The 70689-nt window shown below is 53.0% G+C and overlaps 2 protein-coding genes and 1 long non-coding RNA gene across 9 annotated transcripts in view; 1 reads left to right on the forward strand and 2 right to left on the reverse strand.

The window, feature by feature from the left end:
* The first annotated feature begins 8707 nt into the window (after window positions 1-8707).
* On the forward strand, window positions 8708-35185 carry GADL1 (glutamate decarboxylase like 1). The gene is made up of 15 exons (XM_078860151.1): window positions 8708-8924; window positions 10111-10358; window positions 12104-12230; window positions 16977-17067; window positions 18134-18240; window positions 19617-19732; window positions 21380-21459; window positions 22147-22201; window positions 22966-23082; window positions 27497-27561; window positions 29171-29252; window positions 30571-30770; window positions 32875-32926; window positions 33974-34063; window positions 34887-35185. Exons 1-15 carry the CDS (start codon window positions 8852-8854, stop codon window positions 35058-35060), a joined length of 1677 nt encoding a protein of 558 aa, XP_078716277.1. The 5' UTR covers window positions 8708-8851; the 3' UTR covers window positions 35061-35185.
* Window positions 35186-37938: 2753 nt separating this feature from the next.
* On the reverse strand, window positions 37939-40174 carry LOC144934293 (uncharacterized). The gene is made up of 3 exons (XR_013637143.1): window positions 40100-40174; window positions 38795-38856; window positions 37939-38136 (listed from the first exon to the last, which is right to left on the reverse strand). It is a non-coding gene; the product is annotated as an uncharacterized LOC144934293 (long non-coding RNA).
* A 22911-nt stretch (window positions 40175-63085) lies between these two features.
* LOC144934421 (cyclic AMP-responsive element-binding protein 1-like) overlaps window positions 63086-70689 on the reverse strand; it is a 13005-nt gene continuing 5401 nt past the window's right edge. The window contains exons 2-8 of one of the 7 annotated variants that reach the window (XM_078860154.1): window positions 70412-70502; window positions 68551-68694; window positions 68316-68416; window positions 68019-68158; window positions 67518-67685; window positions 66914-67064; window positions 63086-64222 (exon numbers count right to left, since the gene is read on the reverse strand). In XM_078860154.1, the coding sequence (XP_078716280.1) occupies window positions 64066-64222; window positions 66914-67064; window positions 67518-67685; window positions 68019-68158; window positions 68316-68416; window positions 68551-68694; window positions 70412-70483 (933 nt within the window). In that variant the 5' untranslated portion in view covers window positions 70484-70502 and the 3' untranslated portion in view covers window positions 63086-64065. Of the gene's footprint in view, window positions 65326-66913; window positions 67065-67517; window positions 67686-68018; window positions 68159-68315; window positions 68417-68550; window positions 68695-70411; window positions 70506-70689 lie in introns of all 7 variants that reach the window. The other 6 variants (XM_078860157.1, XM_078860152.1, XM_078860153.1 and 3 more) reach the window with 6 other exon arrangements.

The raw sequence follows: 70689 nt of genomic DNA on the forward strand, positions 1-70689 counted from the left end.
CTGGCTGGACCATTGCTCGACAGGGCATACATCGAAATGAGAAAGAAGGTTGATACCGTCCTGGACAATTAGACCGTTTGCCTGACATCTGATGCGTGGTCAAACATCAAGAATGATCCGATTGTGAACTACAAGGTCACATCGCCGTCCACAACGTTGTTTTTTGAGTCGGTGTCCCCTGGAGAGCAGTACCACAAGGCTCACTAGATCGCCTCGGATCTTAAACGTGTGATGGCGTCCCATCCGAAGACTACTGGCGCGGTCACCGACAACACATCCACCAACAAGAATGCGTGGGAACAGGTCTCGAAGGCTCACCCATCTTCCTATTTCCAAGGCTGTACGTAGCATGGTCGGCATTTGCTTGTCAAGGACATATTCTCTGCCAAGAAGACGAGGAAAGCCGACTATCCAGCCGGCCAATCGACTATCCATTCGAGTACCTGCTTGAGTTCATCGTGGGGTGCAAGAACACGGCCAAATTGTTTCACAACAGTCACGTTCTCACGACACAGCTGCAGGCTGAACAGAAGATCGCTGGCATTCGAGCATTGGTCTGGCCAGCTCCGACACGTTGGGGAACGATCAAAGGCTGTTGTCGTTAGAGAGGATTCTGCATGCCATTGTCACAGCTTGTGACTTCATCAAGGGGATGGCAGCTCAGAAATCTGAGAGACCATCATTACGAGCGACGACTTCGTCTCTCTATTGCAGAAGTCCCTTGCCATTCTCACACCCATAGACGCATTGATTGTCAATTATTAATACGATTCCGTACCAGTCTCTGAAGTCTTGCCGGATTTTCACACCCTCCCTGCTGAGTTTGCCAAGCTGTACGAAAACGGTCATGCGAACACTGAAAATATCAACTACTTGATCAAGATGGCAGCAAGTCGCTTTCAGTTCATGTACGGAAAGGCCCATGGACTGGCGTATCTGTTAGATCCTCGCTTCATTGGAGAGGGCTTGAGCCCGGCTAATCGAAAAGAGCTGGAGAACATCTTACTGGAAACACCGATCGATGATGAGACGGCGGTTGATGACGAGAGGCGCTCTTTATACAACTCACCGAGTACATCATATCGGCAAAGCAGGAGAAGGATGCCGGCGGGTTTAGATTCATTATGCTGCTCAAGGGACGTAAGACACCTATGCAGTATTGGCAGTCTGACGACGTGGCCTGGCCCGATCTTCAGAAGATCGGTGTCAAGCTGTTCACGATGGCGACATCCTCTGCAGCCTCTGAGCGCAACTTCTCAACTATGGGCTTCATACACAGCGAGCTCAGGAACAGCTTGGCACCCAGTTAGGTGGAGAAGTTTGTCTACCTCAAGAGCAACTATGTGGCGTTCGCCGAATGCAGTTATATGTCCGAGGGCAATGACATGGACTCGTTGGTGGAGGACTAGTACTGATCTGGGAGTATTGAGAATAAAACCATGAGGTTTATTAGGTTTAATCTTTCTCCTTGCCATTAGGTTTATTAAGGATTATTAAGGTTTGAACCTTAAACCTCAAATTCGGATCTGAAAAAAATTAGTTTTTCCACCCCTGGATTGAATGGGTTAATGAATGACTTAGTGGATTGAAGGGTGATTGAATGAGTTCATGAATGAATGAACGAGTGGATGGAATGATGATTGAATCGGTTAATGAATGACTAAATGGATGGAAGGGTGATTGAATGGGCTAATGAATGGATAAGTGGATGGAAGGGTAATTAAAGGGGTTAATACATTAATGCGTGATTGAATGGGTTAATTAATGAATTAATGAGTGAATGGAGGAGTGATTGATTGGTTAGCAAATTAGTGAAATGGTTAGTGAATTAATGGATGCATGGATGACAGTGTATTATTCTCCTTTTCCTGCCACTCTGTTGTTAGTCTGGAACAACTGGCGGTCGTAGCTGGTAGCCACGTGTCCTGCTCAAGTCCATTTACTTTCCTTGCCAGTCAATATCATGTCTCAGGGTTGCGTTGGTGGCCTGATCCGAATGTCTATATTTGTGTTTTAAAATAAATGACTGGCAACCCGCACATCCTTTGGAGGTGACCGTCCGTCCAGCCAGCCAAACTTTTTTGTTTTACATATATCATCGTCACAATCCATGGGCAGATATCCCATAGGTGTCCACTGCACATTTCGTCATTTGTTCCCACTTTCCTCTCTCTTCTGCTAATATGCTCTAGTAGTGGCCACATCTTTCCGGCACCAATCTCTTATGCCGTCCGTCGTCGTCCAGCCATTCTCTGTTAGGTCTTCCTCTCTTTCCGGTTCCTTCCATTTCTTTCCGAACAGCACACTTTACATTTTCCTGTGTCCAACGTCCATTTGTGTCCGAATAGTGCCGGGTTTCGTCTCATCACTGCCTGCATTAGGTCTTCTTCTATGTGCAACCTTTTTTATTTCTACGTTGGTCACTCTTTGAGTCCAGCTTAGATGCAGTATCCTTCGGTAGCAATACATTTCGAATGGCAATATCTGATCTCTGTCAGTTTTTTCAACGTCTAAGTTTCGCAGGCATACAAAGCTGTACTGAACACGCATGTTCTTAAGATGCTCGATTTGGTCGTGTAGCTGATTTGCTTGCTTCTCCAGATGTTATTGAATCCTGACGTTCCTCATATTGCCTTTACGATCCTCGCTCTTCTGTCTTTTGTGAAGTCGTCCCATGTCAGTAGACATCCCAAGTAGACAAATGCCTTTGCATTCACCATCTTACCGCTTTACATTACTTCTTTCGCCATATCCTCCCTTCCAGACACCATCGCCTTTGTCTTTTCCACGTTAATCCTCAGTCCTGCATCCTTTCCTGATGTAGGCAGTGTATGAACACTTTCCTGCAGTACTACGCAGCCTTCTTCTATCGGATCTATGTCGTCCGTGAATTGCCGGTTATTTTTTATTTCTCCTTGCCATTGTCCTGAATGGCATCGTCGCTTTCTCCAAGTATGTGACAAAGTTGGTTGGTGATAGTGGATCCCGCTGTCTCAAACCTATTGCTGTTGGGAACCATTATATTTCCTGTCCAAACCTTCCTGCTGACTTTGACCTTTGACCTATATCCTGCAGAATTTGTCAGTCTTTTCGCTACTCCATGTGATCTTAATGTTCCCCATGCTATATCTTGCTTAGTCGAATCGAATGCTTTCTGGAAATCTATTAAACACTTGTAAACCATACTACTCCTTCTCTTTGCTTTCTCTGATATAAGCCTAAACATCAATATTTGCTCGGCTGTGCTACTATCTTTCCTAAAACCTGCCTGTTCATCTGCCACATAATCAGCAGTCTGTGCTTTTAATCGATTTCATATAAATATTATTCTTCTCTTCCCCATGTGGCTCATTCGTGCGATTGTTCTGTGATTTTATACAATCGATGAGATCTTTCTAGGGTATCGTCACAAGTTTGGATTTTGTCCACTCCTGCGGTATTTTCCCTTCTCTCCATACATGACTTGCTTGCATAGCTCTGGCATTTCGTTCATAAGTTCCTTGCCTCCAGATTTTATAATGTCTCAACTTATGTCATCCACTCCCGGACTTTTGTCTTTCTTCAGATGTTAATTTCCCTTTCTACTGCTTCGTAGAAGATGCTATAATTTGCATTATCCCTTGGTGGTGAGGATATCTTTTCGAGTTCATCCAGCAGCAAATCCCGATACAGATCGCTGTAATACTCAGTCCATCTCTTTTTATTGTCTATTTTTCCATCGAGATCTTACCGTCCTTGCCTTGTGTCGCCGTTTGTCTTGGTAGCCACTTCCTCTGCGTGCTCCTGACTCGTTTGTGTGCCTCCCTGCTCTTGTATTCTCCAGAGTAGTATTCAGTGTCACTACATTCCCTATCCAGCCACTGCCGCTAAACTTTTCTTGCGGATGTCCTTACCACATCGCGTAGCCGCCATCTCATCCGATGCCTTTATCTCTAGCTTTGTTTTTCTCTTTGCCTGTGCTAGTTCCAAGGTTGTTCTCAGTTTTCCATTTTCTTTTGGGTTTATTACTCACGGCATTGTATCTTCCACTGCGTGCTCAACTGTCTTCTTGAGTGCTAACGTCTTGCTGTCTTTGCTAAGGTGTTCTATTTTTGCCCCCCCCCCACCCGATTCTATACCGTAGTATATTGCTGCTGGTGGTGCACTGCTCACTGGTGAGTGTTTTGTTTCATGACGATGCCGATGGAACACGTGGAATAGAATTTAGAGAGACAGTTTAATAAAAAAAGAAAATTATTCTACAAATGCAGTCCTTACTGCACTCCTTGTTAACCCACTTCTACCTTCCTTCACATCCACGTCTCCCCCTCTCCCCCTTCTCCTCTCATCCTGCTTCCTCCTCTACTTTCCTGCTCCTTTGTGGTGGCATGGAGACCCCCAGGTTACCCCGAACATTGTATGAAGATGTAGAGCTGTTCTTCTTGTCATATATAGGAAGAGCCCGTTAAGTATCTCCATGTACAGATACATATACAGGATTTAGGTTAGTTCATCAGCCTATTGGATTTCCTGACCAATTGTATCGAACAATATTCGTTGAAGCCAGCGAACTCTGGTCCAGTTTCGATTTTCTGGGCCTCATGCGAGCAGCCTCACAATACGGAAACGCGGCGTTCAAAGTACAGGACGCGGCGGGCGGCGATTTTAGTGAAAATCATCTGTCGACAAAGGGCTGGCTCAGGTGACCACGCGGCACCGTAGGGTTCGCAATGGCTGTGTCAGCGAGGTCCTGAGTTCGAATCGAAGCTTCCGCCTCCGATGATAAAGCTGAGGGTCTCAGGCGTGGCGAGATCGATGGTCTCAGCCCGATCGCAATTGACTGCACACAAAAAAAAATCACAATGAATGTGCTCCATGACTTTATACATTACAACTCTAAGAATGAATTGTATATATGCAGTTTACTTGATTGGCACGAGAGGAATGGTATTCGCAACTGCGTACGTTTTCACGGTTGTGCCGTGTTGTGCTTTGCTGTATGCCGCGTGTTGTATCGCATGATGTCCGACGATTCGCTTCACATGCCAGGCGCTTCTTCAGTTCCTCATGGAAACGCGCAGAACTGGGAACCTCTTCTGCGGCGACTGAATCTCCTAAATGATCTCCCGGCGTGCGGGGCGAAACGTCGGACATCATGCCGAACAACACCTCGGGACGACCCGAACCTCACACGAGCTGACACGATCTGCGCTTCGAGCTGCATGGATCATTTCGGAAAAAAAGAAACTGCGAAATGGAAATGCACTCATCAAATGACACGTCACCACCATCACCACCACCACAATTAGAACAACCATTGCGATGTGAAAAGCATTTGAAAGGGAGAGCTGCCGGGGAAGAAGATACCCTAACAAGGTGTGCGCGCTCATTCCATTGATAACGTGGAGAGCAACGTTACCCGTGACAGAATGGAACATTCCGAATGATCCCCCAGAACCCCCCCCCCCCGCTCTCCGCCACCGCAACCCCCGCCCCCCTGTCGACCCCTCTCACCGCACTTACCCCCTTCTCCCTCTCACCCCCCCACCCACCACCACACTCCTCTAACTCGGGGGAGCGTGCACGGATCCCGAGCGCAGAGCGCGACCTCCACCCTGCCAGAGACAACGCTCCTCAACCCGGGGACCCACACACAGGTGAGGGCACACACGCAGACAAAGATCCCCCACGTAGCCTTAACACACTGTTAGGGCAAGTGCAGTTAGTGAGCACCTATGAAGGCCGACACGGCACATGCAGGGGTGGGGTGGCCAGCACCACGCCCGGCCGCCTTTGTCTCCCCAGTGCTGATGTTTACACACTGCACCAGGTGCTCGTTTGAGGATGACACACATACACCGTACGTGCAGACCCGCACACACACGCCAGTAAACCCGAACGCCCACCCGAGGCTGAGCTGTACGCTGCCAAGCAAGCGCATCTAACGGATCAGGTCTAATTGGCTCACGCTTGTGAGGAGAACGGGAGTGGAATCACCTTAGGGACAGTCAGCTCTTTGTTCAATTAACCTATTACAAAGGTAACGTGTGTGTGTGTGCTCATTGTGTATACATGGTCGTGTGGCGGTTTGTGCGCTGCAGTCGCCCTAGGTCGACTTAGCCTCAAATTAGTACAGTACCCGGTACGATGCCTAAACATGGCCACGCGGGAGACAAAGGCGGTCGTGCGTGGTGCTGGCCACCCACCCACCCTCTCGTGCGCCGTGCCGGCCTTCCAAGGTTGCTTGCCTATGTATGTTGAACTTCTTTCGCACCGTACGTTGCCGACCGTGTTGATCGCAGTTGCTGGAGGACAACAAACTCTAAACACACAAAGTAGTTCGAAAGACATTCGTTTTCATTCCATATTTAGAAGTGCATGGCTCCAGTGCTAAAAGCACTTACCTCAACAGTCTGTTGAGGCTACGCGGTGATGGGGGGTCTTTGTAACTACGGTATGTGAATTCCGCGGAGCATTTATGCCACTGGGGGGGGGGGGGTGGAACGGTGGCGCAGTGGTTGGCGCACTTGTACGCTTTGAACCCGACCCTTGCAACCTGAGTTTGATTCCCGGCTCTGGGAATTGTTACTGAACCGATCGCAGCGCACTTTAAATAATTTCAGATCGTGTTTCCAGCCGTGTGCGCTAGAGAGTTGGCACCGATGTTCCCTGCACAAGACAAGCTGAATGTATAAGAGCGTGTGTATGTGTCATCGCATTACGCTGGATCGCAACTGTGCGTTTATTTAAATTGAAGACAGAAATAGGAAATCGGTCGTATGGAGAGGGACGAAAGGAAGAGCTTCAGCCTTGACTTGAACAGCGGCAGGGAGCCGACGGCACGGACGGCTGCGCGAAGGGAGTGCCAGACCGAGGGGCGGCACGGGTGACGCGACAATGTTTCTGTGGGTGCGGTGTTATTTGCATCCGAAGATGAGCCGATTAATCCAGGGTTTCTCAAATTCCAGTCACCGACACTCTCACCACGCTAAGTCCTTCCCCATTCAAACACAAATCGCTGTACCTCGCTCCACGCTGCACGCGCCCGATCGTTGTTCAACACGCCCCACGTGATGCACGATGCAATTGACTCTGTTTGCGTCACGTGGAACACGCGCGCGCGCGCACTGAAATGTTAATTTGAATCGGCTCCATTAACGCAGACGGCTATCATTGGTTCACGTGAGACCCCTGCAGCCACTCGAGGCGCTACATATACCAGCACTGTAAGTCCCGGTAATGTAAATAATTAGATTTTTTTTATTGAATCGCCGCCAAAAATTATCCCGTGCCAAGTAACGAGCGATCCTTTGCTGTCCACTTGAGCTGCAGCATTTGTTGGGCACCCGTCGTAGATTCGGGCTCCAGTCAAACCCGAGGTCCTCGGGAAATTCTAAATTTATCTCCGCAACCGCAACCTCTCACCCTCTCCCCTGATCCCTAATCCTGACCCTGCGCGCCCAGCCGCGCGTGTGAAGTGGGCCAGGGTATGTTGTGTGATCTGCACCCACTGAGAGAGATTACTCTGTCCTCTTACGCAAAGATCCCCCGTGTAGCCTTTAAAACAGCCTTTTGGGGCCAGTGCTGTCAGCGAGCATTCATGCACAGGTGGGTGGAAGTGGAAAGCACCACGCCCGGCCGCCTTTGTCTCCCCAGTGACGATGTTTTGTACATACCGCACCAGATACTCATTTAAGGGTGAGTCGACCGAGGGGATGCCCACGACCGGTTCTTTATTCCCCACTGACGGTGGCCGTGAGCGGGAATAGAACTCGGTTGACAGGGTTCGTAGCGCAGCGCAGCGTGCTAACCACTACACTACCGCTCCCCACACACAGAGACACACTGAGACACAGGAACAGTACAGTATTGTACTCAAATACAAACTTATAAAGTCATCTAGACAAGACAACGATCCTCCGTACAGCCTGTAACAGACTGTTGTGTTGTGGCAAGCGCTGTTAGCGAGCACCTATGAAGGCCGACGCAGCGCACCAGGGGGTTGGGTGGCAAGCAGCACGCCCGGCCGCCTTTGTCTCCCAAGTAGCGATATTTACACTCCACACCAGGTACTAATTTGAGGCTGAGTCGACCTAGCGGAGGCTCAGTACCGGCTCAGATAATCGCCACCGGTGTTGGCCGTGAGCGGGAATCGAACTCGGGTGGCCGGGTTCGTAGCGCAGCGCGCTGGCCACTGACCGCCACACTACCGCTCCCCACACACACTGACACAGTCATAGACACGCATACACATTTACATGCACACACACTGATAAATGCACGTAGACACGCGCACAGCCATTCTCGGACACGCACATTCATTAAAAATAATCTCTCACAATGCACACCACGCTCACAGACCCCACTCGGCAGACCCCCCCCCCCGACTCCCCGCTCCCTGGCACCGCCCGACGGATCCCTTAACCCCGTCTCTCACCCCCATCCCCTTCCACGCTGCGACTCTGTTTTTAGTGCCTCTATTTTCGTGGTCTCTTGGCACACCGGGGACCGATGAGCCCGGGGTGAGGGTTGGAGGCGGGAATTGCAGTCGAAATGTCACAGCAGCTGAAAGCGAGGCAGCTGGGCGCAGAGCCCAGAAGGCTCTGGATGAGTCCTGCCCACCCCTCGCCACCCGAACCCAAACCCCAACCCCACCGAGCGGATTGGGGGGAGGGAGCGGGGGGGTCTTTAATGAAAAGGGGATTCATTGGACGAGCGCCTACCAGGGTCATTTATCCAAGCAAGGTCTCAGCCGCATCTGTCCGTGGTATCCCTCGCACAGAGGGTCCCTGGGTTTAAGACTCTTGACCCGATGCTGCACATATCACGGACTTAGACAGGTTGCGACGGGGGTGGGGTTGACGCGTTGGCCATGACCCAGCGCTTACGGCGATCCAGGGTCGGGCAATCCAACAGCCACCACGACGAGGTGGGACCACGACGAGGTGGGTTGAGCCGGAGGGCAGCCGTTGGGGTTGGCATACCCTCTGAAGCCCGGCGCCAGGCAAATGTGGTGGTTCTGTTGGCAGACGCCTTTCTTGGCCTCCCTTCCTGCCTCCGACGCTGTCGGGCGCACCGCTGTTTTGCTGAAGGTGTCAGTGGGCCTCAAGTTTGCTGCCCGAGCCTCAGGCCATTCATGAACGCCACGGCCGGGCGACCGCAAAGGTTTCCACGTTAGGTTGGAAATTTTGATCCGTTGCTTTTCGGATGCCATTGGCGAGAAATGATCTCATCTCCGCAGGGATGTTTTTTTAATCCTCGTTAAGTTTTATCTCCGTGGCTTTGACCGGTGCTTAATTTCAGCGGGAACACTTCAGAACGCTGTCCCGGGAAAGTATTTAACTAATTAGACCAGTATTTAGTTTTTATTTTACTCGGGAAGGCCCACTGAGCTATTCAGCTCTTTTTCAGAAACGACCTGGCCACAAATGATAGCTCAGAGAAGTGGCTTATCGCGTGAAAATGTACAGCAGCCAAATACTCTTAAACACACATCGATTCTAAATGTGGAGAAAAAACTCCGGAGGACCCGGAGAAAAATCCACGCGACCACGGGGAGAGAAACACGCAAACTCCAAATATACAGCAGCAGCAGGCGTCAGATTTGGGATCGAACCCACGATCTCCTGCGTACCATGCGAGGCAGTTGCCATCTCGCCACCGCGGCGCGCGTTCTTTGGCAACCAGCCACAATCCGCCGAGCCAATGATATAGGATTGGTATCGATATGCGTACGTTGTGTTCCAGTGGTAGTAGTGCTTCACGCCGATAATCCCTAATCCTTGCCAGTCGAGCAGCAGCTTTTCGGTAGATGTCGAGTGAAAGATGAGTCCGTAGCCTGTGACCCTCCTGTGTGTGCCAGATGCAAGGTCTGTTCTTCGCTGCCTTTGTCCTCCCCGCCGCACGTGTCCACTCCTTTCCATCGAGAACATTTCCAACGCAGCAAAGAGCCCAAAATAAGTCGGGCCGTGGATGTTTGTATTTTTCCAGACAAGAGTAGCCCTCGTTATGCAATGAGGCGCACGTGATCAAAATACATTACCTCCAGGTCTACAAATACAGCGGGTGGAGCGTGTTTGGGGGTCAATCATTTGGGTGGGGAGTTCCTCAATCCGCCGCCTGGACCACCAGGCTTCCACGCAGCGATGGCAGACACGGCGCCCACCGACAGCAGCAGCAGCTCAGAGGTCGTGGAGAGCGGTGCTCCGGCCGCCCCGTTCCTGGCCGGGTCCCCTTCGCCGGGGTTCCCCGTGCTCGTGGAAGGGGTCCCCATCAACGGACCCCTGTTGGACGCGCGCGCCGGCGAGAAGTTCCTCCTGGATGTGTTCCCCATCATCTTCCAGGAAGCCGTGGTGAAGGGCACAGACGTCAATGAGAAGGTACTGCCCCCCCTCCCCCCACGTGCCCTCCCCCCACTCCCCTGCTAGACGCGCCGATTCCGTCGCTCCATCTCCGCTGTGAGCGTCCTCAAATAGCGCGTCCACTCCTTTGGCTGTCACTCCGTTGTTAATCTCGACCAGCGGATGCATGTGTGTGCGTGTGTGTGTGTCTGTGTGTGCGTGCGTGTGTGTCTGTGTGTGCGTTTGTGTGGGGAGCGGTAGTATAGCGATTAGCGCGCTGCACTGCAATCCTGGCGACCAAAGTTCAATTCCCGCTCACGGCCACCAACACCAGTGACGATTATCTGAACCGGTCCTGGGCCTCCCATAGGTCGACTCAGCCTCAAATGAGTACCTGGTGCGGTGCATAAAAACATCGCCACTGGGGAGACAAAGGCGGCCGGGCGTGGTGCTTGCCACCCACCCCCTCGTGTTCCGTTCTGGCCTTCATAGGTGCTCGCTAACAGCACTTGCCCCAGCAGTCTGTTAAGGCTATACGGGGGATCTTTACCCATTGTAATTTATATGCATTCATTAATCCCGCCCCCTCTGGCCTTCGCAACTGAAGGGCTGGCAAGTGACGTCATCACACATATCCCTCTACTTAAGGAACGAGACAGGAGGATTTCTCCACAAATTCTGGCTGCCGCCTGATGATGCTGGTTGTAATTACTGGCGAAATGCCGTACTCCGATTGTACGTGTTGTGGATTTACTGTCCAACACACAACCGGTTAGTGCTGCACTCGTAACGAATTGGCACGCTCTGTTTACGTGACAAACCTTACCAATTGGCTGTGTCGGGTGGTGGCCGGTTTAACGACACATTTATATTTACGCGATCTAACCCAAAAAAAACCTCCTATGGATGATATTGGTCGCGAAAGCCGACTACGTGTTAAACGGGGGATCTTTGTCTTCGTTGGATAGTGTCGTACACGACGAGTATGTGTTCGCGTTTCCAGGAGCGTCCTGCCAAGTGTTTGCACTCGGGGGGCGATGCTGCGCTGTGTTGAGTAATCCCGATCGAGTAACGTACAGGACTACAGGCGCATTCCAAGCATCACGATGTTTGTCCCAATGCCAGTTACTTTGTGGGTCGTGTTGAGTGTGTGTATGTGGGGAGCGGTGGTGGAGCGGTTAGCGCTACGCTGCGCTACGAACCCGGCGATCCGGGTTCAATTCCCGCTCACGGCTTAAACTAGTGACGATTATCTGAATCAGTCCTGGGCATCCCCTAAGTCGACTCAGCCTCAAATGAGTACCTGGCGCGGTGCGTAAAAACATCGCCACTGGGGAGACAAAGGCGGTCGGGCGTGGTGCTGGCCACTCACCCCCTTGTGTGCCGTGACGGCCTGCATAGGTGCTCGCTAACAGCACTTGCCCCAACAGTCTTTTAAGACGACACGGGGGATCTTTGTATTTGGGGTGTGGCAGCGAAAATGTAGCGGGTTGCTCCACGAACCCGGCGACCCGAGTTCGATTTCGGCTCACGACCACCACCAGTGACGATTACCTGAACCGGTCCTGGGCCTCCCCCCTAGGTCGACTCAGCCTCAATCGAGTACCTGGTGCGTTTTATAAACATCGCCACTGGGGAGACAAAGGCGGCCGGGCGTGGTGCTGGCCACCCACCCCCTCGTGTGCCGTGCTCGCTAAAAAGCACTTGCCCGAACAGCCTGTCCCAGGCTACACGGGGGACCTTTGTCTTTGTGTGCTCGCGTGCGCGTGCGTGCGCGTGCCCAGGTGTGTGAGTGGCGACCCCCCGCGGAGCTGCGCGCGCTGCTCGACGTGGAGTTGGGGGAGCGTGGGGAGCCCCACCAGCAGCTGCTGCAGCGCTGCCGGGACGTCATCGCGTACAGCGTCAAGACAGGTCCGAGACGACAACAACAACAACACTGATAACAACACTGACAATAACAACAACACTGACAGCAATAAAACTGATAACAACAACACTCACAACACTGACAACAACACTCACAAGAACACTGACAACAACAACACTGACAACATCAACAACATTGTTAACAACAATACTGACGACACTGCTAACAACAACACTGACAACAACAACACCGACAACAACACCGACAACGCGACCAAAATGATAACATCAGCGCAAAACTACAAACAGCACAACAATAACACAACGCCACCAACAACACAACCACAACAATAACACGGCTCGCTATCTGTGCCATCTCCAATCAACACTTTCCCCCACCACTAATACAACAACAACCGCCATTCGCCACTAAGTGGCGGTGACGTCACCACGACGCTTGTGCCAGGCTATGTGCACGTTAAGGCCACGTGAAGTGTCGAACGCCCGCTGGCAGGTCACAGGGCAGACCCAGGTGCCACGGGTTGACTGACAGAGATGACTGCCCCCTACTGTGCCAACTTGCTGTTCTTTAGCCACCCGGCGCTCCGCTCATAGTTGTGAGCGTCGCTCCTCCCCCCTCCGTTGGTGTTGGAGGGTGACTGCCTCAAACTGCCCAGTAGCATCCTTCACAAGCCTCCTCCACAGAGGCCGATCTTGACACCGCTGGTACCAGTCATCGGCAAGTCCACTCAGCTCCACGTCCTGTACCACATCACTCCATCTCTTCTCTAGCCCGTGCTGCGCCCGTTTAGCCCCCTCGATCCGGCCGAACAAAAGCTGCTTGGGCATGCGGTGGCTGGGCATGCGGGCTACATGACCCAGCCAACGCAGCCTTGCCTGCCGGAGGAGCTCACCAATGGGACTTTGCCCAGATCTTTCAAGGATTTGTGAGCTCCTCACACATTCCAGCCTGGTTAAACCCAGGAAGGATCGTAGGCAGGCCAGCCTAAATGTTTCTAACCGGCGAAGATGCTCCATTAGGGGGTCCACGTTTCGCAAGCGTAGAGAAGGGAGGGAATGCCTGTGGCCGAGAAGACCTGAAGCTTCGTGCGGAGCGACAGACCAGGCAGCTTCCACACAGCATTACGCAACCGATGAAAAGATATTGCCGCTCGACTGATTCGGAGTGAGACCTCCGCTGCCAAACCACCACTAATACCACCACTAACACCACCATGGCATCACGCCATCGACGTCCGGTGTGGCCTGTGTTCACGTCATCACGTCGCACGCGGCGTTCTTTACCACGTGCTCACTCACAACACAGTTTAGAGAGCCAGACTCCGCTGATAAGACCAAAATGTTGAAACCGGTCCAGAGTTTGTTTGGCAATATGCTGCTGCTGGGTAATATTGGCGTTTGAAGGCACGTGCTCTGATGGACCTAAGCACATGCCGCTTTAATGTGGAGGAGTGAGCGAACTTAGGTCTCTTCAGTAATTCGGTGGCGGGCAGTCTGGTGTCGGAAGCGGAGGAACCGGGCGTCCTCCTCCATCTCTTCGTCAGCACGTGACTCCCGTGAAACACGTGACTCGTGCGTGGCCACCCCCACTCGGAATCCCCCTCCTCGCCCACTGCCCGCTGGGAAAACAGACGCTGTGCATCTCATTTCTGCTCGCTCCCTCTCTTCCCTCATCTCTCGTCGTCATCATCAGCCTCTGATCATCCCCGACATCTTGGCCCCGTCATTCCTTCTCCTCGTCTTCCCGTTCCGCGCTCCTCCTTTGTTTTCCTGCTGCTCAGCTGAGCGCGGCGCCTTCCTCTTTGTCCGTCTTGGGCCCTTCCGTCCTGGCATCACTTCTCTTTGTGCGCTCATTACATCCTTGATTCCACTCACCCTCCCCGTGCTGGTGTCACGCATACAAAGTTGTACAACAACTAAAGCGTCCACGAGCTTTATTTCAATCCCGTTATATTATAACGATTCATTCGTTTTCATGAGCCACGGTATTTGATTGCCCTTGGGTGTGTAGGTGGATGAAATTAGACGCGTGGATTTATGTATCCGAGACAGGAAAAGCATCCATGAGACCGGAGCCTCCCTTTCTGCATGAGAAATTGTTTGGCAAAATTCCATTCTAGCGTGCAGTGGCATGGCATGGTTGGCATGTGCCTGGTCCACGAAATCAATTGGGCCCCCCTGTACAATCTCCTCTCTCCTATTGGCCTGGTGTCTGTGCCCCCTCGGCTCGTGGGAGAGCTGTTGCACCGCCTGCACACTCGTTAGCCACGCAACCGCCAATGGGAGTTTTTTGCGTAAAAAAAAAATCCCTCAATTCTCCGGAGCCAGGTAAGGGGTCTGTTGGCAGTGCAGCTTTAGCACAAACAGCAACCACAACACTTTCGTCGCCAACACTGCCCACAAAAGGAAACACGTAGAGAAATATATATGTATATTAAGTGTACAGAAGAACAGTCTGGAGACTCAGCGAGGCTGTCGTGAAGACATCGATTACTGAATTATCGTCGTCGTCACCTGCGTGAGAATCACGCGCACACTCACCACCCCGTCCGCGGAGCGCAGTGGCCGAGAGCTTTGGAGCTTGAGGCCTCGGCGAGTTTCCCTCTGGGCTCACCGTCGAGTCCGAGCACACGGGAGCCTGGCTAGTTGGAGCTGTCACTGGGGCGCTCAGCGTCAATAACACATCGCAGCGCCCGCCAGCAGCCGGGAACGGGTGGCAGCCCTGCACCAAGCCGGCGCCGTGCCTCGTTGCGCTTGACACGGAGCCTGGCACTGCCATGCCCGTGACCAAATGAGGCGACGCGTGACCTTTGGAGCCTCGTGTCCTTGGCGCTCGGAGTCCCGAGTCGAATTTTATAGGAGTCGTGTTGTGCAACGCGATTCTCGAGATGGTGGGTAGGGTCCTCCACGAGGCAGGATGATGGAGATGAAGGTGGGGGAGGGGGGTGATGGAGGTGGAGGGGTTGATGATGATGATGGTGGGGTGATGGAGGGGGTTGACGGGAATGATGCTAGTGATGGAGATGGAGGGGTTGATGGGAATGATGGTGATGATGGTGGGGTGATGGAGGGGGTTGTTGGAAATGATGGAGATGATGGGCGGGGTGATGGAGGTGGAGGTGGTTCATGGAATGATGGAAATGATGGGGGTGATGTAGGTGGAGGAGGTTGATGGGAATGATGGTGATGATGTGAGGTGCAGCGGGTTGATGGAGATGATGGCGGTGATGGGTTCATCGAGAGTGGGGATGAGAAAGCCCACGTGGGGACGATGACAAGTCTGTGCTCGCACCGATATCTCTGTAGACACAATCATAATGATTACCATGCACACACCTTTGTTAATCCACTGCCGGACGAAGGAAGGGGAGGGGGGTTGACCAGCAGGCTGGTGAACCTGGGCGGGAGTTTGTAACGCAGTGCACTAACACACAGACACGCAACGTCAACGATGAGCAGAAGTGATTGACACACACCTCACACGTGGACGCGTACGCGCGTCTGCGTCTCTTCTGGCCACCTCTCCCGACAGAGACAACATGGGTCTCTCCACGTCTCTATATCGGAACTCACGCTGTCTCGAGGTGCCAGGGATGCCACTCTCTGCAGATCACCTTTAGACTCACACACATGTCAGCACACCGTACAGTACGTACGTATGCGAAGTGTAGACACAGAGGCCACACACTGCCCGTGTACCCGCCGTGGACACACGCGCAGCCCTTTTGACAGTCCTGGACGAGGGCCTGCAAACGCCGTGCTGGTTAGGAGGGTTATTTGGCTATACATCACGTGCGCTGAAGGCCAGGGTGATTGGGGGGGGGGGGGTGAAGGGGTGGGAGTTTGGGGGGCTTTGGGGGGGGGGGGCTGGTCCCTGGGGTGCTTTCGTTTTTTTCTTTTTGTCCGATTGCCGCTTCAGTCACGTAGACGGCGGCGGTGGAACACGGAGTGAATGTTCGCGTCAGTGGAGCGTGAACTCATCGAGCCCCCCACCCCCTCCCCGCCTCGCCCCCCCCCCCTTGTGCATTGGCTTAATTAACGAAGAACAAACTCCCCATTCTTAGTTCATAATCACTTCGCTGACTCACAATGGCATCGCTTTACGCTTCGCGCAACGTCATGGTTTAAACCAAAAAATTCACACAAAGCGGTCGGGGGTGGGGGCCGGGGGGGGGGGGTGTCGAGTCTTTTGTTGTTGTTGTTTTGTTTGTCGCGTTGTGTTTTCGTATTACACAGAAGGGCGCTGTTAGAAAGTTTAAAAAAAATTGTCAAGTAAATTATCAAATTAATGAGAAGCTGAACTGCCGCTGAATGGCGATGAAGCCGCCGGTCGCTCGCGGGCCTCGATCTCCCGTCCCAGCAGCCGGTGTCAACATTAGCATTCACTGGACGCAGTTCTGATGAATAACAAAACACTTGGTGGATGGGAATAATGGTGATGATGGAGGGGGGGGGGTGATGGAGGTGAAAGGGGTTCATGGGAATGATGGAGGGGGGTGGGGGTGGAGGGGGTTGATGGGAATGATGGGGATGATGGGGGGTGATTGAGGTGGAGGGGGTTGTATTGTATTATTATCATCATTATTATATACCGTATTGGGGTCTTGACGAATCGGGCGACCAAGAGGAAGACCTAAGGCCAGATTGTGGGAGACTTGTCAGAGCAGATCAGTCATCAGTATGACCCAACTGACCTTGAGTGACCTTACTAACCCACTTGTCCGACATAACCGAGAGCCCCCCGCCTTTGTCTCCCTCTCTCTCTCGCAGTTCACCCACGCTTCTACAACCAGCTGTTCGCCGGCCTGGACTACCACGCCCTGGCTGCTCGCTGGATTACCGAGGCCCTCAACGCCAGCGTGTGAGTCCGGCGTCGTGCCGTGCGCCGCGGTGGGGTGCTGCGGTTAGCGGCACCGCGCTGCAAACTCGTCGACCCGAGGAGTTTGATTCCCGACCACGGCTGACATCAGCGGCGAGCGATATTTGAACCACGTCAGGGCCACCCCGACTCGAATCCGCCCTAATTGCGCGCGAGCATCAGCACTGGGAAGGCGAAGGCAGCCCGGCGTGGTGCCGAGTATAACACATTCCTGCGGAGGGAGCTGGTAGGAACGTTGAGTTGCTCGGTCAATGGCCAGGGTCAACGGCGGCGTGGTGTATTCCGCAAATATGCCCGACTGTGAGGGCGGGCACAAGCCGGCGTAAGTAGGTTAAACGTTGAGTTTTATAAGGGCACCACGGGGTGACCAGCCCCTCCACACCCAGCCCCACCCCTCCCACCCCCCACCCAGCCCCACCTTCCCCACCAGCCTCTCCCCACCCTCCCCACCCAGCCCCTCCCCACCCAGCCCCTCCCCACCCTCCCCTCCCCACCCAGCCCCACCCTCCCCACCCAGCCCCACCCCATTTTCCCCTCCCCACCCAGCCCCTCCCTTTCCACCCAGCCCCTCCCTGCACGACGGACGAACACAATAATCCCCTGTGGGCTGGTGTAACCAGGACGTTCCTACCAGTATAAACCTATTTTTAACTATTTTTATTTTGCCAAGTACGACCCACTGAGCTATGAATCTTTTTTTCAGAAGTGACCTGGCTTTTGCAAATGAAAACTCAACGAAATGGCATATCACGTGGAAATTTATAGCAGCCAAATGCTCATAAACGCACGTTTCTAAATGTGGAGGGGAACACCGGAGGGAGGACCCGGAGAAGATTCCACGCAACCGCGTGGAGAACATGCACACTCCAACCATAGAGCAGGCGTCAGTGTCGGGGTCAAGCCCCCAACCTCCTGTACAGAAGGCGAGCTAGTCAACATCTCGATACCACGTGTGAACGATGCTGGCCTAAACGGCACTTGCCCCCCTCTCTCCCGCAAAGGTCTGTAAGGCTACACGGGGGATCTTTGTCTGTTGTGCGGCGAGCAGCTACACGTACGAGGTGGCCCCCGTGGGGGTGCTGCTGGAGGAGGAGGTGCTCAGGACGTTGCGGAAGATGGTGGGGTGGACCTCGGGAGACGGAATCTTCTGCCCGGGTAAGACGCGGCCTCCACTCTCTCCAACACCGACACCGCAGGGCACGTGTAGGTATTTACGTTTACAAAAACAGATATGTGTGTCTCTCTATGTTTGATTACTTATCCATGACACCCTCAGTCGAGTCGAAGTACAGAATAAAGAACGCCAGTACGGTGGTCATTCGTCGTATATTTACTGTATGTGTAAAAATCATTGGCGGAGTTTGAGGGGGGTCATGGGGGGCAAGGCCCCCTCCCAAACTGGACACCTTTATTAATTTATCTTCAGTAGTTTACAATTAAGATTTTTTAAAATCGTATTTATAAGCACCCGCGATTCGTAATGTGAGGGACAAAGCGGACCCCTGCCCCACCCCCCCTCAAATATAGAAGTGAAACTCCGCCTATGGTTAGAAGTGCCCCAAAACTTACGATGGGCGTCAGTAAAGTTCCACGGCTGCGGCCGCACGCACGCCACAGCCACCGGGTCACAAGACGCACCGCCAACGTTTGCTTTGATGCCGGTGCAAGCGATCAAAATAAGAAACGCGTGCTTCGTATAATTCCGGCGAATGCGGTCGTCGGCTGACACTTCAGCGGATTCGGGTCTTCTTCTTCAGTCGAGAGGAGCCGAGGAGTGGGGAGGAATGGGCTGAAGCTGCGCCAGACATCTTTGTGAGAGTGGATTATAATCATTGTCGGGCGGCTCCTCGGAGTTTGCGCGTCGAGTAATTCAGCAAGTCATGGAAAGATCACTTTCTTATCGCCAAACGGAGTTAATCTTCAGACTCTAGAATTGGGGGAAAAGATCAGGCCAGCTCAGACTCACTCCCTATCGTCATCATCATCGACAACAACAACAACATCTCGCTAGGAGGTGGTAGTGGTGGTGCACGTGGCCTGTAATCCAGCACTGTGGAGGAGAGGGGGTTGGTGGATCATGCACAGATGCTGAGAAACTCCCTTCATTTCCTTTGGGCGTCGAAGAAGCGTACCCCGTCTCGCCAGAAGAAGGCGGTACAGCAGAAGTGCACTTCCACCTGCTCCGTCCCCCTGGGATAGAGCGTTGCCCCCTCGCACGCGTGGATTTTCTCCGGGCGCTCCGAATCCCTCCCACGTGTTAAACACTCATTAATGTGCCAATAGCATCTCGACACATAGAGGACGGCAGACCTCTAGTGCGTATTTAGTGCCAGATCACCGCGTAGGCTGCTGCTGCTGCTATTTCCGCTCGTCTGTGGTTTCTCCTCGCGTCTCCGAGTCGTTCTCTCTCTAAGAGGGCGAGCGATGGCCGCGCGGCACCGCGTAGCAAGTTGAACTCACCGTTATTACTTCCACCACCGCCATCGCCCTTGTCGCCGTCGTCATCGTCGTCGTCGCCTGTGCTTGCGCAGGAGGCTCCGTGTCGAACATGTGCGCGATGAACGTGGCCCGCTTCCGGCTGTGTCCGCGCGTGAAGACGGCGGGGCTGAGCGCACTCCCTCGCCTCGTGCTCTTCACCTCGGGCGAGGTGAGGGTGCCCAGCCCGGCCCGGACCACACCCCCCCCCCACCCCACCCCTCCCCCGGTCACAAAGGGGACCCAGCCCCATCTCCCAGCATCCCTGGGATGACACGCAGACCCCACTACTTGACTTGGGTGGTGGCGGTGGTGGCGGTGGTGGTGGTGGTGGTGCACACCCACAGTGGTCCAGCTCTCTCAAGGTGAGAGGGTTGATGGATCGTGCAAGGGGGAGTGTGGCGCTCGTTTTTGGGTCACGCCGCGTGTCGTTCGGAACGACGTCCGACGTTTCCCCCCACGTGCCGGGAGCTCGTTCAGGAACTCGACTCTAGGCGTTTCTGGCAAAAACATGCAAACGCGTGCACGATGTAGACCGGCCAAAGCAGCTGGGCTGCGTGGTGTGTGGAACTGTGAGTGTGAGACGCTTTGTTCGTGTGCTGGGTTTTGTTTCTGTGTACTCCAGATTCCTCCCACATGAGGCCAAACAAAAAAACCTAAAAAATTAATTGAACAAATTTCCCAATGTGCTGAATACCGCGTCGTGAGACTCGGTGAGGGTTTTATCCATAAATAAATAAATAAATGACACCGCACGTGTTGATGATTGTCCTCGACAATTTTGTTTCGGCATCGCTACCATTAAAGGTAAGATTTGCGAGTAATATAAATTCATATATTTATGATTTACAGTCCTTAATCCACTCGGGGATGGAGGCCTCCCCCCTCCGTGTCAGTCAGGGGGGTGATTTGGCCATACTTCACCACGCGGGTCAGTGCGGACCGGTGATGGTAGAGGCTCACGGCGACAGGTTCAGATGTCACCCGCCACGATCGAACTCGGGTCACTGGGTTCAGAGCGCAGTGCAAAAACAGCCGCCGCGCCACCGTACCACTCATAATAGCCGTGGTCCTCACGCGTGATTAAAAACCCCTTGCTCCTGGCATAACGATCGATCCTGATCGAGTGACCTCTACACGCCTCGGGGGAGTCCGATACGTGTGGACGCCTGCGTGCGAGTGTCTGCGTGCGTGTGTCTGTGGGGAGCGGTAGTGCAGCGGTTAGCGGTTAGCACGCTGTGCTACCAAGCCGGTGACCCGGGTTTGATTCCCGCTCACGGCCACCACCAGTGACGATTTATTTGAACCGGTCCTGGACCTCCACTCAGTCAACTCAGCCTCAAATGAGTGCCTGGTGCGGTGTGTAAACATCGCTACTAGGGAGACAAAGGCGGTCGGGCGTGGTGCTGGCCACCCACCCCCTCGTGTGCCGTGCCGGCATTCATAGGTGCTCGCTAACAGCGCTTGCCCCTACAGTCTGTTAAGGTTATACGGGGCATCTTTGTCTTTGTGAAGTGGGGAGCGGTAGTGTAGCGGTGAGCGCGCTGCACTACGAGCCCGGCGACCCGGGTTCAATACCCACTCACAGTTAACAGCAGTGACGATTATCTGAACTGGTCCTGAGCCTCCCCTAGGTCAACTCAGCCTCAAATAAGGACCTGATGCGGTGTGTAAACATCGCCATTGGGGAGACGAAGGCTGTCGGGCGTGGTTCTGGGCCACCCACCCCCTCGTGTGCCGTGCCGGCCTTCATAGGTGCTACTCACTAACAGCACTTGCCCCAACAGCCAGGCGTCATCTTTACTCTCTGTACCTCCAGGCTCACTACTCCATCCAAAAAGCGGCCGCCTTCCTTGGCATCGGCACCGACAACGTGAGGTCGGTGGCGGTGGACGACCGGTGAGCAAGGTTCCCTTCTCAAATATAAACACCCGGGTAACCCCCCCAGGGGTTGAGCACCTCTCGTTACTTGCGCGGGTGTCAAGCGGGGAAAGTGTTGGGGGGCAGGCCTGCCACGTGATGTGGCACAAATCTCGTAGTATCAGTCTCTTGATATGGCCCACAATAGCCAATCGTGAGAGTGTATTCTCCAGTGAGTGGGTTATGGTATATTTCACATCTACACTAAACTATAAACATTTGTTTTATTTCATCAGGTGAGGTCCACTGACCTATATAGCTCTTTTTCAGAATGTATGTATGTTGAACGTCTTTCCAATCTTACGTAGCCAACCGTGCTAATCGGAAGCGACCTGGCCACAAATGATAGCTCAACGAAGTGGCTTATCATGTGGACATTTCTTGCAGCCAAATACTCTAAACGTGGAGGGGAAAACTAAATGTGGAGGGGAAAACCGGAAGACCCGGAAAAATATCCACACGGCCACAGGGAGAACAAACAAACTCCAAATATGCAGTCATCAGGGTCACGATCGAACCTACGACCTTCTGTATACCGGGCGAAACAGTTAACATCTCGCTACCCTGACGCCCCATATTCGATAGCTGTAAGCATCGCTCAAGCTTTTCCAAGCACAGCGGCTCAAGTGATCTCTGTTTGACACCGCGCGTCCCTTTCCTTCCCAGCGGAAAGATGATCCCATCCGAGCTGGAGAGGAGAATCGACGAGGCGAAGGCTGAGGTGGGAGACCCCTTCAGACGACGTCGAACTTTCACAACAAGTCGGAGCTGACCGGGTGCTTTGGCTGGCTCATAATGGTCGCGTCGGAGCATCTTGGCTTCGAAACTGTTGCTGCCGATTAAACCGTGCAGAGAGTCCTTGGCTTCATTTCATTTGGCCGATTGCAGCGCTGAGAATTAACAAACACAAAGAATCCGTCTGATTGACAGGCGAATAATAACTCTTTTCAGGCCACACAAAGCATGTGCCCCGAACGAATGAAGAGGCCGACTGAATCGACTTCAGAAGTAGTTCTATGACGTTTTCTTATGGAGCCATTCTCTGGCACAAAGTGGTGCTCTGTCCAATGTAAGAATTTCAAATGGGAATTTCATCATCTACTGATCATCGATCGATCATCTTCCGATCATCTTCCGATCATCTACTGAATATCAAAAATTTGCACAATTAGAATATAATTGTGGAAAAAAAGTAACAAAAAACATTTCTTACTTGCTTCCCCGACAACCTTCCAGTACAAATAATGTAATAACAGCTCTGATTTTACTTTTCACAGAGAGAAACAGGGGATTAAACTAAAGCAAACGCTCACGAACATTACAAATAGCCCAGTGACCTAAATTTAAGCCACTCGGTCTCTAGAGACTGAGCAGGGCCCGTCACCACCGGGCACGGCAGCCAGAGACACGCAGACGCACGACTGCGTGAAGGTGACTCGGGGCCCCTCTCCCCATGCCTGCCCCCCCCCCCCCCCAATCGTGCAGGGTGCTGTACCCTTCATGGTGGTGCTCACCGCCGGTACGACGGTGCTGGGCGCGTTCGACCCGATCGGCGCCGTGGCCGACACGTGCGAGCGCCGGGGCCTGTGGCTGCACGTGGACGTGAGAGCAAACGCCTCATTGTGGGGGGGGGGGGTGGGCATGTCCACTCCTCCCCCCCCCCCCCCATGCTTGACCACTACCGGCCCCCTCTATCCTCTTCCCTTGCCGGACCCCGCCAACCACACTCGGACATCAACCCTCCCTTCTGAAAATTGTATGGAATGTGGCAAATTAAGTCAGGCCGTATTATTTAAAAAAAGTTTTGCTGGCTGGAGGGAAGAGACGGACGCATGGATGGTCGCGTCCAAAGGATGTGCGAGTTGGGAGTAGTTGATTACAATTAATCGTCATGAATGTGATACAGACATCGGTTTCTGCCGAAGGAGAGTCCGTTATTTCTGGTTAAGTGTATGTAGGGGTAGGAGTCGGCACATTCTTAGCAGCTTTCAATCCACCCCCATTCTCAGGAGACTGTTGAAGGCTCTTCTGTACATCTGTTCGATCGGGCGTACGAGGGATCCTGAGCCTGTTTCCATACCTCATAGTTGCAATTTAGTTGTTCGCCTGTCGTTTTGTCAATATGCGCTCGTTATAAATTGCTTTATTGTTATAGTCTGGATGGCTGAGCCAGACCCGGTTCAAATAAACCCTCCAGATATGTTTGAGGTGAGCGGTGGTGCATTGGTTATCGGACTGTGCTCAGAAACCTCCCCGTGTCGCCCTCCCCATGGATGTCCCTCTCTCCCCGTGTCTCTCTCCCCATGTCTCTCGCTCTCTGTGTCTCCCTCCACGTCTGTCTCCCTCCCTCCCCGTGTCCCCCTCCCCGTGTCTCCCTCCTCGTGTGTCTCCCTCCCTCCCCGTGTCTCCCTCCCCGTGTCTCCGTCCCTCCCCGTGTCTCCCTCCCGTGTCTCCCTCCCTCCCCGTGTCTCCCTCCTCGTGTCTCCCTCCCTCCCCGTGTCTCCCTCCGCGTGTCTCCCTCCCTCCCCGTGTCTCCCTCCCCGTGTGTCTCCCTCCCTCCCCGTGTCTCCCTCCCGTGTCTCCCTCCCGTGTCTCCCTCCTTTGTCTCCCTCCCCGTGTCTCCCTCCCAGTGTCTCCCTCCCGTGTCTCCCTCCCGTGTCTCCCTCCCCGTGTCTCTCTCCCCGTGTCTCCCCGTGTCTCACTCCCGTGTCTCTCCCCCCGTGTCTCTCTCTCCCCGTGTCTCTCTCTCCCCGTGTCTCTCTCCCCGTGTGTCTCCCTCCCTCCCCGTGTCTCCCTCCTCGTGTCTCCCTCCCTCCCGTGTCTCCCTCCCTCCCCGTGTCTCCCTCCCCGTGTGTCACCCTCCCTCCCCGTGTCTCCCTCCCCGTGTCTCCCTCCCCGTGTCCCCCTCCCCGTGTCCCCCTCCCCGTGTCTCCCTCCCCGTGTGTCTCCCTCCCTCCCCGTGTCTCCCTCCCGTGTCTCCCTCCCTCCCCGTGTCTCCCTCCTCGTGTCTCCCTCCCTCCCCGTGTCTCCCTCCGCGTGTCTCCCTCCCTCCCGTGTCTCCCTCCCTCCCCGTGTCTCCCTCCCCGTGTGTCTCTCTCCCTCCCCGTGTCTCCCTCCCGTGTCTCCCTCCCGTGTCTCCCTCCCTTGTCTCCCTCCCCGTGTCTCCCTCCCAGTGTCTCCCTCCCGTGTCTCCCTCCCGTGTCTCCCTCCCCGTGTCTCCCTCCCCGTGTCTCCCCGTGTCTCACTCCCGTGTCTCTCCCCCCGTGTTTCTCTCTCCCCGTGTCTCTCTCTCCCCGTGTCTCTCTCCCCGTGTGTCTCCCTCCCTCCCCGTGTCTCCCTCCTCGTGTCTCCCTCCCTCCCGTGTCTCCCTCCCTCCCCGTGTCTCCCTCCCCGTGTGTCACCCTCCCTCCGCGTGTCTCCCTCCCCGTGTCTCCCTCCCCGTGTCCCCCTCCCCGTGTCCCCCTCCCCGTGTCTCCCTCCCCGTGTGTCTCCCTCCCTCCCCGTGTCTCCCTCCCGTGTCTCCCTCCCTCCCCGTGTCTCCCTCCTCGTGTCTCCCTCCCTCCCCGTGTCTCCCTCCGCGTGTCTCCCTCCCTCCCGTGTCTCCCTCCCTCCCCGTGTCTCCCTCCCCGTGTGTCTCTCTCCCTCCCCGTGTCTCCCTCCCGTGTCTCCCTCCCGTGTCTCCCTCCCTTGTCTCCCTCCCCGTGTCTCCCTCCCAGTGTCTCCCTCCCGTGTCTCCCTCCCGTGTCTCCCTCCCCGTGTCTCCCTCCCCGTGTCTCCCCGTGTCTCACTCCCGTGTCTCTCCCCCCGTGTTTCTCTCTCCCCGTGTCTCTCTCTCCCCGTGTCTCTCTCCCCGTGTGTCTCCCTCCCTCCCCGTGTCTCCCTCCTCGTGTCTCCCTCCCTCCCGTGTCTCCCTCCCTCCCCGTGTCTCCCTCCCCGTGTGTCACCCTCCCTCCCCGTGTCTCCCTCCCCGTGTCTCCCTCCCCGTGTCCCCCTCCCCGTGTCCCCCTCCCCGTGTCTCCCTCCCCGTGTGTCTCCCTCCCTCCCCGTGTCTCCCTCCCGTGTCTCCCTCCCTCCCCGTGTCTCCCTCCCCGTGTCTCCCTCCCCGTGTCCCCCTCCCCGTGTCCCCCTCCCCGTGTCTCCCTCCTCGTGTCTCCCTCCCCGTGTGTCTCCCTCCCTCCCCGTGTCTCCCTCCCCGTGTCTCCCTCCCCGTGTCCCCCTCCCCGTGTCCCCCTCCCCGTGTCTCCCTCCCCGTGTGTCTCCCTCCCTCCCCGTGTCTCCCTCCCGTGTCTCCCTCCCCGTGTGTCTCCCTCCTCGTGTCTCCCTCCCCGTGTGTCTCCCTCCCTCCCCGTGTCCCCCTCCCCGTGTCCCCCTCCCCGTGTCTCCCTCCTCGTGTCTCCCTCCCCGTGTGTCTCCCTCCCTCCCCGTGTCTCCCTCCCCGTGTCTCCCTCCCCGTGTCCCCCTCCCCGTGTCCCCCTCCCCGTGTCTCCCTCCCCGTGTGTCTCCCTCCCTCCCCGTGTCCCCCTCCCCGTGTCCCCCTCCCTCCCCGTGTGTCTCCCTCCCTCCCCGTGTCCCCCTCCCCGTGTCCCCCTCCCTCCCCGTGTCTCCCTCCCCGTGTCTCCCTCCCCGTGTCCCCCTCCCCGTGTCCCCCTCCCCGTGTCTCCCTCCCCGTGTGTCTCCCTCCCTCCCCGTGTCCCCCTCCCCGTGTCCCCCTCCCTCCCCGTGTGTCTCCCTCCTCGTGTCTCCCTCCCCGTGTGTCTCCCTCCCTCCCCGTGTCCCCCTCCCCGTGTCCCCCTCCCCGTGTCTCCCTCCTCGTGTCTCCCTCCCCGTGTGTCTCCCTCCCTCCCCGTGTCTCCCTCCCCGTGTCTCCCTCCCCGTGTCCCCCTCCCCGTGTCCCCCTCCCCGTGTCTCCCTCCCCGTGTGTCTCCCTCCCTCCCCGTGTCCCCCTCCCCGTGTCCCCCTCCCTCCCCGTGTGTCTCCCTCCCTCCCCGTGTCCCCCTCCCCGTGTCCCCCTCCCTCCCCGTGTCTCCCTCCCCGTGTCTCCCTCCCCGTGTCCCCCTCCCCGTGTCCCCCTCCCCGTGTCTCCCTCCCCGTGTGTCTCCCTCCCTCCCCGTGTCCCCCTCCCCGTGTCCCCCTCCCTCCCCGTGTGTCTCCCTCCTCGTGTCTCCCTCCCCGTGTGTCTCCCTCCCTCCCCGTGTCCCCCTCCCCGTGTCCCCCTCCCCGTGTCTCCCTCCTCGTGTCTCCCTCCCCGTGTGTCTCCCTCCCTCCCCGTGTCTCCCTCCCCGTGTCTCCCTCCCCGTGTCCCCCTCCCCGTGTCCCCCTCCCCGTGTCTCCCTCCCCGTGTGTCTCCCTCCCTCCCCGTGTCCCCCTCCCCGTGTCCCCCTCCCTCCCCGTGTGTCTCCCTCCCTCCCCGTGTCCCCCTCCCCGTGTCCCCCTCCCTCCCCGTGTCTCCCTCCCCGTGTCTCCCTCCCCGTGTCCCCCTCCCCGTGTCCCCCTCCCCGTGTCTCCCTCCCCGTGTGTCTCCCTCCCTCCCCGTGTCCCCCTCCCCGTGTCCCCCTCCCTCCCCGTGTGTCTCCCTCCTCGTGTCTCCCTCCCCGTGTGTCTCCCTCCCTCCCCGTGTCCCCCTCCCCGTGTCCCCCTCCCCGTGTCTCCCTCCTCGTGTCTCCCTCCCCGTGTGTCTCCCTCCCTCCCCGTGTCTCCCTCCCCGTGTCTCCCTCCCCGTGTCCCCCTCCCCGTGTCCCCCTCCCCGTGTCTCCCTCCCCGTGTGTCTCCCTCCCTCCCCGTGTCCCCCTCCCCGTGTCCCCCTCCCTCCCCGTGTGTCTCCCTCCCTCCCCGTGTCCCCCTCCCCGTGTCCCCCTCCCTCCCCGTGTCTCCCTCCCCGTGTCTCCCTCCCCGTGTCCCCCTCCCCGTGTCCCCCTCCCCGTGTCTCCCTCCCCGTGTGTCTCCCTCCCTCCCCGTGTCCCCCTCCCCGTGTCCCCCTCCCTCCCCGTGTGTCTCGCCCTGCCCAATGCGCGTGCAGGCGTCGTGGGGAGGGAGTGCGCTGCTCTCCCATCGACACCGCCACCTGCTCGACGGTGTACACAGGTGAGTGTGTGAATGTGTGTGCTCTCAGTGTGAGTGTGTGTGTACTCTCAGTGTGTGTGTACTCTCAGTGTGAGTGTGTGTGTGCTCTCAGTGTGAGTGTGTGTGTACTCTCAGTGTGTGTGTACTCTCAGTGTGAGTGTGAGTGTACTCTCAGTGTGTGTGTGTACTCTTGAGTGTGCAGAGTACACTACACACGACTATACACTACACTACTATATACTACACTATACACTACACTACTATATACTACACTATACACTACACTATACACTACACATTGGCCTCTATGGAGGCCCGTCGTTAACAGGAGTGCTCGTTAAGAGGGGTTCTACTGTAATGGGTTCACCGAATTTTCCAAGTACTATTCCAAGAAAGGAACGAAGCCTATATTTCAACTATGATATTTAAAACATTATAACATACTATTTTGCAGACGAACACACCAGTCAGTTGTAGTAGAGCATTCCAAGTCGATTGTAGAGAGGAAATGGAACAGTTTTAAAGTACAGTTGCGGGCAGTCCTCGGCTTACGAAGACAATTGGTTCCTGAGAGCCCGTTCGTAAGTTGAACGGTTCGTAAGTCGGAGCATAGTAAGGCAGGCTATTTAAATGCCGTACGGTCAGTGGTAAGAAACGTGTTACGGATCCAAAAACAGGGAAGCGTTGTTAAACGCATAATTAAGAAGAAACATTTGCATGCAACACTGTAAAACAAATGCTGTATCGTAAATAAAACATAAAATAAAGGAAATAGAAAAAAAACTGTTTTATATTCCCTTACATTGACTCCTGATGCTAGCTTACTTGGCGGAAGGGGCAATGAGTTAACCACAATTGCACACACATGGGGCACGCGTGCACAAAGTCACGATACTAGCGCAGCAAGAACGCTGCTGCCACCAACTCGGCAGCAGCGTCCCCGAAGCCTCCGTTAGCAGCGCATCTCTTATGACTGGCATCTCATAAGAGATGCCAGTTGAATTATCGGATTTTTTTTAAATCTGGATACGTGCCGTCTATGACAGATGCCAGCAAGTGCAGCATTCCGGACGGCGAGGTGGCGGATAGCAGAGCTCTTGGTGTACGAGCCTGAGAGCTAAGAGTAGGGTGATGGCTTGGACTATATCTAGAGTTAGTGTTAGACTTGGGCTATGGGTTAGGGGGTAGGCGTGGGATATAAACTAAAACTATTTAAACTATTTTATTTTACCAGGCAAGGACCACTGAGCTTTATAGCTCGTTTTCAGAAGTGACCTGGCTAACGCAAATGATGGCTCAACAAAGTGGCTTAGCATGTGGGCATTTATAGCAGCCAAATACTCTAAACGCACGTTTCTAAATATGGAGGGAAAACCCGGGGGACCCTGACAAAATCCACGCGACCACGGGGGCAACATGCAATCTCCAAATATACAGCAGGCGTCAGGGTCGGGTTCGAAACCACGACCTCCTGTGTACCAGGCGAGGTAGTTAACATCTCGCCACCGTAATTTTATAGCTACCTTCAAAGCTAGACTTAGGCTACGGTTTAGGGTTAGAGCTAGGCTTATGACCATGGTTTTAGGGCTTTGGTTAGCACCTGGTTGAATCTGCGCCGCTGTGCACGCAGGGTGGACTCGGTGGCGTGGAACCCGCACAAGATGCTCATGTCCGGACTGCAGTGCTGCGCGCTGCTGCTCCGCGATGACACCGTGAGCTCCGTCCGCAGCTCCATCCCTTGTTTCCCGCTGTGTGCGAGAAGCGAGCCACACGCACAGAACCGGAGCACGGAGATTGCGACGACACACGGCACACATGACGTAGTTAAATACAACAAAGTCAAAGTTGCACCGTATATCCTTTACAGAGTTGGGGCGAGTGCTGTTAGCGAGCACCTATAACGGTTGGCACGGTACACGAGGGGGTGGGTGGCCAGCACCACACCCGGCCGCCTTCGCCTCCCCAGTGGCGAAGTTTACACACTGCACCAGGTACTCATTTGAGGCTGAGGCAATCTAGGAGAGGTGCACGACCGATTCGGATTTAATTCGCCACTGATGTTGCCATGGCTAGGAATCAAATTCGGGTCACCGGGTTTGTAGCACAGTGCCCTCACCACTGCGCTACATCCCAGTCATATAATGACTGAATCAGGGTGTGTGTGTGACTTTGGCTTAGCACGCGTGGCAAATTACTACACTGGGCCAATGGGATGGGATGAAATGTCAGCACAAGATTAAAAGAACACCAAAGGAACATCGAATACTCACCAAGACAGTTGCCTGCCAACAAGGACATTCCATTGATTATGATGAATCGATTTAAATTGACAACAATAATATCAACCAAGCTGGGCTTCTAGGCTGAGCGCGGCTGAGAAATGCATCGTTAAATAACCACATGACAACCTTAAACAAGTACATTTACATTGATCGAAACACAAACATCAGTATTTTAACAATACTGACCAATTAGTATGTATAATAACTTATGACTAACCTTACTCCCCACATACGTATCGATGCCTTTATATTAACACATGTTAAAATTTACAGTATTATAACCTAACGTAACGTTGTAATTCGTGGATACATTAACCTCTCTAAATCACTTCCTGATACATCGCACTCCCTATTTAAGGCTCAAAACTGCAGGACATTTTCACAGTTATGGAAATCGCCTGATGATGCTGGTTCTAGCCACCAGTGAAACGTCCATACCAAATTGTAAGATGTGCACGGATTGCTCTGCAACATCCCCCAGCCGTGCGCTGGAGCAGCGTACCTGTTACATTTAAATAAGAATGCTTTTTTCACGCGACAACTTGTATTCTTTGGCTGTGCCGGATGGTGGCGGGTGTACGACACACAATCAGTAACGGATCATAACATCGGTGGCGAAAGCCTACGCTCAAAGGTTCACCGTTTTATCGTCGGTCTAAGCACTCGGGAATTTTCTTCCTCCGTCAATCTGCTAATCCTGGGATCCCCTGGGGTCCACGGTTATCCCCTCCCCCACCGCCTTTTCCAGGGGCTGCTGCGGTCCTGCCACTCGGCCAGTGCCTCGTACCTCTTCCAGACGGACAAGTGCTACGACTCTGCGCACGACCCCGGCGACAAGTCGGTGCAGTGCGGCAGGAGGGACGACGCCCTCAAGCTGTGGCTCGCGTGGAAGGCGTGCGGGCGGCACGGGCTGGAAGCGCGCGTCGACCGCGCCTTCGCGTGCGCCAGGTGACGGAGCGTGCCGTCTACAGAGCACGCCCCCCAACTTAGTCTGTCCCTCGGTAGATAATAACGAAGACAATGGGGCCCGGGATTTTATTTCTGATGAAGCAAAGGTTTTAAAATCCTTTATATTAAGTTCACTTGCTTGCTTGCTTGCGCGCTTACGACCGTGCAAATCTTTCGGTCGTTTTTTATCCCACTTCCCATGATCCAATCGAGCTGACATTTTGCACACAGACTCGTTGTGCGTGACAATTTATTTTCGTGAAATTTTTTTTCCATAACTTTACACTTTTTAGGAAAAAAATATATATATTTAATTACCAATTGCTTAATGGTGGCAGGCAATCATCTGACCCATAGGTGGCAGCCATCTCAAGCCAGAGGACGAGAGGACTCTAGCCGCCACGCATATAAAGGATTTATAGTGAAAAACTTTGTTTTTACGGGTTAATTTTTTATACATTCTAACTGAACTATTCACAACTGCTTGTGAATCAACTGCTAGATTTGGGACCTTCCCCTGCCATCTGTCGGTAATTTTTGTGTGTGTTTAGTTTATTGTCCTTCCACGTCGCACCTCCGATTAGCACGGTCGGCTACGTACGGTGTGAAATAATGTCAACGTACATACGTACGTACGTGTGGTGTACCTAATTTCTGGGAGGCTCAACCAGGTGAGAGCTGGTGAGCCAGCGGCCGGTCCCTCCTGTTCCTCAGTTCCACCCCACGTCTACAAAACAGGACCCCTGCCCCTCAGAGTGAGTGAGTGACCCCTTAACATTGGACCCCGCACCTACCCTCATAAGCCCCACCCACTACACATGTAGCCCCGCCCACCGCTCAGGTAGCCCCCCCCCCACAGCTCGGGTAGCCCCGCCCACCGCTCAGGGAGCCCTCCTCGAGCTCATCTTCTATTAGCTGTAGCCCCGCCCACTGCTCGGGAAGCTCCACCCACAGATCAGTCCTTAAGTGGAGCATGAAACTGGAAAGTGTCTAACCCCGGACAGAAATCGCAATTTTCGCTAAATGATTTTGGGAAACTGGGACAGCCGTTCTGAAACTGAGACTGGGACTGGCTTTGGTCGCCGTATGGGAGTCAGAGAGTTTATTCTGAGGAAAGATGTTGAGCTTATAGGACTCTCGTACAAGGTTGACCTCGTCAAGATAGCCATTGAAGTAAATTGTAGAGAGTGTGTGTGTGTGCACTGACGGAGCCAGCGGTGGGTGGGGTGGCACGTGCCCCCCCCCCCCCAATGATCCGATCGAAATCCCTAATTTCGATCGGATCATTGGGGTTTATTAGTAATAAATCGACATTTTGCGACCCCCACTGCCACTGTGAAGCATATTATTACGTGCCAGGGACTCTATGAGATGATAGGACAATAGTCTGAGTCCATTCTTGGAAATAACGGCAAAGCGGTTATAAGTGACTCAGAATTGTGCATAATTGTGTATACAGTCCACGACTTCCCTGAAGGCAAACACCTTCAGCGAGCGCGATGCCGATCACACGACGCGGTTCGAATTCGACCCTCGATCGATGGCTGCGCCATCGCCGCACACGCGTCGAATAAAAATCAAGGGACAAGTCCTCACTTACTAACAACTCCTCTATCATGTTTCATTGCTGGAGGGGTTGCCCCCCCCTACCTGAAACTCCTAGCTCCGCCATTGTGTGTGCGTGTGTAGAGTGCACCCAAGCAGATGGCTTTTACAGAATGTAACCAACTGTAACACTTTTTCTGGACATGACACTTGTAAATAGGAGTGCTTTTTAGAGCACGTGCTCACAGAGCACGTTTATACCACTGGCTCAAGGCTGCCCGCGGATGTGAGTGCCGTCCCATTGCCTTGGTTGAGCACCACAGCAGCTCGACTCTGGTTACATCATTCGGTTTTTGATGGAAATCGTAGTTGCAAGTGACTGGCGACTGTGTTTCAGGCTGCACTGCCATTTGTAGAAAGTTGCCCAGCAGTGGAGTGATCATGGCTGATGGCTTCTGATGCGATTCTCTGTGCGCTACACTTGTGTGAGCTCGCGGGAGCGATGTGGGGGTAGCGGCGTGAACTCGCCTGCATGCGTGGTCGCGTGTCACGTGCGCAGGTACCTGGCTGATGAGATCAAGGACAAGGAAGGATTTGAGCTGCTGATGGAGGTGTGTGGCAGCGAGCATGCCGGGCCTTGCGCACGCATTCACATTCGCGATGGTGACACTGCTGTTGTTGACACAAACTAAACGTAAGGGGTTGTCTGTTCGATCCAGACCCTGATGCCTGTATATTTGGAGTTTGCATGTTCTCCCCGTAGTCGCGTGGATTTTTCTCCGAGTCCTCCTTCCGATTTTTCCTTCCACATTTAGAAACACGCGTTTAGATTATTTTGGCTGCTTTAGATTTCCACGCGATAAGCCACTTTTGTTGAACTATCATTTGTGACCAGGTCACGTTTGAAAAAGAGCTATACAGCTCAGTGGGCCTTACCTGGTCAAATAAAAAGTTTAGTTGAGTTTTTTAATAAACAGTCCTCTTGGGTGATAGTTATTCCCATCATCTGCCTAAATATATCGGTACAGGTAGAGCATTAATCGTTGTATATATCATTATTTTGGCTATCGCCTGATGAGGCTGATTGTTGTAATTACCAGTGAAACAGCATGGTACTCGAGTGGTAAATGTTGTGGGTTTACTCTCTATCACACCGGTGTGCTGAACTAGTACCTCATTGTCCTGCTTTGTTTAAGTGACAAACCTTACGCGATCTAACCCAAATAACCTCGAATATGGACAGATATCATACTCAAAGTCTGGGATTCCCAAACACCAGACCACACTGGGCTAGCCAGATGGCAGTAGAGCAAGTCGGTCCGTGAATCTGATTGTGTTGACCTTTGAGCGTTACCCTCTCAAATATGAATTTCCTTTGGGTCGTCCGTATCCTTCCCAACATGAAGCCACCCATTCATGAAATTGGCCAAACATCCCAATGCGGCGAGACCCTCTTGAAAAAAAAGCCTTCGTAAGAGTCTCAGTGAGACTTTTCTGGGTAACAAAATTCGAGCGGGTCTGTCTGGCTCGGCAAATATTTGCACGCCCCAGTGCACAATATCCGGTATCCATCTGACTATGGCCATGGCTACTCGTGATGCGCCTATGCCAGTCTGGCAACGCAGTCAGAGTGACTGGCGTGGCTGCTTCCTTTGCAGCCCGAGGGCACCAACGTCTGCTTCTGGTTCATCCCGCCCAGCATGAGGGGGCAGCCGAGGGGGCAGCTGTTCTGGCAGAAACTGGACAAGGTGAGCGGCTGAACGGTCACACACACACACACAAGGCAAAGATCACCCGTATAGCCTTAACAGGCTGTTGCGGAAAGTGCTGTTAGGGAGCACCTATGAAGGCCGGCACGGCACACGAGGGGGTTGATGACCAGCACCACGCCCGACCGTCTTTGTCTCCCTAGTGGGAATGTTTACACACCACACCAGGCACTCATTTGAGGCTGAGTCGATTTAGGGGAGGCCCAGGACCGGTTTAGATAATCATCACAAGCGTTGATTGTAACCGGGAATTTAACCCGTTCGTAACGCAGCACGCTGGCCACTACACTACCGCTACCTACACACACACGCACATTAACACACACCATGTTAATGTGATGGTGATGGCGGTGATGTGGTTGTAGTTAATGGCTGTGGTTGGTTATGATGAAATTTGGGTTCATAGAGTTGGTGTTTACGAAGATAGTAAAGTGCTTGAGATGAGTGGTTGTGGTTGGTAGTTGATGTTGGTGGCAGCAATGCTGTTTGTGGTAATAGATGATGAGAACGATGCTTGGGATGATATTGGTGTTTGGTGAGAGGAGTTGCTGCAATTGTGGTTGTAGTTAATGGTGTTGGCCAGTTCCGTGGTTGTGGTTGTGCTTGGTAGGATATTGGTGGGATATTGTTGGTGATTTTGGTGGTGATATTGGTGGGAGTGTGTTACTTATAATCCATATAGACACTCACTCATCCAATAAATCACCCACTCACTCACCTACTCAATAACTTTTCGACTCATCGATTCTCACCTACCACACCACCCACCTACCCCTTTCCCCAATTTCCCTCCCTCTCACAGGTCGCCCCTGCCATCAAGACACGCATGATGCTCGCAGGGTCCATGATGGTCGGCTACCAGCCCCACGGTGACCGCGTCAACTTCTTCCGCATGATCCTCATCTCCCCGAGCGTGCGACGGGAGGACCTCGATTTCTGCCTCAACGAGATCGAACGCCTAGGCTGCGACCTCTGACCTTCGGGATTAACCCCCCCTCCCACATCCCTAGAGCCCCCAACACCACGTCAACCCCAATAACTCCTCCCGGGAGACGAGGCAGCGGACGACCCAACCCACCTCTCCACCTCCCCCCCCACCCCCCCACCTCACCCCCCCACCCCCCCACCTCACCCCCCACCCCCCCACCTCACCTCCCCACCTCCCAAGGCGATACTTGACAGACACGGCAAAGTTTCGGTGAGGGTTTTAATATTTAATAAACTAATTTATGATTGCACATATCGATTAAAACAATTACGTGCAACTGTGTAGAGTTGATTTCCACAGCTGCACCTAATGACTAATGAAGTAATAGGGTTCTATGTAGGGATGGGTTGAGGGTTTTGTATGGGATGAGCCAAGGGTTCTGAGTCGGATGAGTTGCGAGTGAGCTGCAGGATGATGCTTTGTAGAGGATGACACGGGGATTCGGATGGGATGTATACGTGCTGCATGGAAGCATTTGAGGGTACTTTACGTGATGGCTCACTTCAGATATATGTATCGGATAGCTCGCGATGACTGCAATGGAGCCGGACTATACAAGCATCTACAACTAAATACAGGGCTACATTGGCAGTTGCACATGAGCACAAATAAAATTTGCACCTTATAACATAGTAATAATAATATCTATAACGAGGAACATATAACAGGCTGATAATCCTTCTTTTGAGCAGAGGGAAGAGTTTAACTTCGTTGAAGTTTGGACGATACGCTGCAGTGTCTAAAGCACTTTAAAGTCGACAAATGACCAGATTTGCATTCGCAGACATTGATGATGAACACCGTTGTTACTCTTTGAAGATGTGTCGCTACTCACCGAGCCATATTTTAATCTTCATGAAATGGCCATGGTTGGTGGAGACATTTTTTCCCCCAAAATTCACAAGTAACATTTGCCAGCAATGTGTAAATTGGGCCCAGTATCTAATGGGAAACTATTAATTTCAACTTAATTCATGGTTTCTAAGGCGCTGCAATGTAAAGTGTGATAACCATAAGTCAAATCAATTTCCCTCCTCCCTCCGATCTAATGAGCCACTGCTCTTAACATCAACCTTTCACATAATGTTCTCATATAAGACAGATAATGAGGATAGCAGTGTTTTGTTTTACTTATCATCGTACCCGTGACACAGATAAAGCTGATAGTTTATGCAAATGAAATTCTAATGACTTGCTGGGTGCGTAGCGCTGATCTCACGACTGCTTCTGCGCTGCGTGATGATGGACTAACTCCGGCGACAAGAGACTCAGCGGGACTTGAGCCAGTGGTTTTACACCATGTGCCACTGCAGTCACGCTCTATCCAGACATGCAAGACCAGTCAATAACATTAAGACTGTCATTTGTTGTATGCTGTATAATTACGAGTGTTAAAAAGTCTATTAATGTTTTGTGTTTACTTTGTTAACTATTAACATGTAACTTATTCAGTCAACTTCACGAATCTCGACATTAACTTGAGCATCAATGTTTACAACGTTCTTAGTATTTTGCTTGATTTTAAAACTAATATTTGTCATATTGTCATTAGCCCCCAAGTAATGCCTACATTTACACTACACAAGTAAACAAGTGTTAGACATTTCACGCACAGAATGATGTAATTTCGAATACAGACCACATTTGCCGATGCATAACATAGGTATGTGTGAACATTCCTAATGAATGATACCCTGCCTTGCAGCTGCGTGTTTTAGACATTGTAATTCTCAATGTGCTGTATGATTATCGTTATTGACAATTAAACAGTAGTGGACAAACCTAATCAACTAAACACCCATGCTGTCAATCACCTTTCGCCGAGCTTTGCACGACAAGTCCTCGACATACGAACGCAATTAGAACCGTTCGTAGGTCGAGCTGTTCCTAAGACGGAGCACAATGCACCGTATTTCTATGCCCCCCTAAAGGTCAGTGTTATGAAATGTGTTACGGTTCAACAAAAAAGGGAAGCATCATTAAACTCATAAGAAATGTTTTACATTTGCATGTAAAACTGTAAACAAATACACCGTCCAGAGAAACAAGTATAAAGTTACATAAATGGAGAAGACTCCAGTTTCGTTTCCACTTGCCTTGCATCCTGGTGCTGGCTTGCTTATCGGAAGCGGCGCAATGAGTCACCACAATTTCACACACACGGGGCACGCGCGCACGCACAGACAAGACAAAGACCCCCCCTTATAGCCTTAACAGACTGTTGGGGCAAGTGTTGGTAGCGAGCACCTATGAAGGCCGGCACGGCACAAGAGGGGATGGGTGGCCAACACCACGCCCGATCGCCTTTGTCTTCCCAGTGGCAATGTTTTACCACAGCCAACCAGGTACTCATTTGAGGCTGAGTCGACCTAGGTGGAGGCTCAGGACCCGTTCAGATAATCACCACCGGTGTTGGCCGTGAGCGGGAATAGAACACGCACTCCCAGCACGAAGCTGACTCAAAAACATCTCGTGGAAAATCGCTCCGCGGATCTTACGGTAAATGCACATTTTTTTGTATGACTGGCTCTAAAAATGTGTACGAAACAAAGTGCGCTACGGGTAAGCCTCACACGTAACCAATTCCTCAGAATAAAGCCGCAAAACCATCGGTGCAGCCGGCACCCCTGCATCCAAGCCGGGAATGTTTCTTGTCCAACATTCTGACATCTGCACAAGAATTCCAGACAATTACCAGGGCCAAACCACAATCATAGAACCCATAATTCACGCGTATATTGATTCCAGGCATCCAAAAATGATTGGAATATTTAGAGTCAGTTGTTTATTTATAGGACATTTCCAATAGACCCCAATAAATAAAGTTCACACTTGACAACCGGAAGCGTTGTTTTGGACTCCGGGTGATTGCGGGCTCGACGCGAGGCCGCACAACTACGGACAACTTCACTGCCCAGCGCTGCCAGGATTCAAACCGAACTGGTTTTTGAGCCACGACAGCTCATCCAGCAGCTGTCTGTTCTGCACCACCAGCACTTCCACGCGGTTCTCCAAGCACCTCACATACTCCTTCTGTCGCCGGCGGCATTCCTTGACCGCTTCCCTGGGTAGCCAGGCGACACGTGCACGTACACAGACACAACGGGTAAACATACAACTCGTGCATGATGAAAGAAAATACGAAGATCCCCCGTATAGCCTGAACAGACTGTTAGGGCAAGTGCTGTTAGCGAGCACCTATGAAGGCTGGCACGGCACACGAAGGGGTGGGTTGGCCAGCACCACGCCTGGCCGCCTTTGTATCCCCAGTGGGGATGTGTATACACTACACCAGGTACTCGTTTGAGGCTGAGTCGACCTAGGGGAGGCCCAGGATTGGTTCAGATAATCGTCACTGGTGGTGGCCATGAGCGGGAATCGAACTCGGGTTGCCAGGTTCGTAGCGCAGCGCGCTAACCGCTGCACTACCGCTCCTCACAATAAACACACACGTGACCTAACAAAGTGTAAAACTCTAAATTACGCCAAGAATGGCAAGCACGGTTTTTTTTGTTCTGTGTGTGCCCACACAATTTAAGATGAACCTTTAAAAAAAGCGCACAACTACTGACTGCAAAAACATGACCTCAACGTTTATCCAATCTGCAAGTCGCAGGGGAGCATTCAGAGGGGTGGCGGGGCGGAAGAGCAAAATCACGAGTGAAGTGCAAAATATAATTCGACAAAATGAATCGTTCGTTGTGCAGCGGTAAGACGTGCACCTGTTTTTCATGCGCCTGACCTCCCGGTTGCGCATCCTATCCTCGGGCACCGCCTGCGAGCTCTGTGGCGAAGAGATAAAAAAAGGTTGGCAAGTTTGCTCCGACAGATTCTGTTAAACGAGCACACATTAAAGAACTACGGAGCACACCGCATTAAGCGAACGTGTTGACATATAGCCACGGTGACCCATATTGTGGAATGCTTCTTTGATGTTGTCTGCCCGATGAGTTGCCCTTTCAAAAATAACTTCTTGGCTAAATGGGCTTTGCTCTGGAAACAAAACTTCTGATTCTGATTTTAAGCGAGTTCGGCTCAAGCAAAGTCACAATCGGTGCAGAAATCAACCTCTACAGATGTGCATGGTAAAGGAACTACTCTGGATGACTTTGGACATGGAGCATCAACTTTGAGTTCCCATAAATGCTAATATGAGAACGTGACGCTCACCACTTCACTGCAGTTACCATATGTGCAGTCGCAGCCACGAAACTATTAATAAACATTCCATGAATTCTCATAATTTGGGGATCACGATTAAATGTGATTAAAAAAAAATTACAATGTGCTGAACCCATACACGAGTCACATAATCCAATGTAATACAGTGCACGTAGATTGAAAGTCATTATTTATTACAAGCGTGATTCCATGCTTGCATCCCGAGCATAAAAATCTGAATCAATGTCTCGTTGCGTGGTTAGTCCGTTGCCTAATAAACCATACACAACTCTAAACAGTGTAACAACACGGTGGCTGTGTATGTCGTGTGTGTGTGTAATTTATGTTATTTCCTTTGTGACTGTATGTATGAGCGCAAGTATGTTTGCCTGCACGTATGCTACTACTACACAAGTGTAGATGTGCACGCATTCCATTTTCATGCACATGTACAGTCTGTCCTCCTACAACGTGGTGGAAGTAGTTGCGTTCCAGAAGAACACCGCGTTATGGACAAATCGCGTTATAATAAATAATATGTAATGTAGTGTAAAGCACAGTCCGCGATAACACGCGGGATGCGTACGCAGGCTGAACATAGACGGAGGCGCGCGGGTAGCGTCTGGAAGCATCCAGCAGCATCAACTTGTGTGATTCTTGCTCCGACTCTCACGACGTAGTTTTGTTCGCTTAATCGCGTTATATCCAATTCGCATCCGCGTTATATATATTTTAAAAAACGTGTTCCCTTATGCATTCATCGCGTTCTATCCAATTCGCGTTATGAAAACAACACGTGTTATCGGAGAAGAGACTGGACTTTTGGAAGGAAAACAATTTGTCGCCACTGACTGTCGACCCCATACCTGCGTGCGTGCAAGGCGCGTCTCTCCCTCACTCGTGCTCGATGTCGCTGTCTCTTGCTGGCCTTCGGACATCTTTGGCTCTTTTTTTTTTAAATGCCTACTGGCACAGCCACACAACGCAGGCATACACACACATGAGTTGTTGTTCTTTATCTAGACTGGGTGTAGCCAGGGCTCATTCTCCACTCACTGAATGTTTTCTGGGCTGCGTGCGGTGGCAAGGGTCTTGCCCGAGTCGCGTGTAGGGAGGGATGCGACTCGTAGCCCCGGGAGGTAATCATGGATGTTGGCGCACCAGGCGTGGACATATTCTCAGACCCTTCTGAATTAAGCCCTGGCTGCAGAACTATGCCATGATATTTAAACTGATGAGTGTTCACATTATTTTAACGTGGGAGCTTTTTTGCCAGCATCAAAGTATGAAAACTAAGAATAGGTTTTACCCTTTCTGGCAATAAAACAGTTGTTAAGATGTTCACACACCAAATAGATACATTCTGCAAAGAATCGAGTCTTCATGAAATAGCGACTCAACCCGAGCTAGAAATGCTCTGCTACGTGTGGCATTGTCTTTGTACTGTCCGCCTTTTGGCGTCCTCTGGTCTGACGCTGGTGTTACTATTCCATAGAGAAGTTTGTCTCTGGTGTAGGCCAATCAGTTTCAAAGACAATGCCATATCGTAATTACTAGATCATGTTTCTTTGCATGTTCACCACAAGTACGTGTGGTTAATGCAGACTTGATTCCTTACAAAAGCTAGTTGGTGTTTTAACATCTTAACACCTGAAGACGGGCGCTTGTGTTGCCACCGAAACGTCGTGTTTTCTTTTGTTATTGTTTTCTATCTAAGTGACTTTACCGAAAGAACCAGAGTATGTAAAACCTATTATTATTATGTTTCATATTATTTCAACGTGTTTAACCGTCAATTTAAATCCACCGCTGGATGAATCCCTCACTGCCCTAGCCGTCTCCCCACCTCTAATGCACCATCGGCATCATCAGCCAGGGCCTCTCCACTGCTGGGTGAATCCCTCACTCCACTGGCCTTCTCCCCACCTCTAATGCACCATCGGAATCATCAGCCAGAGCTCTGTGCCTGACGTCCGGCTCCACGTTTGAGAACATTCCCGCACGAGTGGCAAGCAATGGTGGGGCAATTGTGGCGCTGTGGAGAGATGTTGCGGTGGCGCGATCGTGTGGTCCGATGGAGTAGCGTGAAGGTTGTGACTCACGTGCGGAATTATGCTCCTTCGCTGGCTGTTCCGGCACCCGGCATTAACCTCAGCGACGCACTGCGAGAGAAACCCGCCTCTCCATTCCCGCCGAGTTGCCACAACCGCTGCGTGGGTGAGCAAATGATGTCGGTTGGCAGCCGTTGCCTGCGACGATTTACCCCCCAGAAGATCGTGGCCTCGCCATTAAACACGCGAGCGCGCCCGTTCTTGAGACAGAGTTGAGCGTTGATGTCCCGGGGAGAACGAGAAGACACTGGCGCGGGGTGAGCTGTCGTTGCGATGAGACCAAGGCAGAACCGCGCATGGCGAGAGGAATCGTTAAAACTAAATAAAGATATACTATTTGGTTCTTTCGGTAAAGTCACGTAGGTATAAAATAAAACATATCACGACGTTTCGGGCGCAACCTGACTATGGACGCTTGTGTTGCGCCCGAAACGTCGTGATTTGTTTTATTTTCTACCTACGTGACTTTACCGAAAGAACCACAGAGTATGGATTCCTGCAGTCACGAAAGCTTCAGATCTAGACGAAATAATAAAGATGTCAAGTCTGTGTTGCTGTAACATGCGGCGCCTCGATAATCAACAGCTCCCGACTCACGCCTGAGCCGGTCTTGAGTCTTCTGTAAATCGCGCGAGTGAATGTCACTCGACGTAGTTTTTAGCAACACGAGTATAAACCTGCGTAGGAATAAGAAAACAACTTATTTTAGAGACCTGCAATAGTTGCAGACCAAAACATCGGCCCAATTTGCATAGTTTACAAATGACTCCGGAAAAAGTTAGCTCCTCAAGGCAAAGTGACACAAATTTAATCCACGACTCTTACTTAAGCATGCGTGCACATCTTCAAGCACAACAACAACATTATTGTGTTTTGTGTGTAATGTTTGGGAAATTCGTAACACAAAACAAACCTCCTCACTCTCCTCCCCGTTGCTGTGAGAGAGTAACAACAGGCGGCTGGGAGACTCGTTAGCCGCGAGGGGGTTGATTCGATCCGTTGTTTCTTTAAACCCACAACTAGGCCTCGGCAAGGCAAGGTAATTTACCCTTTTTACCGAGTAAAGGTAAAGGTGTCGACATGTCAAGGGGTAACGTAAAGGGTAGGGTAAAGGTAGCTCGGAAGAGTTACCCGGTAGCCGATAGGGTAAAGGTAGCGCGAAGTGTTACCCGGTAAATACGGTACCTTGTTTACTGCTCAACGATCCGTGGCGCAGCCCGTGGCCTACATTTAATAAGTAATATTTTAGTTTTTAACTTTATTAAAAACACGCTTTTATTAAGTGTACGAGTAGTGGCAGAACTCCACGACTCCAGGAAGTGGCCCCGAAGCTCGCCACAGCGTAAGGGGCCGTGGTGATTTACAGCCAACGTCAGTTGAGCGTCGACAATTAGAGCCAATCCGAAACATAACAGGTACAAAATAATGTTTAAAATTATATGAATGTTTAATGATAGAATATAGTATTGTCATCAGTATGACATAAGTATACCAAGTTTGCAGTCGATACCATATTGGGAAGTGGGTTAAAATTGAGTTACAAGATTTGAGGATACGACAACAACAGAGTGAGTTAAAAGAAAGCATGTAAAATTGGAATAATCGAGAGAATTCTATATGTATAAAGCGCTCTACCCGGCATTTACCGGTATAAAGCATTTTTATGTGTAGTAGTACCCCAGTAATTACCCTGTAATCGGGTAATTTGTATGGGGTAAGGATAAAAGGTAGGGTAAAGGTAGGCTCGTTGCTTTTAACTTTCACCTTACCTTGCCGAGGCCTACGCTCAACAGCACGAGGAAGACGATAGCCAAGGAGTGGGGGGTAGAGAGGGGCGAGTGGGGGGGGTAGAGAGGGGCGAGTGGGGGGTAGAGAGGGGCGAGTGGGGGGTAGAGAGGGGCGAGTGGGGGGTAGAGAGGGGCGAGTGGGGGGTAGAGAGGGGCGAGTGGGGGGTAGAGAGGGGCAAGTGGGGGGTAGAGAGGGGCGAGTGGGGGGGTAGAGAGGGGCGAGTGGGGGGTAGAGAGGGGCGAGTGGGGGGGTAGAGAGGGGCGAGTGGGGGGGGTAGAGAGGGGCGAGTGGGGGGTAGAGAGGGGCGAGTGGGGGGTAGAGAGGGGCGAGTGGGGGGTAGAGAGGGGCGAGTGGGGGGTAGAGAGGGGCGAGTGGGGGGTAGAGAGGGGCGAGTGGGGGGGTAGAGAGGGGCGAGTGGGGGGTAGAGAGGGGCAAGTGGGGGGTAGAGGGGGGCGAGTGGGGGGGTAGAGAGGGGCGAGTGGGGGGTAGAGAGGGGCGAGTGGGGGGTAGAGAGGGGCGAGTGGGGGGTAGAGAGGGGCGAGTGGGGGGTAGAGAGGGGCGAGTGGGGGGTAGAGAGGGGCGAGTGGGGGGTAGAGAGGGGCGAGTGGGGGGTAGAGAGGGGCGAGTGGGGGGGTAGAGAGGGGCGAAGTGGGGGGTAGAGAGGGGCGAGTGGGGGGGTAGAGAGGGGCGAGTGGGGGGTAGAGAGGGGCGAGTGGGGGGTAGAGAGGGGCGAGTGGGGGGTAAGAGAGGGGCGAGTGGGGGGTAGAGGGGGGCGAGTGGGGGGTAGAGAGGGGCGAGTGGGGGGGTAGAGAGGGGCGAGTGGGGGGGTAGAGAGGGGCGAGTGGGGGGTAGAGAGGGGCGAGTGGGGGGTAGAGAGGGGCAAGTGGGGGGTAGAGGGGGGCGAGGGGAGTGGGGGGTAGAGAGGGGCGAGTGGGGGGTAGAGAGGGGCGAGTGGGGGGTAGAGGGGGGCGAGTGGGGGGGTAGAGAGGGGCGAGTGGGGGGTAGAGAGGGGCGAGTGGGGGGGTAGAGAGGGGCGAGTGGGGGGTAGAGAGGGGCGAGTGGGGGGTAGAGAGGGGCGAGTGGGGGGGTAGAGAGGGGCGAGTGGGGGGGTAGAGAGGGGCGAGTGGGGGGGTAGAGAGGGGCGAGTGGGGGGTAGAGAGGGGCGAGTGGGGGGGTAGAGAGGGGCGAGTGGGGGGTAGAGAGGGGCGAGTGGGGGGGTAGAGAGGGGCAAGTGGGGGGTAGAGAGGGGCAAGTGGGGGGTAGAGGGGGGCGAGTGGGGGGGTAGAGGGGGGCGAGTGGGGGGGTAGAGAGGGGCGAGTGGGGGGTAGAGAGGGGCGAGTGGGGGGGTAGAGAGGGGCGAGTGGGGGGTTAGAGAGGGGCGAGTGGGGGGTAGAGAGGGGCGAGTGGGGGGGTAGAGAGGGGCGAGTGGGGGGTAGAGAGGGGCGAGTGGGGGGTAGAGAGGGGCGAGTGGGGGGTAGAGAGGGGCGAGTGGGGGGTAGAGAGGGGCGAGTGGGGGGGTAGAGAGGGGCGAGTGGGGGGGTAGAGAGGGGCGAGTGGGGGGTAGAGAGGGGCGAGTGGGGGGTAGAGAGGGGCGAGTGGGGGGTAGAGAGGGGCGAGTGGGGGGTAGAGAGGGGCAAGTGGGGGGTAGAGAGGGGCGAGTGGGGGGGTAGAGAGGGGCGAGTGGGGGGTAGAGAGGGGCGAGTGGGGGGGTAGAGAGGGGCGAGTGGGGGGTAGAGAGGGGCAAGTGGGGGGTAGAGAGGGGCGAGTGGGGGGGTAGAGAGGGGCGAGTGGGGGGTAGAGAGGGGCGAGTGGGGGGTAGAGAGGGGCGAGTGGGGGGTAGAGAGGGGCGAGTGGGGGGGTAGAGAGGGGCGAGTGGGGGGTAGAGAGGGGCAAGTGGGGGGTAGAGGGGGGCGAGTGGGGGGGTAGAGAGGGGCGAGTGGGGGTAGAGAGGGGCGAGTGGGGGGGTAGAGAGGGGCGAGTGGGGGGTAGAGAGGGGCGAGTGGGGGGTAGAGAGGGGCGAGTGGGGGGTAGAGAGGGGCGAGTGGGGGGTAGAGAGGGGCGAGTGGGGGGTAGAGAGGGGCGAGTGGGGGGTAGAGAGGGGCGAGTGGGGGGGTAGAGAGGGGCGAGTGGGGGGGTAGAGAGGGGCGAGTGGGGGGTAGAGAGGGGCGAGTGGGGGGGTAGAGAGGGGCGAGTGGGGGGTAGAGAGGGGCGAGTGGGGGGTAGAGAGGGGCGAGTGGGGGGTAGAGAGGGGGCGAGTGGGGGGTAGAGAGGGGCGAGTGGGGGGTAGAGAGGGGCGAGTGGGGGGTAGAGAGGGGCGAGTGGGGGGGTAGAGAGGGGCGAGTGGGGGGTAGAGAGGGGCGAGTGGGGGGTAGAGAGGGGCAAGTGGGGGGTAGAGGGGGGCGAGTGGGGGGGTAGAGAGGGGCGAGTGGGGGGTAGAGAGGGGCGAGTGGGGGGTAGAGGGGGGCGAGTGGGGGGGTAGAGAGGGGCGAGTGGGGGGTAGAGAGGGGCGAGTGGGGGGGTAGAGAGGGGCGAGTGGGGGGTAGAGAGGGGCGAGTGGGGGGTAGAGAGGGGCGAGTGGGGGGGTAGAGAGGGGCGAGTGGGGGGTAGAGAGGGGCGAGTGGGGGGTAGAGAGGGGCAAGTGGGGGGTAGAGGGGGGCGAGTGGGGGGGTAGAGAGGGGCGAGTGGGGGGTAGAGAGGGGCGAGTGGGGGGTAGAGGGGGGCGAGTGGGGGGGTAGAGAGGGGCGAGTGGGGGGTAGAGAGGGGCGAGTGGGGGGGTAGAGAGGGGCGAGTGGGGGGGTAGAGAGGGGCGAGTGGGGGGTAGAGAGGGGCGAGTGGGGGGGTAGAGAGGGGCGAGTGGGGGGGTAGAGAGGGGCGAGTGGGGGGTAGAGAGGGGCGAGTGGGGGGTAGAGAGGGGCGAGTGGGGGGTAGAGAGGGGCGAGTGGGGGGGTAGAGAGGGGCGAGTGGGGGGTAGAGAGGGGCGAGTGGGGGGGTAGAGAGGGGCGAGTGGGGGGTAGAGAGGGGCGAGTGGGGGGTAGAGAGGGGCGAGTGGGGGGTAGAGAGGGGCGAGTGGGGGGTAGAGAGGGGCGAGTGGGGGGGTAGAGAGGGGCGAGTGGGGGGGTAGAGAGGGGCGAGTGGGGGGGTAGAGAGGGGCGAGTGGGGGGTAGAGAGGGGCGAGTGGGGGGGTAGAGAGGGGCGAGTGGGGGGTAGAGAGGGGCGAGTGGGGGGTAGAGAGGGGCGAGTGGGGGGGTAGAGAGGGGCGAGTGGGGGGTAGAGAGGGGCGAGTGGGGGGTAGAGAGGGGCGAGTGGGGGGTAGAGAGGGGCGAGTGGGGGGGTAGAGAGGGGCGAGTGGGGGGGTAGAGAGGGGCGAGTGGGGGGGTAGAGAGGGGCGAGTGGGGGGGTAGAGAGGGGCGAGTGGGGGGGTAGAGAGGGGCGAGTGGGGGGGTAGAGAGGGGCGAGTGGGGGGGTAGAGAGGGGCGAGTGGGGGGGTAGAGAGGGGCGAGTGGGGGGTAGAGAGGGGCGAGTGGGGGGTAGAGAGGGGCGAGTGGGGGGTAGAGAGGGGCGAGTGGGGGGTAGAGAGGGGCGAGTGGGGGGGTAGAGAGGGGCGAGTGGGGGGGTAGAGAGGGGCGAGTGGGGGGGTAGAGAGGGGCGAGTGGGGGGTAGAGAGGGGCGAGTGGGGGGTAGAGAGGGGCGAGTGGGGGGGTAGAGAGGGGCGAGTGGGGGGTAGAGAGGGGCGAGTGGGGGGGTAGAGAGGGGCGAGTGGGGGGTAGAGAGGGGCGAGTGGGGGGTAGAGAGGGGCGAGTGGGGGGGTAGAGAGGGGCGAGTGGGGGGTAGAGAGGGGCGAGTGGGGGGGTAGAGAGGGGCGAGTGGGGGGTAGAGAGGGGCGAGTGGGGGGTAGAGAGGGGCGAGTGGGGGGGGGTAGAGAGGGGCGAGTGGGGGGGGTAGAGAGGGGCGAGTGGGGGGGGTAGAGAGGGGCGAGTGGGGGGGGGTAGAGAGGGGCGAGTGGGGGGGGGTAGAGAGGGGCGAGTGGGGGGTAGAGAGGGGCGGGAGACGCGTTGGGGGGGATAACGGACCCCGTAACCTTCTCCTCCATCTGATGCAGCATCAGCCAGTTGTCATCTTCTTGGTTCTTTCGGTAAAGTCACGTAGAATGGAAATAATAAAATAATACAAATAAAACATAATATAATTATTCTCACGACGTTTCGGCCACAACGCAAGCAGCCGTCCTCAGGTGGAGAGCAGGTCTGTCGAGTAGACAGTCTGAATGACTAGAGTAGACAGAGTCATTCAGAGTCTGTCTACTCGACAGCCCTGCTCTCAACCTGAGGACGGCTGCTTGCGTTGTGGCCGAAACGTCGTGAAATTTTTTTTATTATGTTTTATTTTTATTATTTTATTATTTCCATTCTACGTGACTTTACCGAAAGAACCAAGAAGATGAATCCCTGCAGTCACGAAAGCTTAAAATTGAAATTTAACAGCCAGTTGTCTCTCCACTGCTGGATGAATGCCTCACTCCCCTAGCCCCTAGCGGCCTAGCCTCTCCTCCTCCTCCTCCCCCAACGCACCATGGGCGTGACAATCGTCCACGTAGAGCGACGCTCCGTGCCGCTCGGCGAGTCCCGCCAGCGGTCGCATCCCCATCCATGAAGAACGCCCCGTGTCGACGAGCGGTGGGACTTGCTGCTGTTGTTGTTGTTGGACTCCCACCAAGTAACTCTGCTGTGTTTTTACCCCAATTGTCACTCAAAGCATTGAACTGTCAAACTGTCACCTCACCCGTCACGCACAACACACCCCGATATTCACTCTCACAATGGAGCCTCCCATAGTGTTCATTCTTTTCCTGCAGTTGACAATATTCTACAATTTGACGATTATGTTCGTTTCATAAGGTCTGTCACCTGTAGATTAAAGATTACTCTTAGACATGTCTCTCTGCGTGTTAGAAAACGCCGTTTTGGACAGCACTATATTACAAAATGCATTGTAAAACTATTAATATCTAGACAGTATTTATTGAAGGTAAATCGTCGTCCAATATTCTTATCCGTGAAATTCGCTATTTACGAGCATCTCTGGAACGCATCATTCGCGAATAACGAAATAATACTGTATCATTACTCGTATGAGTCCCGTAAGCTTAAAAAACTGTTTGTTTAGTTATACAAAAAAATAGTTATTTGAGTTATTTCAATAATTTCCATGAATTATTGACAAATTCGTTCTACTCATGAATGAGCCGGATTCTCAAGCATAGCGAGTCGATGGTCCCGAGCCAGTTACCAATCACTGCACCCCCCCCCCCCCCCAGAATGTAAACATGTTGTGTTTACTTCATTCGCTTATTGCGAAATTACAAATATCAGTTTGACGTGTGATGAACGCTCTTCTGCAGAGCAGATTAAAGATAAGACTCCTCGCGTCAATAATTAGGGCCACTTACGTGACTTTGTAAGTAGTCATCATCCGTCATGATCAATTTTCTGCAAGTTGTGGGAGTTCTGGATGGAATCCCCGCAGTGCGATGCCAATATGATGCCGATAGCTCCATTGAAATATAATGTGGGGAAAACGTAAAACAGGCTAAAATATGAGTTCCTATATTTTCAGAACCATTCATTCTTAAAGGTTGAATGTTGATATACAGTTGTGTCAGAGTTATACCACGCAGTGTGGATTCAAAAGTCTCAATGTGATTCTTTAATCGGAATGTTTACAACATGAAGTTTGGTCAGATGTGTTGTTTCTGCACGTAGAAAAATGTAAAGGAACCGGTAAACCGGTAACCGATTTCAGAATCGATTATAATTATTATTTATATATCGAGGCAATCCACACAGAGTCTGAGAATGCTTTTTCAGGAGGGGTTTTTATTTTGTTCAGAAGTTTTAGCCAATTAATGAGTTGTTTACTTTACGTACGGGAAGAAACGAGACCACCTGGAGAAATCCCGCTCGTGCGAGGGGGCACACACCATCCTTGTACGGATGGAGACAGATGGAGATCAGTCCACACTTGCTGAACGTATACAAAAACAAGACAGTGTACCATTATCCACGCAGCGTGGTGGTGTCACGTGACATGCAAGGCAAAATGAGAGGAATTAAAACAATGGTAACAATTGAACCGTTCAACTGCTTAGCAGTCGCCCCAATCACCCCTAAACTTATTATCGGTCGCCCAGGTTAAACATCAACCGTTTTGGCTTCGCATGCCCGTCGGGACGAATCTTCATCCTCGGCTCGTTTGAAGCGAGTCCTGCCAGCCCGTCCAGGACGACCACTTGCAAGGAAGAGCCCATGTGAGGTTGGACGTGTGGCAATTGCGGCACCACCAGGCGCCCCGGTGCTGCGTGGTGGAGTTGCCCCTGGCCTCGTCGGAGTCGCGGTCGCGCGTGCTGAACGCCATTGCCGTGGGTGCTGGCTCAGAGAGTCCCCTTTATCCAGCAGCACAGAGGGGACGGGACGCTGAGAGAGGAGATACGGAGACGGGCGAGGTGACGGGCGGTGGGAGCGAAGGAGATGGAGGGACGGACACGGCGGGGAGAGGGGGAACAGGACAGACAAATATCAGCGGGTGAGAGACAACCCAAGGTAGAGGTGGAGACTCACAAGGAGGAAAAACACCCTCGGGGAGGGGAGAAACATGGAAAGAGACCGGGAGAGGTGTCGGTTAAGACAAGAGGTGGGAATAGGGAGTAAAAGAGAGAGAGGCAGTGGTATGGTTGGAGGTTAAGAGGTGAAAAGAGACAATGGAGACAGAAGAAGGCAACAAGTCAAACATGGCACGAGACAGATACATGACAGCTCAACATGTATGGAGAGACTGCACAAAAACACCCATAACTTTACAATTCATGCAGTTATTTCGGATTGCCAGCAAGATTTCAACGGTGCATCGTTCTGGTCGTTTATAATTATCAAATAGGGGCCGTCCATAAATTACGTCACGCACCTGGGGGGGGTCAGACATTTGTGACGATGTGTGACGAGGGGGGGAGGTTTGAGAAATGTGACGTCACATCACAATGCGCAACTTTAAATAAATATAGACAACACGTTCTACTTAATAAAATATACTTTTTAAGAAATGTTTTATCTTACAACATCAGAGTGCAGCGCCACATTAGATACGCACTACAATGACAATAGTTTAAAGCGATATGAAGCATGTTTTATTTTTTTGGGGGGGGGGCAGAGCTTTGTGACGTCATAGTTGAGGGGTGGTCTGACTTTTTGTGACGCCGTGTGACGAAGGTGGGGGGGGTTCCAAAATCGTCCAAAATCGCGTGACGTCATTTATGACGGCCCTATGTACGTACACAATCCCCTGGTTTGTCGTGTCCGCCTCCCTGTAACACCCTCCCCTCGCCATGCTCTCACTGCCGTGGTAGCAGCCGCTGTGGCCCGGGGTCGTCGTAAAAAAAAGCTCCTTAGCCAAACGAGCCGGAACCGACGTGAAACCGACCGAGAATTGGAATCACGACGCTCAAAGGGAGTGTTGGGTCATGTTCACCTCGATTGGAAAGTCCTCTGCCAGTGGTGGGAATTACACATCGCCTTTGGCAGCAAGCAAGCGTGGTGGCCACACTGGGGACTACTCAGTTTAGCAGCAATGAAGAGATCGATTATGGGGCTGAATCAACCCAGGACGGGATGTGAACTCGGTATGTTATGATTGAGTGTGAGCCCTGTTCTCAACGAGACCAGATTCATTCCGGTTACGGCACTGCAGAAAGAAAATAGCTCAAATGCTTCGTAATTTTAGCCGTGCGTGTTTGTGTGTCTGTGTACGTATGTACCGTATTGTCATCTTGGTCATCTCAGTCAGTCGACCCGTGGCACCATGGTCTGCCCCGTGACCTGCCAGCGGGCGTTCGACACTTCACGTGGCCTCAAGGTGCACATGGCCTGGCACAAGCGTCGTGGTGACATCACCGCCACTTAGTGGCGAATGGCGGTTGTATTGTTTATTAGGTGGGGTGTTGAAACCAAATTCTGATCTCATTACCGTCACATCTTCTCCTTCACTCACCTTCAACTCGTTACATTTCCAAAAACAGAAACGGTAGCCGCAGTAGCCGGAGGCAACGCTTAGAGCGGCGTCTTTTGGAGATCGGAGGGAGCGGGCAGGAGCGAGGCCTCTCTACCCTCACCAAACATTACGAAGCTGCAGCGTGCGTACAACATTCTTTTGGCACGTGCCATGACGAGTACTGCAAGTTTCGATCATGTCACATCCAGTGCTCCCTGAGCGGCAATGGCTTCCGGTTTGCCAAACGAAAACATAAACTCGCAACGCATGACACACAAAGCGCTCGCCACAAACGAACCACACCACCTCCCTGCTGATCTCGTCAAGGAGCATAAACCATCACGCGAACTCCGCTCCATCCCCGTAGCGGCCTTTGCATAGCCATCGAACACAGATGGTCACCACATCGCTCGCTTTCAAATGCGCTTCTGCGGTCGTCTGGAGCGTTCTTTCTTCTAATATTAGGAAGCCATTGGGGCTATGCATTTTGTATCTAGATCGAGCTCATTTCTTGAGAACTACTTTTTTTGTTTAGCCTGTTGTCCTTTCCCCGCCCCTCTGACGGGCACGGTTGGCAACGTAAGGTGCGAAAAAAGTTTAACATACATACAAGACTGGCAGCTGAAGCTTGAGTGATGGCCTCCCAGCTGAAGTTGAGTGGAGCGGATGTGCATTGCGGACACGGCATCATTGCACTGCGCGCGTGTGTGTCAGGAGGAGCGCGTGGGGCCATAGGCGTGAGTGAAGTTCTGACTTGACGCCTCATGCATGTGGCTTCATGGGTGGATCTCTCTGTGGGGAGCGGCAGTGCAGCGGTTAGCGCGCTGCGTTACGAACCTGGCGACCCGGGTCAATTCCCGCTCACGGCCAACACCAGTGACGATTTTCTGAACCGGTCCTGCGCCTCCCCTAGGTCGACTCAGCCCTTCTTATGAGTACTTTGTGCGGTGTGCAAACATCGTTACTGGGGACAAAGGCAGCTGGGCGTGGTGTTGGCCACCCACCCCCTCGCGTGCCATGCCGGCCTTCATAGGTGTTCGCTAACAGCACTTGCCACAACAGCCTATTATGGCGATACGGGGGGTCTTTGTCTTTGTAGCTCTCTCTGGGGTGTGTGGCACCGTTTGAGGTTCTCCCCACATCTCCCTGTGTGTGAGTCCGTCACGTGTGTGCAGTTATAGCGGCATGACGCGATACTTTTTTCCTTCCCTCAATTGTCTATTTGCTTCCAAAAATCCGGCCAACTTCATGGTTCACCGTGTGAACATTTGAAGGAAGTTCAATATAAGATCGATCACTCACAGAGTAAAGTTAAAGATGAAGTAGGACATCGGAATCCAGGGCCGCCCTCGGGAGGAAGGCTGTGCCTTGGGCGAGCGAGCGAGCCGCTTTGGCTGGAGCTCGACATCGCCACCCCAAGCCCCCTCGCGACCACGCCAGCCGTCGCCGGCTCGGTCATAGGGGGGAGGATAATCCTCAAACGCCATAGACATCGGCGGGTTTTTAAAGCCAAAAATCACAAGTAACATTTGCCAGCAATGTGTAAATTGGGCCCAGTATCTAATGGGAAACTATTAATTTCAACTTCATTTGCGGTTTCTAAGGCACTGCAATGTAAAGTGTGATAACCATAATTCCAATCGATTTTATTACATTTTCTGTTATAAGACAATGGTAATGATGAATGCAGTGTTTTTTGTTACCTGATGGTTGTACCCGTGACACAGATACAGCTGATAGTTTATGCAAATACATTGCTAATGACTTGCTGGGTGCGTATCGCTGATCTCACGACTGCTTCTGTGCTGCGTAAAGCTGGACTAACTCTGGTGACAAGAGACTCAGCGGGACTTGAGCCAGTGGTTTTGCACCATGTGCCACTGCTGTCATGCCCTATCCAGACATGCAAGACCAGTCAATAACACTTTGTTTATGTAACTTATTAGGTCAACTTCACGGATCCCGATAATAACTTGAGAATCAATGTTGAGTCTGTTGCTTGATTTTAAAACAAATATCTATCACGTTGTCATTTAATTCAACGGTGAACGTCAAACGTCCATTCAACCACGGTGGCGAGATAGGCGCCAGGGTGGCGAGATGTTAACTACCTCGCCTAGTATGCAGGATGGTCCTGGGTTCGATCCCAACCTTGACGCCTGCTGTATATTTGTAGATCGTATTTTCTCCCCGTGGTGGCGTGGATTTGTCTCCGGGTCCCTCCGGTTTTCCCCTCCACATTTAGAAACATGCATTTAGAGTGTTTGGCTGCTATGCACTTCCACGTGTAAGACACTTCGTTGAACTATCATTTGTGAACAGGTCCCTTTTGAAAAAGAGCTATATAGCTCAGTGGGCCTTACCTGGTAAAGATAACAAGTTGTTACATGGCTGTTGATTCACGTATTTCCCACAAAAAAACGGTGCAAACGACACCCCACATTGAGGAACCCAGATTGTGTGCTCGCGAACCCCGTGTTTGCGTTTTGTGTATGCACGCACGAGCCCACCCACCCGTGTGGCAGAGTTTCTTCACCGTACATTCACTCGAATAAAAAGAGCGCTTGATTTTAACGCTTCGGACCAAATCACTCGGAAGACATCGTCAGATCTCGCCCGCTGAGCAGTGGTTGAGCCTGCTGAGTGCTCGGATGGGCAACCACCGTGTTTGCAATAACAGCGTGAGAGGCTGCAGCGATACGAGGTGGGGAGAAGATGGACAGTCATCAAGCAGTGGATTGATAGAGGGCTGGACATGCACACGACCAAGCAAATCTGCAATCCAGCTCAGGCACCACACACAGCCCCCCCCCTCCTCAACCCCTCACCATCCCTCTCTGTTTCTCTCCACTTCGGGCGCGGATTCTCGGCCACGCGGTCTCCGCTCAGTGCGGTCCCTGGCTTTCAGAAAGGGTCGATGGTGCCTCCTGGTGGACGCGCGGCGGAATGACAGCGCGCGTGGCAGTGGGGTGGAGTGCAGGGTGGAGTGTGGACAGGCATAACGTTTGCCACGGAGCAGGCGCAGAGCGGGAGATATCAAGAAGGGCGAGGTGTTAGGACAGGGGACTGTTTATTATGCGCGTAGAAGAGCCACCTCAACCTAAGCCGCATTCACCATCATCAGCCATGGTCGATCCACTGCTGGATGAAGGCCTCCCCGAGCCGCCGCCAATTCTCACGATCCTGCGACGTCGTGATCAGAGGGTCCAAGGGATTTCATTGCCGCCGTGGCTGTGGTGGTGGATGCCCTCTTGGACGCGTTCCGAGAGGGCGTCCACCCATTGCTTGGCTGCTGCCACTCGCTCGTGATTGTCGACCATCGCCCCTCGTCCCTTCTAAGCCACGACGCGCCCTTGCCCAAGCCTCCCGCACCTCCAATTCGTCCGATTAGCACAGTTGGCTACGTGCGGTGCGAAAGAAGTTCAACATACATCCGCACACTCGTCGTCTTCGTAGTTTGAACGATGACGTCAACACGAGTAAAGCATATTATAAAACTGCTCTCAAGAGCGACTCTTTCGCGATAGCCGCGACAAGCGACACCAACACACACGACGACGTTCTCGACTCCGCGTGCTCCTCCTCCTCCCCCCCTCTCTCAAAGCTCGGTATCCACCGGCTCCATGAAACAAACGCACGCACTGCCACGCTCGCACGCCACCCGTCACGGCTGCGTCCCGCGAGAGGTCCCCGGTGGACATTCCATCTCGTGCCAACATTCCATCTCGTGCCAACAGCCGCGCGGGGCGGTGGTCGCTACGACGCGCGGCCTGTGAACGGCACCGTGGAGGCAGCAGCGAGGGTTGGTGGATCACGGCACTCGGCGTTGTGGAACTCCCTTGGGCGCGTCGAGGAGGTGCCATGCCCTGGCTCGCAACGAGGAAGGCAGCGCAGCAAGTGGGATAACCGCCGGCTGTTTCCAGCTGGCCGAGTGGTATAATAATCATCACGACTCGACATCAATCGGCCAAAATAGAACCCAATGCAGGAGCCACCTGAAAAGGCGTCCTAGGACTCGGTGTGGTTTTGCTGGGGTCTCCGCTGAACGGGAACGTTGGAGAGCGCCTTCAAGTCGAGATGGTATTCGGCCTACTCTTCCACGCTCTCCCAGACGTCTCGTTCAGAGGAGATGATTGAATTGGGTCAAAAAGTTGAACTCCGTTTACCGACTGCGCGCGGCCGCCAGATGGCGCCACGGGCCGTCACGCGCGGCCCGGGGCCTCTGGCGGCGTCCGCGCGCGCGTCCATCAGCGGTCGACTCCCGCACCACGCTCGGAATGTGATCATCATCATCAGCAGCAGCAGTATCATCGACGTGTGTGTGTGTCCTCGAGCACACACAGGTGCTATAGGCTGCGGCTCGGCAATGTAATGAGCAGAGAGGTCAGTGCAGCAACATCAATTGTTGTACTGCACGATGACCCCCCCCCTCCACCGCGTCTATGCTCCCCGGCTCCACGAGCGCGCCCTGGGCAGCGTGCTGGAGGTTGACAGGAGGGGCTCGACGCGGACTTGGAGCTGTCGCGACTGCGGGGAGGAGACCGCGGCGTGGGGGGCGCGGGAGGTCACTCGGTGTCGACCCGCTCGTGTCCGCGTTGTCACCGCGAGTGAGAGTCACGGCACCGCGCGGCGGACGCGAGGAGGCGTCTCCGTGAGTGAAGGTGGCCGAAGGCTCCAGCGCAGTGACAAAGGCAAAGAACGCCCGGACAGACACAGGCGCGGTTGTGGAAAGAGCACAACGCCATATTTACTGATCTATTTAGTTGGGTACAACGTATGGCGCTCTATGAATGTAATCAATTATTACGAGTAAATATTAAGGCCAGCACGTCGCACGAGGGTGTGGCGTGGCCAGCACCACGCACAGCCGCCTTTGTCTTCCTCCGGTGTTGTCGTTTTTACACGAAGCACCGGGTACTCATTTGAGACTGCGTCGACCTCGGGCAGCGCAGGCCGAGTCGAGGCACGCGCCACTGATGTTGGCCGCGAGCAGGAATCGCGCCTGAGCTGGCTGCGTGGCGCAGTGCCGCTCACCGCTGCGCCACCGCCACACACCGCGTGGAGGGCACCCGGAGGACCCGGAGCAACACCACCACCACGCATCACGCTCACGAGGTCCACACGGATGGGTTTACGAACCCACGTGCTGTCGCTCCCGTCGCCTGATCATCTCACATCCCAGAGGGGCGTGAGAGCGTCACGCAAATCACTACGTGACCCACCAACCCTCCTTACCAAGCTCTTTATCGCAGGCGCGCGCCACCACTCCCGGCTAAAATGAACCCACACACGCGTGCGACACGAGGGGATGGTTTACATCGTGGCCGCGTCTCCCTCCAGCCCAATACCTTCTGCCCCAGATGAGCCCCAGCTGAGCCACAGGTGAGCCGCAGGTGAGCCCCAGGTGAGCTCCAGCTGAGCCCCAGGTGAAGCCGCGGGGCTCCGTGTCACTGTGACCCCCCCCCCCCACAGGGGCTGCGAATCGCTCAGTGGCGACCCTCGGGGTCACGTGGCGGGGGGACGCGGCTGCGGTAATGAGTACAATCTGCTTGGTGAGCTGCACGCGAGAGATGTGTGTGTGGGGTGGGTGGGGGGCACGCCGGGGCTGCGTAGAGCTTGAACGCTCACAGGGCGCGGTGTAGACGCGTCCTGCTTGGCTTGCGTCTTCTCACGACGGCCTTCTCGTCCCACGGTCTTCTCGACAGCACGTTGTACGTCAAGGCAGTCTCCCACCCGCTTAGTTCAGGGTCATTCGGGGGCATTTGGCAATGGGATGTGGGCAGACAATGACGCAGTGGGCAGACAATGACGCAGTGGGCAGTCCTGTCCCAATTCACTGCTAGATGAAGGCCTTCCCACGCCTTTGGGACAAGGCAGTTGTTGGGCTGCACTTCGTCACGCTGTTCGGTACGGCTCGCTTCTGGGGGCAGTGGGGGCTGCCAATAACCGGTATAAAATGTCACTTGCCGTGGCTGGGAATTGAACTCGGGTGGCCGGGTCCACAGCGCCATCGCGAGGGGCAATGGACTCGCGTCCAGCCTGAATGTCGCCGTTTGTTGCTGCCGGGCGGTCCCCGCGACCACGGGCGCGCGCGACTCGTCACGTGCACGCACTCGGGCGGTCGAGTCACGGCCAACCCAAAGGAGCCCATTGTCGATTCAGTTCTGCCCTCATTTCGTGAGCTCCGCGTGGTCCTCTAAGAGGCCGGCTCTGGGTTCTATTCTTGAGAGCAGCCGATGCACACACCCCGGAATCGCGGCACGTGAGTTACACCCCCCCCCCCTCCATACACTCTGGGGGCAAGTGCTGTTAGCGATCACCTATGAAGGCCGGCACGACACTCCAGAGGATGTGCGTGGCCAGCACCACGTCTTTGTCTCCCCAGTGGCGATGTTACACATCACCCCAGGTACTCATTTGAGGCCGAGTCGACCTAGGGGAGGCCCAAGACCGGTTCAGATAATCGTCACTGCTGTTGACGATTATCGGTCGTCACGGGCCACATCGATGGGGTTGAGGTGCGCGTCTTGGTCGATACGGGGGCGTCAACAACGATTGGATCCGACCTTGTTTATAATATCCTCCCCGTTCAGAGTTGCTTCCGGTCGAGTTATGCAGCCAACGGGGGCTCGCTGGGTATAATTGGGAAGATCCGAGCCCAGATTTGCATTGGGGATATCTAGTTATCTGGGCCGATATTAGTTTCATCCTCTCTGGCGGTTCCGTGCTTGTTGGCGACAGACTTTTTGGCCAAAATGCCAATTAAATTATTGATCGACCAGGGATGCATTGAACTCCCTTCGGGCCGACGTATGGCGTTCTTGCCTTCCCCTACTACCTTGCGGACGGCCTGTGCGACGATACAGGCGCTCGTTACTCGAACTGTGCGTGTCCCACCGGGCGCACAAATGCTCGTGCCCCTTCAATTACGTCGACCCTTCGCCGCGGGTGTTTCGGACCACGGCGTCCTGTTGGGACCGTCAAAGGCCGCGGAAAATGGATTGGATTTGGTAGCTGCCCAGACGATAGTAAAAGGGAGCGATGACCCGTTCATCATGGTCCTTAATGTCGGATTGCAGATGGCTGTGGTTTCCCAAGGGACCGTGCTTGCACACGCGACGCCGGTACCCTTGGAGGAAACAGTCAAATGGCAGGTGGGTGCCGCTCCTCAAACGCAGCCACATTCGGACCATGGTGAAAGTTGGCTGGACGCGCTTTGTTCGGAGACAAATGATCTGTCCGACTCACAGCGTGCCAGGTTACGGAACCTTCTGCTCAAATTTTCCGATGTTTTTAGTAAACACAAATATGATATTGGATGCACCAGCTTGCTGCGCCACCACATTGACACTGGTGACAACGCCCCGATCCGTCAAAATCCTTTTCGGCTGAGTCCCGCCGAAAAGGATCATGTCAAATCGGCTGTAGATGACATGCTAGCTGCTAAAATGATATCTCCTTCCACCAGTCCGTGGGGTGCACCCATAGTGCTAGTGAAAAAGCACGATGGATCCTTGAGATTCTGTGTGGATTTTCGTCGCCTCAATAAAATCTCGGTGGCTGATGCATTCCCACTTCCTCGAATGGACGAATCTCTGGACGCTCTGGCAGGCGCACGATTCTTCTTCACATTGGACTTGTTGTCAGGGTTCTGGCAACTCCCTCTGGATGACGAATCCAGGCCAAAGACTGCGTTCTGGAACCCCACGGCCTATTTCAATTTAATCGGTTGCCTATGGGGCTCCACTCAGCTCCGGCGACGTTTCAGCCCCTAATGGAATTGGTTCTTGCTGGCTTACAATGCTATGTTTGTTTGATCTACCTGGACGATGTTATCGTCTTTAGCAAAACATTCAAGGAACACCTTCAAAGGTTGCAAGCCATTTTCCTAAAAATGCGCGCCGCAAATTTAAAGTTCAAGCCACAAAAGTGCCACTTGCTCCGTGAATCTGTGCGGTATCTAGGACACATCATTAGCTGATCAGGTATCTCTACCGATCCCGCCAAAATGCAGTGTGTCAGCTCCTGGCCGACTCCCACCTCGGTGGGTGAGGTCAGGAGTTTCATTGGATTCGCGTCATGTTACCGGCGGTTCGTTGCGGATTTCTCTACGATTGCCAAGCCCTTACATGCCCTGACAGCAAAGGGAGTGAAATTTCATTGGGGCCAGGAGGAGGAGGCCACTTTTCACTCCCTTCGCAACGCCCTGGTGGGTGCCCCACCATTGAGCTACCCCGATTTTTCCGAAGCCTTCTTGCTCGATGCGGAAGCCAGCCAGCAATACGGGCGTTGGTGGCGTGCTCTCGCAGGTTGTCGGGGGAGTGGAGCGCGTTGTGGCCTACGGCAGTAGGGTCCTGTCTCCGGCGGAGCAGCGATACTGTGTCACCCGTCGTGAGCTGTTGGTCAGTTTCTTTCAAACAACAATATCGGCCATATCTGTACGGCCGGCACTTCATCGTCCGTATAGACCATGCGGCATTGCAATATGCCTTGCGCGTTGAACAGCCATTGGGACAATTGTCTCGATGGCCCGAGGTCCTTCAAGATTTCGATTTCACAACCACATACCGTAAAGGTGTTCCACACACAAATGTGGATGCTCTGTCACGCCTGCCACCCACCGCGGAGTGTGCCTGTCTCCTAGGGTCGGGGCGTTGTAAACCTCCAGGTGACAGCCCTGCTTTGGTTCTTGCTGCCGCCACCGAGGGACCTTCGGCCGGGGGCCCTATCGAACAGGAGGGGAAGGACTCTTTGCTTGGGATGTCCGTTGCGGAATGGGGCTGCCTCCAGATGGAGGACGCATCCCTCCTTGCGTTGCGGCGTCGCGCAGGGGGACCCGTTCAGGGGGTGGCGTGGATCGACTCGTTGGGGTTTTGTCACAGTCTCATGCATTGGGATGGTAAGACCCGCCGCAACAAGCTGGTTGTACCTTCTATTCTGCGCGGTAAGGCATTGTGGGCTGCTCACAAGCGGCTCCTGCACCTGGGAACCCACAAAACCCTTGCCATGCTCCAGCTCGATTTCCTCCTGCAGGCATGTACCCAGTGCGCCCAACGGAAGCCGCCAGCGAGGGGGGCCTGTCCGCCCCTACAGTCTATTACGGTCACCCGGGTTAATGAGCTCGTTGCGCTCGATATTTTGGGCACATTCCCTGCAACACCTCGGGGTAACAAGTACCTACTGGTTGGCGTTGAATATTTTACTCGATGGCCTATGGCTTGGTCCCTCGCCAACCAGTCGGCAGCAGCCGTCACCGAGGCCTTTGTCCAGGGCTATGTCCTCGACAAAGGTGCTCCTGAATGGCTGCTGACCGACTAGGGAAATAACTTCTCTAGCTCCCTTCTACGCGAGGTGTGTGAGCTCCTTGGTACGAAAAAAGTTCGTACCTCCCCGTATCACCCACAAACTTATGGAATGGTGGAACGTCTTCATAGGACTCTCACGTCCATGTTGTGTCACCAGGTGTGTGACTCCCAGACCGATTGGGACCTTAAAATTCCGGGGGTTTTGGCTGCCTACAGGATGGCTCATGCGGCTACCAGATTCTCACCCTTCTCTTTGATGTATGGGCGCGATGTTGATCCGCCTATTGAGGCCCAGCTGTGGGTCTCCAAGTCACACGCTAAATCAAAACTAGCTGACCACGTCAAATTTTATATCTTAAAATTGTCCGAGGCGCGGGAAGCTGCCGTTCAAAACTCGAACTCTCGCCAAAAAGCGAACGAAAGGTTGCGAACGCGCCAGTCACATACACATGGCATGGAGCCCGGGCGACAGAGCCTGGTTACATTCCCCTCAGGTGCCGTTGGCGACCTCGTCAAAATGACTTCGGCCGTGGAGGGGTCCCGTCGAAATTGTACAGGTCATGCAGCCACAATGTGTCCGTGTCGTTGGTACGTGCACCCCTCGCGTCTAAAGCCGTTCGTTGCGCCACGCGCTTCTTCTCCACATAACAATGGCCGAGCATGTGATGTGTCCGCTGACTCCCAGACGGTGATTTCGGCGCCTGCTCCTGGCCTACCACTAACTGTTCCATCTTCAGGTGCCTAGGGAATGGCGCCCTCCCGGGCACCCGCACCACCCGGCGGGGACAGCGACTGCGCATCCAGGAAGCCGGATTTTTGCGCGCCAGAACGGACTGCATCCACCACCGACCCAACCGGTTTCGTCCCCTATGATGGACCCGCCACACGGTCACACGCCAAAATGCGGCGGTTTTTGTAATGTTGCCTTCCTTGTTGCACTCGTTTCGTTGCCGCTGTAACCACTTACCGGTTATATCCCTTCTTGCTGCGGGCGACGGGCATGGCTGTGCTGACGGGTAAATCCGGTTGAAATGGGGGGGGCAGGATGTATATTGTGTACATAGTGTTTTTTGTATAGGTGGGTTGAGTTATTTATTGGGGCGTTCGGTTGTTTTTCCTGTTGTTATGAGGCACGCACGGTTCGGGTTCTTGTTTGCATCATTATTGGAAAGTATTGATGCAGCCGAGACGGCTGCGGGCTGTACAGGGGGGGGGGGGGTGATGTAGGGGTGTTATGGTAGAAACACACATCTGTTACAGCCGTTAGGATGCTACGGGACAAACACGGCGGTTACAGCGACCACCCTGGGGGCTGTGGGTTTTGGATCCCTCGCGCCCCTCCCAACGGGTGGGGGCTGCGGGGTGTGTTTCGATCCCTCAGAACCCCGCCCCTCGGTGTGCAATTCGTATAAAAGATGGAGAGCCAGAGAGCTCGGGGGAGTGTTCGGGAGCCGAAGAACGAAGAGCCAGTTGAAGACTGAAGGCCGGCAAGATAGACCCTGGAACTCCTCTGACCCGCTGTCCTTCTCAGGGCCGGGCAGAGCAAGCCAGCGGTGCGGCCCCAGAGCCTCAGAGCCGATGTCCTTCTAAGGGCCGGGTCTGTCTGGCTGGGTGTCGTGACCTGTGCCTCGGCTGCGCCAGGTCAGGTAGCCTCCCCTAGCGCCTTTAGCGGGGGCCCTGGGAGCATAGATATCTAGGCAGAGCCTAGGTGTGTATCCCAGTCTAGTACGGGTGAAGGGGCCGTTACCCCTTCTCAGTGTTACCCTGTTGAGTTATAATAGTGCTGCCTCGACTACACCATCTCTGTCGCTTGTGAACCCACTACACAAGTATCAAAACATTAATAGCTCGAGTTGAGCAGCTATATCGATGGGACTTTTTTTTGCCAGTATCAAAATTACGGCAGCCAAGTCTGGCATTACTGGACAATAAGTTCCCAGTGAGCATCGTGACACACCCCCCGAGACACAAAGCACCCCTCAATCGAACACCCGAACGACACTCATTCACCGAGACTTTACCGCTCTCGTCACCTCTGGTCTCTCCAGTTACATATACACACACAAACTACAATCCTCTCACTCTCACAACATTATGAAACTGCTCACTTCCACATTCTAAGAAGACAACTGTTGTTTGCACACTCCAAGCACTAAACCCACCCGCATAGCGCCAGCAGACTCCTCTCATCACAAAAAGGATTGTATTAAAAGCAATACGCGGTACAAAATGGGTACAAGTTAAGCCAGGTTACAAAATACAGCAAAAACCAGAAATCGAGATTAAAATAAATACGAGTCTTTTAACGTAACAGGTCATACGTTCAGTTAGCTACTGACAAAGGGAGGAAATTTTTTACCAATTCCAGTGTTATTCTTAGGTTTTTTTTCGGTAAAGTCACGTAGGTAAAACATCAAAATTAATGAAAATAAAATAAAAACAAAATTCACGACGTTTCGGAGGCAACACAAGTCTCCGTCATCAGGTGGGACCGTCACAGCCGAATTAGCTGCAGCTAATTCGGCTGTGAATTAGCTGCAGCTAATTCGGCTGTGACGGTCCCACCTGATGACGGAGACTTGTGTTGCCTCCGAAACGTCGTGATTTTGTTTTTATTTTATTTTCATTAATTTTGATGTTTTACCTACGTGACTTTACCGAAATAACCTAAGAATATGATTCCTTGCAGTCACGAAAGCTTCAAATCTAGAATTAATTCCAGTGTTTGTCAACACTTAAAACGACACCAAATTTTAAAAGGTCATCGTGGACATGAAAGAATGCAGAGCAAGGGCAACATAGAACCAAGCATTATCCTCCCATTTCTATGCATGGCTTTGGCTCAACGGCCACAGTTTAGCCCCCCCCCCCCCCGCCAGGGAAAATCATGAGAATGTAGCCTAGAAATGCCAATGGCTACTACACACAGGCCAGGCATATGAATGTCCAAAAACATCGCACATTGCAGCTACAATTGCCACCAACGATCGACTGAAATTATATCACTGCCCTTGTGGCCCTAAAAGACAATTTCAATTAAAACTGGGACTGGTCTTCGTTTTCCACCCTTTGCGCAAAAAGAGCTGTCAGATGTTTCAGGACTCATTTTTGGCATTCTGTAAATAGATGCTTTGGAAACTTTACATTTACACAAATAACACAAATGAAAATCAATTCATCGCAAATGCATTTTTTTTTTATCTTTACTGGCTCTAAAATGTATACAAAACAAAGTGTGCTACGGGTAAGCCTCACACGTAACCAATTCCCTCAGAATAAAGCCAGGAAACCATAACGCAGCCGGCACCCCTGTATCCAAGCCGGGAATGTTTCTTATCCCACATTCTGATATCTGTACAAGAATTCCAGTCAATTACCAGGGCCAAACCACATCCATAGAACCCATAATACACGCGTATATTGATTTTAGGCATTCAAAAATAATGATTGTAATATTTAGGGTCAGTTGTTTACTTATACGATATTTCCAATTAACTCAATAAATAAAGTTCACACTTGACAACTGGAAGTGTTGTTTTGGACTCCGGGTGATTGCGGGCTCGATGCGAGGCCGCGCAACTACGGACAACTTCACTGCCCAGCGCTGCCAGGATTCAAACGGAACTGGTTTTTGAGCCCCGACAGCTCATCCAGCAGCTGCTTGTTCTGGACCTCCAGCACTTCCACGCGGTTCTCCAAGGACCTCACATACTCTTTCTTACGCCGGCGGCATTCCTTGGCCGCATCCCTGGGTAGCAGGTGGCACGTGCGCGGACACACACGTACACAAACACGCACCACGGACATGCTGGGGCTTGGTGGACGCACAAACACAACGGCACGGGGCAAGGACAAATCGACATTGGGCCCGATGGACTCCAGGAAAATACACCAAAATATACATACATATATACATGCCATTGCAGCAGAGGCTTCCATTATGTGGCTTAGGTGCATCGTATCTACACCAACAAAAAAACCACGTCATAAGAACACATCTCCGTGAGCTAGGGAAGCCTTCCTTGGAAAAGCAAAGTGAACTGTCGCGCACACACATGCCATGCGATCTAGCACTTTCCTTCCTCCCTGTCAATCACAGACGTGGGGGACGTGCTGGGCACACTAACACCTTCCTGTAAACAACCATGCGGGATAGCACGGGCACGCAGAGCAAGCAGGGTCTTGGATGGTGCGCACTGGGACCCCGAGCTAAAAGCAACACGGCTACACGCTACTACAGGGAGAAAACAAAAAAGTATTCACATAATCAGTGCAATTGTCTACTGTGAACAAAGTTAACACTAGGTTTTTTTTTCTTTCTAAAAGCACACACGATTAAAGTCTTGAAATAACATTGCATGTTTAGACAAGGCAGAAAAATGGTATCCATATTTAGCAAATATTAACAACAATAGCCGAATTGTTGCTAATATTTTTAATGCAGCTGATAAATATGCCTTAATTAAAACGTACAATATATTAGGTTATGCACAACTGATCACTAGGCTAAAGATTTATACGAGTTTTTGCCTCGCCAAGTACACCAATTTGTGTATATGATCATAATGCAGTAACAGAAAGATCATCGTTGCAATAACTACCGTGTATTATTTACTCTGGATACAAAAAAGCGGGCTTCAGTGCCCATGATCGGATATAAAAAGAGCTCCGCCCCACGTTCCCCAGAATCTCGGCCTCGCTACGGGCTACTCGGCTTTGTGGCAGTAAAGATCTTTGAGGGCTTTCAGCTCCTCGATCAGGGTTTTGTTTTGATTCTCGAGAACAGTCACGCGGTTCTCCAGGCACTTCACGTACTCCTTCTTCTTCCGGCGGCACTCACGTGCCGCCTCCCTGCGGACACAGAAAACCGGAAGTGCTGCGTCAGGCAGCACTCCTGTGCCGGCCGACACCACGATAGGGGCCCCCACCTTCGCCTTGAACCTACCGCCCACTGGTTTCGGATAAGCATGGCTGGCATTAGAGCGCAGTCAGGGATTAATTTCAGCCAGGTCAGCAAGCCGCGATATATTTCTGCGCCTGGCACACCACATCCAGAATACCTCTGGCTATGGCTACGAGCCACATGCCTGCACCTCCAGTCTACTTAAAAATATTCAGGGAGAAATTGAGCCCTGAGAACAATGACTTATCACCCATTGCAAGACTTCTAAATGTTAAAATACTGCGTCGCATAATAGTGTTAAACTAATCTTGATTTGAAGCTTTCATGACTGCAGGAATCCATACTCTTTGGTTCTTTCGGTAAAGTCACGCAGGTAGAAATAAAATAAAACATTTGACCATTTTTGTGATTGTTTCACCCAACTATCTTCTGATTGTGCTATGAGATACATAATATCATATTTTTTGGGTCTTTCGGTAAAGTCACGTAGATAAGTTCAAAGAAGATAACAAAAAAAGTAGTTTTGTAGTAGTTTTTTTTATCATTTTCTTTTAACCTATCTACGTGACTTTACCGAAAGACCCAAAGAATATGAATTCCTGCAGTCATGAAAGCTTTAAGCCAAGGAATAAATAATATCCATTTGGAACTCTCACAGAACAGCGACCTTTAATGTCCACATATGCTGACATTAGCGCTGCCTATGACATCCCTGTAAGTGGCCTGGGTCCACAGTCGGGTGCAGCAACACTTGCCATGAGTACTTTTTATCGCGCGACAGTCAAACTGATGTCTCAATTCAGTTCAGGCTCAGACCATCAACTCACTACAAGTGAGAACCCGGTTTTATCAGTTACCCTTCTGAATTCAAACCCAGATCGGATCTCAGTGGTGCCAGCTCAATGCTCTGATGTCTGAGCCTCCCAGTCACTCCAATAATATTTACCTTTTCATTCATTTACAAACTTTTTTGGTGAGTGGCCTCATGTTTACCGCAACATAATGGAATAAAATTACAGGAATGGAAGCGAATATTATACTATGCTCAGCCATACATTATCTTACGCCGCTTACAAGCAAGGGACAGACGCTTTCTGTGAGGCACATCAGGCTGCAAAGCGGCAACACACATTTCACAAATTTCAAGAAAAAAGGCATTAGAATGTTAAGTCAACAAGAATCACAAGGGGAAATGCCCAGCATGACAGTTTGGGGGTAATGCACACATTTAGTGGAAAATCAGTAACAAAACACAGATGACATGGACACACAGAGAGTTATGCACCTACCATCACAAACAAATCATAATGAATATTTTCTACGGTAAACGTAAAATAGTTATTTTGTTTGTGTACACATTTTAAGATGAACCTAAACAGAATTCACAAGTAAACTGCAAATATGACTGCAACGTTTCTCCAACCTGCTAATCACACTAGCGTTAAGAGGGGAAAAAGCACAATCACGAATGAGATGCAAGAAATCATTCGACAAAATGAATAATGAATTTCAGCGAAGCACTGCCCTTAGACGTACCTGTTTTTCATGAGCCTGACCTCCCGCTTGCGTGTCCCCTCCTCGGGCACCCCCTGCGAGCTCTGGATGGAGGCTGGTGACGTTGCCACGACCATGCCCTGTGGGATGCCACCCGAAGGCGTGCGGATCTGGTACGTCTCTCCTGAGGCCGCTGCAAGTCATATGGCAGGCCACAAAAACAGGACAAAGTGAGACAACAGCCGGGAAATTCTGCCACAACAAATGCCTAGTTTAGTTTAGGTCAACTAAACATTTTAATTCAGTACTTTTTTGTGGTCAATTAATCGGGCCCCTTTAAAACTTGTGACCATCCCCACAGCTTGCCTCCCAAAGGCAGGAAACCACATGCCACGGTCAGCTTGACGCTGATGATGATACCAATAACATCACCTAGCCGTGCCCATCACCTCACGCTCAGCGGCACACGCGGGATAAGAGGTGAGAGTATTGTCGAATTATTCGATTTGTCGAGTGAACAAACTGATAAATGCTAAACGACTACTTCGAAAATCTGATATCCCAGCTCGACTTTCGTTGGCAACAAAAGACTTGTTACCATTCTCAGGTAAGCAAGGTGGCTGTGCCACGGTCGAGGGGTACGTACATTGCACCACGACCTGGCTGCCCGGCATGAAGAACTGCTGCCCGTCGGAGGTCTGCGCGTACTGCACAATGGTGGCGCCCGCCTGCTGCCCTCCCGCACCGGCCATGGTGAGCGCCTGAAGCCCCTCTGCCCCGTTGATCTGTATTGCACCACCGCCAGCTATGGCAACTGCAGGAAAACACACATGCACATACTATAGATCAGCAATACCGGGTTGTTATCTCTACCTGACCAATTTATCTAAGCATAAGCATGGTTTAATTTCCTACTGCATATTTTCCAGGTAACCGGTACACTGGAGGAGGCACGTGACTGACGATAAGCCACGCCCATTGTGAGATGTATACCGATTGTGGTGTGCTAAGAACAAAAGTATTTTCTGGGTCGCCTAACTATAAAGACCTATAGTTTTTATTCTTCACACAAACACATAATTGCTATCATCCATATACTGCAATGGTAACCTAATTTACATATCAGGGTGTTCTAACAATTACTTACAATACTGGCCAGTGCTGGTCTGGTAGATGGGTGTGGGCAGGGTCACAATGTTATTTGTGGTTGAGCCATCATCCTCTCCCTTCTCCTCGTCAATTTTCGGGATGGCCGCCGCATCAGAGGAGAGGTCGTTCAGGATCTTCCTGCATGGGGAAACCGAGAAATGAGGCAAATGCATAACTCCATGAACTCAAACGACACCACGAGAGATGGTCAAGAATTGTGCACCCCAAACTGCTAAACGAGAGCACTTGACTGAGAATGTGGAACCGGAAGGCAGGAGGAGTGAGGAGTGCGCACCTGTACGAGGGCCGTCGAGAGAGGATCTCCCTGCGCTTCTGCGTGTCCGAGGAGCTATCTCCAGACTCCTGCGACGTCTCGCCATCTGAAATTGTGGCCACCTGCAAACAAGCAGGCGGCCAGGGCGAAAGGCACACTTTGTCATTTTCAATCACAGAGAGAGAAGTTCTCTTCCTATGACGAGTCACTCAAAAGATTGAGTGCTTAAAATAGGGTCCATGTTTACGCATGTCACCTGGATGGTTTGTATCTGTGGCGACTGGATGACAGAGGACTGTGCAGCCTGAATGACTGACTGCACCTGCACGGTCTGACCCCCGGGAAGCTGGACCAACGCCATTGTGGTGGTGCCTGCCTGTGCTACTTCCTCTGCTGACACCTGCGGACAGAGACAGACACCTCTTTCAACACAATACAGATGTATGGCGCATATGAATCAAACTGTGCTGAAAGGCTATGCACAAGAGATAATAAGCACATTAAGAGGCCATGCAGTAGAGGACAATTCATTTTTTTTAAGGCAAAGGATAAACTTTCGCACGTCTGCTATGTCAAATGTTGTTAAACGAGCACAAATTAAGATCTACAGAGCACATCACATCAGTGATAGTGTTGACATATAACCTCGGTGACCCATATTGTGGAATGCTTCTTTGATGTCTGCTGGATGAGTTGCCTATCAAAAATAGCTTCGATGCCCAATAAACTTTGCTCGGGAAATAAACTTCTGATTCTTATTATAAGCCGAATCGGCGAAAGTAAAGCGACAATCAGTGCAGAAATCAACTGCTGCAGATGTGTATGGTAAAGGAACTACTCTGGATAGCTATCAATGGAGCATCAACTTTTAGTTCCCAAAAATACTAATATGGGAACTTTATGCTCAACACTTTATGAGTGCAGATACCACATGTTCAATCGTAGCCACTTAACTATTTATAAAGATTCAATTATTTTACAATGTGGTAAACGTAGTGGCTGCACGAGTCACACAATCCAATCCAATTTAATACAATGAATGTGAATTGAAAGTCATTATTTATTACAAGCGTGATTCCATGCTTGCATCCCGAGCATAATAATTTTAATCAATGTCTTGTTGCATGGTTAGTCAGTTGCCTAATAAAGCATACACACTTGAAGTGTAACAGCATGTATGCTGTATATGGCATGTGTGTGTCATTTATGTTAGTATGTATGTTTGTGAATTTTGATGTATGAGCGCAAGTATGTTTGCCTGGACGTATGATACACGACTGCACAAGTGTAGATGTGCACATATTCCTTTTTCATGCACATATACAGTCTTTTCTCCTATAACGCTGTAGTTGCGATACTGAAGAACACCGCGTTATGGAAAAATCGCGTTATCTATAGAAATAAAAGGGAAATTTATGAATATGTGTGTCTGTTCGAAATGTTTAGCATACTTTCCAACATGCAACAAACTTGAAATTTGGCATGTGGGTAGCTTCCAGACTGTACACAATGCAAAAAGTATAAAAATAGACTTTTGTATTTTGGGGGGGGCGCAATAATGGATATATTTTGCACGGCAAGTGAGCGGTGACGTCACATCTGTGATGTCGCCCGCATGCGGCAGCGTCACGCAGTGTGCCTGCTGACATCACGCATCCCCCCCCCCACCCTCCGCGTAGGCCGTGTATTAATCCAAGAAAATAATCCAAGTCTCGGGCGAAGCCGGGTAGTAAAGCTAGTAATAAATATATATCGGGTAAAGCACATTCTGAGATAACACGTGAGATGCCTACGCAGGCTGAACTAAGACTGAGGCACGTGGGTAGCATCTAGAAGCATCCAGCAGAATCAACTTGTGTCATGCAAAGCCGAGCCAGCTGTACAACCGCATATTCCTACTCGCACGAAGTAGTTTTGTTCGCCGAATCGCGTTACATCCAATTCGCATCAGTGTTATAAAAAATGTCTTCCCTCATATACTAATCGCGTAACATCCAATTCCTGTTATTAAAAATGTGTTATAGAACAGACTGGACTCTTGGAAGGAAAACCATTTGTTGCCTCAAAAATGCTTCTGTAGGTTGCGCCACTGGTTGAGTGTCGCCACGTCCCCGTACCTGCGTGACTGTAACGAGCGTCTCTCCCTCACTTGTGCTCAATATCGCTGTCTCCTGCTGGCCTTCGGACATCTTAGGCTCCTTTCAATTCCTACTGGAACAGCAGCACAAAACATTTATTGTTCTTTTGCGCTATGATCATGGGTGTATCCGAGACACATTCATGTCTGATGGAATATTTTCTGGGCTGCATGTAGACTGGAGTAGGTATGCGACTCGTAGCCACGAGAGGCATAATGGATGTTGGTGTACCAGGCGTGGAAATATTCTCTGATCAG

Source organism: Lampetra fluviatilis, chromosome 10 (genome assembly GCF_964198595.1).
Source record: "Lampetra fluviatilis chromosome 10, kcLamFluv1.1, whole genome shotgun sequence".
Lineage (NCBI taxonomy): Eukaryota > Metazoa > Chordata > Hyperoartia > Petromyzontiformes > Petromyzontidae > Lampetra > Lampetra fluviatilis.

Bases quoted from the DNA above. Each gene is read 5' to 3' on its own strand.
- GADL1 (XM_078860151.1), top strand. From the start codon at position 8,852: ATGACCCAGCGCTTACGGCGATCCAGGGTCGGGCAATCCAACAGCCAC. The intron at 19,733-21,379 runs GTGAGGGTGCCC...CTGTACCTCCAG, and splicing joins TGCTCTTCACCTCGGGCGAG to GCTCACTACTCCATCCAAAA. The intron at 34,064-34,886 runs GTGAGCGGCTGA...TCCCTCTCACAG, and splicing joins TCTGGCAGAAACTGGACAAG to GTCGCCCCTGCCATCAAGAC.